At 37.5% G+C, this 60,948-nt stretch overlaps 2 protein-coding genes and 1 non-coding gene across 3 annotated transcripts; 1 reads left to right on the top strand and 2 right to left on the bottom strand.

Moving 5' to 3' along the window:
- Window positions 1–15,130: 15,130 nt before the first annotated feature.
- LOC110804724 (uncharacterized) lies at window positions 15,131–17,989 on the bottom strand. Its single transcript, XM_022010334.2, has 4 exons — window positions 17,634–17,989; window positions 15,935–16,164; window positions 15,774–15,853; window positions 15,131–15,680 (listed from the first exon to the last, which is right to left on the bottom strand). Exons 2-4 carry the CDS (start codon window positions 16,154–16,156, stop codon window positions 15,668–15,670), a joined length of 315 nt encoding a protein of 104 aa, XP_021866026.2. The 5' UTR covers window positions 16,157–16,164; window positions 17,634–17,989; the 3' UTR covers window positions 15,131–15,667.
- Window positions 17,990–20,602: 2,613 nt separating this feature from the next.
- LOC110804732 (uncharacterized) lies at window positions 20,603–21,178 on the top strand. Its single transcript, XM_022010343.1, has one exon. The coding sequence runs from the start codon at window positions 20,603–20,605 to the stop codon at window positions 21,176–21,178; it is 576 nt and encodes a 191-aa protein (XP_021866035.1).
- A 2,913-nt stretch (window positions 21,179–24,091) lies between these two features.
- On the bottom strand, window positions 24,092–24,198 carry LOC130464527 (small nucleolar RNA R71). Its single transcript, XR_008924930.1, has one exon. It is a non-coding gene; the product is annotated as a small nucleolar RNA R71 (small nucleolar RNA).
- Between the last annotated feature and the right edge of the window lie 36,750 nt (window positions 24,199–60,948).

Here is a 60,948-nt window from a genome sequence, read left to right as displayed (position 1 = left end):
CCTACAGAACACTTTGGCTCTTTCAATGAAGAAATCATACACTAGCTTGCACCAATCATATTTTCTTGCCTGCATTCCAATTGTGCACGCATATATCGTACCGGAACTTAATCTTCCACATTGTGTCGGACATAGAACCATCCCAAGTGATGCTATCAAGAACAACATCTTAAACTCCTGCTCGTCATTTTTCCCTCACTCACCCTCCAATCTTTCAAGAAATTTTGGATTCACCGGAATTGCATATGTAGAAATCACAGCAGACCGCTTTCTAGGGTTTACACTCTGCCATTTCCGCCCATATAACTCTAGTACATTTTGGGCCACGGATTTCATTTGTTCATCAGCATCACCTTCATTCGTGGGGATTACCTTCTCCCCATTTGGAAGACCAAATATCCACCTAACCTGGTTTTTGTTCATGGGGACATCTACTCCATTGGTCCCTCTAAAAACTTGGTTTACGGGGTCCAGATGTGTCATCAGCCAATACACAAAGTTACGGGGTAAGTTTTTCCCGCACAAGTGATACATGCCTCCGAATCCCAATTCACTCACACACTGCCTCCTACGATTATCAAACCTGTGTATTATTCTTCCAAACGCTTCAACTTTGCAGTTTATGGTTCCCGTCTGTAAAAACAAATTTTCCATTCTCATTTTTTCATATCTATATCTACAAACAAAATTAACTTACTATCTCTATCAATTTAAGTACTTATCTACTAACAAATACATACTATCTGTATTTAAATTTATTTTTTTAAAAACAATTTACATCCCGATAGTACTATTGTTAGGTTATGAAACATATGACAATTCATAAATCATGCGGAAAAACCATAAAGCCAGGAAAACATATTATTTACACATAATCATTTAGCATAGTTTAGATGCATACTCTTTGTTGCGTGCCTTCCCTAGCTGCGCCCGAACCGAACAAGAACAAGTCTTTAGGACTCCAAGTGTCGTCCCTCCGTAGATAGTCCACAGCACGTCCGGATCCGCCTTAAGATTGACCAACTAGAATCCCCCTTAAGGATCTTAGAATTTTCGGCACTTTATAGGCAATTGTATGACTGAATTTTGCTCTCAAAAACTCACTTTGAATACTTGAATGCTCGATGTAAATATGTGACCCTAGGCACCTATTTATAGAGTTATGGAAAAGGATTTGGAATCCTATTAGGATACTAATTTATTTAATTATAATCCTACTAGGACTCTAATTAAATAAACTAAATCTTTTAGGATTAGATTTAATCATATGACAAATCCCGGTAGCTTTAGGAATCGAGTAGCACACAAACACACACGCATGCACAGCAGCCCACGAGGGGCGCCACGCGCGCGCGCGCAGCCCGCGAGCTCGCAGCCCACTGCCGCAAGCCCACACGCTGCCGTAGCCTTGGCGCGCGCTGGGCCTGCCTTGCGGTGGGCCTGGCGCAGCCTTGGCTGGTGCGTTTGTGGCGCGCTGGCTTGCTTGGCGATGGCCCGGCTTCGTGCTGGGCCTTCGTCTGGCAGGCCTCGTCCGATGCTAATTCGTACGATACGCTTCCGATTAATTTCCCGATTCCGGAATTCATTTCCGATACGAACAATATTCAATATTTCCGATTCCGGAATCAATTTCCGTTTCGAACAAATATTTAATATTTCCGTTTCCGGAATTATTTTCCGATTCCGATAATATTTCCGATTCTGACAATATTTCCGTTTCCGGCAATATTTCCGATTCCGGCAATATTTCCATTTCCGATAATATTTTCCGATACGTACCATGATTCCGTTTCCGGCAACATCTACGACTTGGATAATATTTATATTTCCGATACGATCCATATTTCCGTTTCCGGCAATATCATCGTTTCCGGAGTATTCATTTCTTGCCTGTGACGATCTCAGCTCCCACTGAAACCAAGATCCGTCGATTCCGAATATCCATAGATGGAGTATTTAATGCCATTAAATACTTGATCCGTTTACGTACTATTTGTGTGACCCTACGGGTTCAGTCAAGAGTAAGTTGTGGATTAATATCATTAATTCCACTTGAACTGAAGCGGCCTCTAGCTAGGCATTCAGCTCACTTGATCTCACTGAATTATTAACTTGTTAATTAATACTGAACCGCATTTATTGGACTTAACATTGAATGCATACTTGGACCAAGGGCATTATTTCCTTCAGTCTCCCACTTGTCCTTAGGGACAAGTGTGCATTTCCTAATTCCTTTGTCGCTCGATGCTTGCTCTTGAACATAAGGTAAGAGTTGTCATCCTTATTATGTCCAGAGGTGTTTCTCGGTTTCAGAGTTCAACTGATCAAATAAACAGATAATCATAGCCTATGATTCATCCGAGCACGGCCATGCATTTCACAGTTTCTAGCTCTCCGAGTGGCCTTGTACAACTTTTAAGCATCTCATCCCGATTTATGGGAGGACAATCCCAATCTTGCGATCTTGAGATTAGACTTCGTTTGATAGGTGATTACCCGAGCGTTGCCTTTATAGCCTCCTTTTACGGTACGACGGTTGGTCAACGTCAAAGCAACCAGTTCTCAAACAAGTAATCTCAAATCACTCAGGTATTGAGGATTTAGTGTCTAATAATTTTAATGAAATTTACTTATGACAGATTTTCATCTCTTACAGTAAAGTTTCATAGGTCTTGTCCGATACTAGTCTTCCCAAAGTAAGTATCTATGCAAATGATTATGACATTGCCATGTCCACATAGTTCAAGAAACAGAACTACTAGTCATCTTGCATTCTAATCGTCTAACGTTTTCTATGCGTCCAATTTTACAGAAAACTCCGACTAGGGACCATTTTCAACCTTTGACATTCAAGTTCACTTGATAGACATTTCTTAGTCACAGGACTGGTCCTGACAGTCTATCTTGAATATATTGTCAAATTGAAGGGACTCATCATTTAATAAACCACAAATTAAATGGAAAAATGAATTCTTTTCATTTATTGTGAATGATTAACCAATAATGTTTTACAAAGATTTAAACTCTAAAACTTTAAAACATTAAACAGGGTCATCAAAGCCATTCTCCAATATGCTTGATTCCCATAGCTGCAGTGTGCGAGTTGTGCTTCGCCTGCGGCAGAGGTTTAGTCAATGGATCTGATATGTTGTCATCAGTTCCAATCTTGTTTATCTCGACTTCTTTTCATTCAACGAACTCTCGTAGAAGGTGAAATCTACGAAGTACATGCTTGACTCTCTGGTGGTGTCTAGGCTCCTTTGCCTGTGCAATAGCTCCGTTATTATCACAATACAGGGCTATTGGTCCTTTAATGGAGGGGACTACACCAAGTTCACCTATGAACTTCCTTAGCCATATAGCTTCCTTTGCTGCTTCATGTGCAGCAATGTACTCCGCTTCAGTTGTAGAATCCGCAATGGTGCTTTGCTTAGCACTTTTCCAGCTTACTGCACCTCCGTTGAGGCAGAAGACAAACCCAGACTGTGATCTGAAATCATCTTTGTCGGTTTGGAAACTTGCGTCCGTGTAGCCTTTAACGATTAATTCATCATCTCCACCATAGACCAGGAAGTCATCTTTGTGCCTTTTCAGGTACTTCAGAATATTCTTGGCAGCAGTCCAATGTGCCTCTCCTGGGTCTGACTGGTATCTGCTCGTAGCACTGAGTGCGTACGCAACATCCGGGCGTGTACATATCATAGCATACATTATTGAACCAATCAATGATGCATATGGAATCCCATTCATTCGTCTACACTCATCAAGTGTTTTTGGGCACTGAGTCTTGCTTAGAGTCATTCCATGAGACATGGGTAGGTAGCCTCGCTTGGAGTCCGCCATCTTGAACCTATCAAGCACCTTATTGATATAAGTGCTTTGACTAAGTCCAATCATCTTTTTAGATCTATCTCTGTAAATCTTGATGCCCAATATGTAATGTGCTTCTCCTAGATCTTTCATCGAAAAACATTTCCCAAGCCAAATCTTGACAGAGTTCAACATAGGAATGTCATTTCCGATAAGTAATATATCGTCGACATATAATACTAGGAAAGCAATTTTGCTCCCACTGACCTTCTTGTATACACAAGATTCGTCTGCGCTCTTGATGAAACCAAAGTCACTGACTGCTTCATCAAAACGTATATTCCAGCTCCTGGATGCCTGCTTCAATCCGTAGATTGACTTCTTTAGCTTGCATACCTTTTTAGCATTCTTTGGATCCTCAAAACCTTCGGGCTGTGTCATAAACATAGTTTCTGTTAAAACGTCGTTTAAGAAAGCAGTTTTGACATCCATCTGCCATATTTCGTAATCGTAATATGCAGCGATTGCTAACATTATCCGAATAGACTTTAGCATTGCAACTGGTGAAAAGGTTTCATCGTAATCCACACCGTGGACTTGCCTGTAACCTTTTGCAACCAATCTAGCTTTGAAAACTTCAAGTTTCCCATCTTTGTCCTTTTTCAGTTTGAAAACCCATTTGCTTCCAATGGCTTGGCAGCCATCTGGCAAATCGACCAAATCCCATACTTGGTTTTCAGACATGGAGTCTAATTCAGATTGCATGGCTTCTTGCTAGGGGTGTGCAAAAATATCCGATCCGAAATATCCGATCCGGAAATCCGTTATCCGATCCGAAATTTCGGATATCCGATCCGAATTAAAGGTTTCGGATATTTCGGATCGGATATCCGAAAAAAATATCGGATTTTCGGATCGGATTCGGATCAAGATTTTTCCCTTATCGGATATCCGAAATATCCGAATTATATTAAAACCTAAAAATAAAAAATAAAAACTGATACTTTCTTTTGGGCGGTGGGCTTCAATTTGAATTTTGAACCTCATTTCTTTCATTCTCGTACACAACTCTCCTCCTCTACCCATCTCTTACCCTAATTTCACTCAGCCGCCCAAGGCCCCAAGCACCCACCACCTACTAACCCAGGTAGCCACGGCAGCCGCAGGCAGTGGCAGCCACCCACCGCGACACCGCGACGCACTCTTGAGTCTTAGGTCTCTCACAGTCGATCCCTCGCACTCTCGCAGACTCACGACTCCTCTCGGCGCAACAACGTCACCAATTCACCATCCCACTCTCACCGACCGGCGATAACGATGTAGTCACGAGTAAGTTCACTTTCTAAGTCTCTATTTTGTAAGTAGTCAACTATGGAGTCACTATTTTCTCTATTTTAATTCAATTAATTGATTAATTTGTACATTGCTCTTATTTGTGTTTAATTTCATTTTGATTTGCATTTTGATGGAGTATAATCTGATGTTGATGCACGGTAGTGACGGTACTCGGTTTTGATTTTGATTTTGATCCTCGAGTTTGGTTAGATGAAGTTATGAACATGGTATTTGACTATTTGGTTTGATTTTGATGCTGGGCAAGTGGGTAGTCGGTGACTCGGTAGTTCAGTGAAACATTTTATTTGTGAACATCAGTTATTTGTTCACCACTTATTATTGGATTTTTGTTGTGTGTTTAAGTATGTAAAACTTTGTATTTTTTGACTTTGAAAATCAGTTAACATGAGAGCTATGTAAAACTACCTTAAGTGATTTGTTTAAAGTATAACATTTGGCTAAATCAGTTAACATGAGAGGTTGATTTTCATTTATAAAAAATTTCTTAGTGCTAGTTTTTCGTCCGTAATCAATTAGTCATGATTCATTCTCATTCTCTAGCTAACTTAGCATTTCTTTTTGTTTCTTTTGTACTTTGTAGAATGATCCATCAAGTTTTGATGATAATCAAGATCCCGATTACTATGATGATGAATTTGAGGAAGAAAGGAAAACTAAAAAGGCGAAAAAAAGATCTTCTGGTGGTGCTGGCAGTAAGGAGCCTAAGAGCTGCAAGCGGAAGAAAAGATCAAAATGGTGGGATCATTTTGATGAGACCGATAATCCTATTGTGGCTTCTTGCAAATATTGTAAGTCCCTTATTGGTTGTGCAACTATTAATGGAACCTCTCCATTAAAAAATCACATTAGAGATGCAAACTGTATCCTCCCAATATGGATATGAAACAAAAGTTGATCGAACTTGAGACGAAAACAATAGTTAATGAGGATGGGATACTTGAAACTGTTACTGTTCCTACATTATGGCAGTTTGATCACGATAAGTGTAGGAAAAGTCTTGCAAAAATGATTGTTGTGGATGAATTGCCTTTTTCTTTTGTAGAACGTGAAGGTTTTCATGAATTTTGCAAATCCTTAAATCCTCAATTTATCCTTCCTTCACGTACTACTGTTACTCGAGATTGTTATGGGCTATTTGTTGAAGAGAGAAAAAGATTGAAAACGTTTTTCCATAACTTGAAATCCAAGGTTTGTCTAACCACTGATACTTGGACTTCAAGTCAAAATCTAAGTTATATGTGTTTGACTGCTCATTTTATTGATGATGATTGGACTTTGCATAAGAAGATTATTAATTTTTGTCCTATTGCCGGTCATTCCGGACAAATGATTGGTAAAGCGGTTGAAAAGTGTTTGAATGAGTGGGGTTTGAAAAATATTTTGACTGTTACTGTAGACAATGCAAGCTCTAACGATCTAGCAATTGATTACCTAAGAAGACGACTTAACATTTGGGAGACTAGTGTGTTAGAGGGTCAATATTTGCATGTGAGATGTGCGGCTCATATTATCAATTTGATTGTGAGAGATGGTTTGGATGATGTTAATAAATCTGTGAAGAAAGTTCGTGCTCTTGTAAGGTTTGTTAGGTCTTCTCCCGCTAGGCTTCTAAAGTTCAAAGCATGCATAATGGAAGAGAAAGAGGAAAGTAAAAGTCTTGTTGTTTTGGATGTGGCAACAAGATGGAATACTACTTATTTAATGCTTGAATCTGCTCTCAAATTTAAAAAGTCTTTTTCTAGTTTGTGCATGAAAGATTCTGCTTGCTTTAAGGAACTTAGGAATTATGGTGGTAGTCCGACAGAAGAAGATTGGAATTCTGTTTGTAACATATTGCCATTCTTAGGCATTTTCTATGAAGCAACATTGAGAATATCGGGTTCTCGTTATGTGACTTCCAACACTTATGTGCATGAGATTTATGGGACTGGTTATATGATTAAATCATGCATGGAAGAAGATGATGAAGGTCTTAGGAAAATGGCAACTCAAATGAAGGAAAAATATGAAAAATATTATGGAAATGTTGAGAATATCAATGTTTTGGTGTTTGTGGGTGTTATCCTTGTCCCTAGGCATAAGATGTCTTATGTTAATTGGATTGTGCGAGATTCCTATGATGAAACAAGATCCACTCTCTTGATCTCTAAAATCAAGGTTGTTTTGGAAACTTTGTTTAACTCTTATGCTTCTTCCATGTCTAAAACAAAAGCAACACAAGCTTCTTCCTCCACTTCTACTATATCTTCACCCGCTTGCTCTCAAAATGCTAGTAGGATAAGTGGGGAGAAAAATAAACTCGACCTTCAAAAGATCATGACTTCCAAATACCAAAGGGACACCGGATGTTCATTAAGTAATGTGGGCAAAACCGAGTTGGAGAAGTACTTAGATGATGCATGTGAGGAAGATGAGCCTAATTTTGAAATCTTAGCTTGGTGGAAAGATCAATATAAAAGATATCCTATCCTTTACAAGATGGCTAAGGATGTGCTTGCTATACCCATTTCCACCGTTGCTTCCGAATCGGCTTTTAGCACGGGAGGGCGTGTAGTTGATTCATATCGCACTTCATTGACTTCAAAAATGGTTGAAGCTTTAGTTTGCTCACAAGATTGGCTACGCACTTCAGGAGCACCTCTTAGAACAGAGGAGAGTTTCCTTGCTTTGGAAGAATTGGAAGAAGGTTAGTCTTTCTTTATTTTTTGTTTTAAATTTCATTGAAATTTTTAGTTTGATTTTAACCTACTTTTATGTTATATTTGTTGTAGCCATGAAAGATTTAACCGTGGAGCAACTGGATATCATCATTGATGAAACAATTGACACTTTGGATGATCGAGTTTAAAGTTTGTACTTTGAAGGCTTGGATTAATTGTTATTTTTATTGAAATTTGGTTTAATGTTTGTGATGTATTCGGCCTTGATGGATGTATTTCCAAGGTCTTGAGGACTTTATGTTTTTGAGTGTTAAGAATTAAGACTATATGTTGTGTAACATATTTGCAGGTACTAAGACTACTAATGGATGAGGATTGAGGATTCCTCCTCTCCTTGGTCCACTTCTTTTAGAGACTAGTTGAGTATTAAAAGCTTAAAACTATTTGTGACAATTTGATGGCCTTTTGTAGCCAACTAGCCATTGTGACGTTTTTATTTTTTTTTATTTTTTAATTGTTTGTAATTATAATATTTGTTTTGATCGATTGTTATTTGTTTGTGCTATAATAAATTACTCAATAGGCAATATCCGATCCGACATATGTTTTATAGGAGATTATTTTGAATTTTGAATTTCGGATCGGATTCGGATATTTCGGATATCCGATCCGAAATATCCGATCCGAAAATTTCGGATATCCGAAATTATCGGATCGGATTCGGATTAGAATTTCCTGATCCGAAAATTTCGGATATCCGAAATTTCGGATCGGATCGGATCCGTTATCCGAAACTGCACACCCCCACTTCTTGCCATTGCTTGGAGCTAGGGCTCGTCATAGCTTGTTTGTAAGTCGCAGGTTCATCACTTTCAAGTAATAGAACGTCATAGCTCTCGTTCGTCAAAATACCTAAGTACCTTTCCGGTTGAGATCTATATCTTTGCGATCTACGCGGGGTAACATTTCTAGATTGACCATGATTCTCACCAGATTCTTCTAAAGATCTCTGAGTTTCATCCTGAATGTTATCTTGAGCATTCTCTAGAGTTTGTTGTTCGACTCGAATTTCTTCGAGGTCTACTTTTCTCCCACTTGTCATTTTGGAAATGTGATCTTTCTCCAAAAAGACACCATCTCGAGCAACAAACACCTTGTTCTCAGATGTATTGTAGAAGTAATACCCCTTTGTTTCCTTTGGATAGCCCACAAGGATACTTTTGTCAGATTTTGGATGAAGTTTGTCTGAAATTAATCGTTTGACGTATACTTCACATCCCCAAATCTTCAGAAAAGACACATTTGGAGGCTTTCCAAACCATAATTCATATGGAGTCTTTTCGACAGCTTTAGACGGAGCTCTATTTATAGTGAGTGCAGCTGTATTTAGTGCATGTCCCCAAAATTCTAATGGAAGTTTGGCCTGACCCATCATTTACCTGACCATGTCTAGCAAGGTTCTGTTCCTCCGTTCCGACACACCGTTCCATTGTGGTGTTCCAGGAGGAGTCAATTCTGATAGAATTCCACATTCTTTCAGATGGTCATCAAATTCACAGCTCAGATATTCACCGCCTCTATCAGACCGCAGTGCCTTAATCTTCTTGCCTAATTGATTCTCTACTTCACTCTGAAATTCCTTGAATTTGTCAAAGGATTCAGACTTATGCTTCATTAGGTAGACATAACCATATCTACTGAAGTCATCAGTGAAAGTGATAAAGTAGCTGAAACCACCTCTAGCATTTGTACTCATTGGTCCACATACATCTGTATGGATTAAACCCAATAGTTCATTTGCTCTTTCTCCAATTTTAGAGAAAGGTTGCTTTGTCATTTTGCCAAGTAAACATGATTCGCATTTACCATAATCCTCTAAGTCAAATGGTTCTAGAATTCCTTCCTTTTGAAGTCTTTCTAAGCGTTTCAAGTTTATATGGCCTAATCGACAATGCCACAGATAGGTGAGATCTGAATCATCCTTTTTGGCCTTTTTGGTATTTATGTTATATACTTGTTTGTCGTGATCTAATAAATAAAGTCCATTGACTAGTCTAGCAGATCCATAAAACATCTCTTTAAAATAAAACGAACAACTATTGTCTTTTATTAAAAAGGAAAATCCCTTAGCATTTAAGCAAGAAACTGAAATGATGTTTTTAGTAAGACTTGGAACATGGAAACATTCTTCCAGTTCCAAAACTAGCCCGGAGGGCAACGACAAATAGTAAGTTCCTACAGCTAATGCAGCAATCCGTGCTCCATTTCCCACTCGTAGGTCGACTTCACCCTTGCTTAACTTTCTACTTCTTCTTAGTCCCTGTGGATTGGAACATAAGTGTGAGCCACAACCTGTATCTAATACCCAAGAAGTTGAATTAGCAAGTATACAGTCTATAACGAAAATACCTGAAGATGGAACGACTGTTCCGTTCTTCTGATCTTCCTTTAGCTTCAAGCAATCTCTCTTCCAATGCCCCTTCTTCTTGCAGTAGAAGCATTCGGATTCAGAAGTGGGTTGACTGACCTTCCTCTTTACAGATTTGGCGCCAGTTTGCTTAGTTGGGCTGGCCTTGTTGCCACCTTTCTTAGCATTCCTCTTATTTCCAGATTTCTTGAACTTGCCCCCACGCACCATAAGCACATCCTGCTTATCACTTTTGAGCGTCTTTTCAGCGGTCTTCAGCATACCGTGAAGCTCAGTGAGCGTTTTGTCCAGACTATTCATACTGTAGTTCAGTTTGAACTGATCATACCCGCTATGAAGAGAATGGAGGATGGTGTCTATAGCCATTTCCTGAAAAAATTGCTGATCCAGCCGACTCATATTCTCAATGAGTCCAATCATTTTGAGAACATGTGGACTTACGGGCTCGCCTTTCTTAAGCTTGGTCTCAAGAATTTGCCTATGAGTCTCGAATCTTTCGACTCGAGCCAGATCTTGGAACATGTTCTTCAACTCACTGATGATTGTGAAAGCATCTGAGTTGATGAACGTTTTCTGCAGATCCGCACTCATGGTGGCGAGCATTAGACATTTCACATCCTTGTTGGCATCAATCCAACGATTGAGGGCTGCCTGAGTGACCCCGTCGCCTGCGGCTTCGGGCATCGCCTCTTCTAGGACATAATCCTTTTCTTCCTGCATAAGAACTATTTGCAAGTTCCTTTGCCAGTCAAGGAAGTTCTTCCCGTTCAACTTCTTCTTTTCGAGAATTGATCGAATGTTGAATGAATTGTTGTTTGCCATATTAAAAACTACAATTGAAAAGAATAAACAAATAAATAACCATTCACAGTTTCTCTTAATAAACTTAAATTCTAGCATACATGCATAATTCAATGTTTATTAAGCATTTTATTCAAGTTATGTGTTCCGGCAGGTGTGAATAAAATGATTCCAAGATCCTAAAATAATTGAAGAACTAAGTACAGTTTGTCGACTTAATCCTAAAACATCTTAGGTAAGCAAAAGCCTTTTGCTAATAGTCTAGAAACTATTCTTGGTTGATAGGTACGTCTAAGAACTTATTAGGTAAACCTATCGATTTTGCCACGACATAAAAGGACTCCTTTACTTATATCGTTGAGTTTTACCAAAACTAACATGTACTCACAATTATTTGTGTACCTTGCCCCTTTAGGACCAATAAGTAACACCTCGCTGAGCGAAAACTATTACTAGATTGATGTAAAGGATATCCAAGCAAGTGTATATTTTGGCATGACACCTTTTAACTCAATTTTTAAGTTTGGAACTTAAGGCTCTTACTATGTTGGTTAGATTTTAAGTGAACTAAAATCCTTAATCATGCAACATAATCAAGCTTTTAATCTCATGCATTTTAAGACATATTTAAAAGCAATAAATAACTTAAAACATGCATAAGATAAATGTGATCTAGTATGGCCCGACTTCATCTTGAAGCTTTAACTTCAAAGTCCGTCTTCAAAATCTCCGTGGGAGGCACCATTTTCTTCAAATAGGATAAGCTATAATTAAAACTAATTACAACTATTTGATGGTACGCAGACCGTATTTGAATTGAAAAACAACTTTGGTACTTTAGACCAATTACATTCAAATTAATGGTACGCAGACCATATTTTCTATCCTATTTGGGCCATACTAGTCACTTCATAACCTGCAAACCAGTACATATACAATATATACCATTCACACATTCATTATCATGAATGGCCCACATAGCTGGTTAGTAAAACACATTATGCATCACGTAAACATTTGCAGCAATTAATCAAGGGCACCAATAATCTACCAATTATTCAGTCCTTATTAATTCTAATCAAGTTGTTTTAACCTTAAGGATTTGTAGACCTAATCAAGAGTTTATGACTAAAAGGGCTCCCACTTAAACCAATAAATTCATATGCTTTACTAATTTTAAACATAAAAATGTATTTCTAGTCTAACCGGAAACATACAAATTTAATTAAAATTTAAACCTCATATAAATTTATAATTGAATCCAAAAAGTTTAATTTAATTTCAGTCGTATTTAAATTAATTCATGATTTTAATTTTAGTAAAATAATTAGAATAAATAAAATTTATTATAATTACAATATTCAAAATTAAAATCCAAGAAAATAATTTAAATTATTAATTTTAAAATTAATTAAAATTACGTAAACTGAAAATTTCAAATTAAAATTTCAAAACGATCTAATCGCAACGCAACAACTCCACGCAACGCACGCCCATGGGCCACACGCACACAGCCATCGCTGGCCATGTGCGCGCAGCCCATGCGCTGCGTCGCATCGCTGCTGCTGCTCTCCTTCGCAAGGCATCACGCGAGCTGGTGCTCGCTGCGCGCGCCAGCACTCGATGCACCCGAGCCATCGCTCGCTGCGCTCGCTCGCCAGCGCTCGCTGCGCGCGCTCGCCAGCGCTTGCTTTATGCGGGCCATTGCTCGCTGCGCGCGCTCGCCAGCGCTCGCTGCGCGCGCTTGCCAGCGCTCGATCCTGCGAGCCATCGCTCGCTGCGCGAGGCATCGACGCTGGGCGTAGCACTCGTGGCACGCGAGCTTGCGCTCGCTGCGCGCGAGGCTCCGCACGCTTGCGCGAGGCAATGCGCGCTGTGGCGCAGCTCGCTTGCTGCCCACACGCGACTGTTGTGCCTTGCTTTCACCCTCGCCCATTCGTCCATTGCTCACAGCCCACGACACAAGGCAGGGCTGCTGCCTTGTGCTCGTGCACCATGGCCTTGCTCATTGCATTCGTGCCGCATGGGCGACGAGCTCCCTTGCTCGTCGTCACATGCCCGCACTATACAACACCCCTTAAGGGTAACACATAGCGTCCATTGCTTTGTGCGTGCAAGTTATATGAGCGAATCGCATAAAATTTAAAAAATTTATATTTAAAATTAATGACAAATTAATAAATAATATTAATTTCATAATTTTAGGGCGAAAAAATCGAAAATTTATTATTCAATTGATTTCCGATTAACATGGATTCAAGTCTAGTTCATAAAAATTTAAAATTTAACATAAATTTACAATTTTTATGGTGGTTTTTAATCATAGGTATCTAATTAAATTATAATTAATTATGAAAATCAAATTAATTCTAAATTATTCTAATTTTCAACAAATTAATCATAATTACAAATTAGATTGCATAATTAACAAGGCTAGGCATTCAAACTTGTTAAACATATACAGTAGGTCAATCAAAAATTCAAGATTTATCAACAAGAATCGCAAATATTTAATTTAACATCTTAAATTTACGAAATTTTGCATTCGAAAAACTAAAACCTCCGAAAAGTCATAGTTAGGCTTCGAATTTGATAATTCTGGGTTCGGCAGAAAACTAATATTTTTGTCAAAATTTTAGAATGTCTTTTACATGCGGAATTGACACAAAAATCACTCGATATGGATGAGTAACGAAGAAACTGCCGAAAAACTGCGTACGTATAATTAAATAAACGCAATTTGCAATTAATTAACAATTACGAAAATTAATCATCCCTTTTAATTCTTGCAAATTTGTAATATTTAACCATGTTCATGAAATTTTAGATTATGAAAATAATAAGAGGCTCTGATACCACTGTTAGGTTATGATACATATGACAATTCATAAATCATGCGGAAAAACCATAAAGCCAGGAAAACATATTATTTACACATAATCATTTAGCATAGTTTAGATGCATACTCTTTGTTGCGTGCCTTCCCTAGCTGCGCCCGAACCGAACAAGAACAAGTCTTTAGGACTCCAAGTGTCGTCCCTCCGTAGATAGTCCACAGCACGTCCGGATCCGCCTTAAGATTGACCAATAAGAATCGCCCTTAAGGTACTTAGAATTTTCGGCACTTTATAGGCAATTGTATGACTGAATTTTGCTCTCAAAAACTCACTTTGAATACTTGAATGCTCGATGTAAATATGTGACCCTAGGCACCTATTTATAGAGTTATGGAAAAGGATTTGGAATCCTATTAGGATACTAATTTATTTAATTATAATCCTACTAGGACTCTAATTAAATAAACTAAATCTTTTAGGATTAGATTTAATCATATGACAAATCCCGGTAGCTTTAGGATTCGAGTAGCACACAAACACACACGCACGCACAGCAGCCCACGAGGGGCGCCATGCGCGCGCGCGCAGCCCGCGAGCTCGCAGCCCACTGCCGCAAGCCCACACGCTGCCGTAGCCTTGGCGCGCGCTGGGCCTGCCTTGCGGTGGGCCTGGCGCAGCCTTGGCTGGTGCGTTTGTGGCGCGCTGGCTTGCTGGGCGATGGCCCGGCTTCGTGCTGGGCCTTCGTCTGGCAGGCCTCGTCCGATGCTAATTCGTACGATACGCTTCCGATTAATTTCCCGATTCCGGAATTCATTTCCGATATGAACAATATTCAATATTTCCGATTCCGGAATCAATTTCCGTTTCGAACAAATATTTAATATTTCCGTTTCCGGAATTATTTTCCGATTCCGATAATATTTCCGATTCTGACAATATTTCCGTTTCCGGCAATATTTCCGATTCCGGCAATATTTCCATTTCCGATAATATTTTCCGATACGTACCATGTTTCCGTTTCCGGCAACATCTACGACTTGGATAATATTTATATTTCCGATACGATCCATATTTCCGTTTCCGGCAATATCATCGTTTCCGGAGTATTCATTTCTTGCCTGTGACGATCTCAGCTCCCACTGAAACCAAGATCCGTCGATTCTGAATATCCATAGATGGAGTATTTAATGCCATTAAATACTTGATCCGTTTACGTACTATTTGTGTGACCCTACGGGTTCAGTCAAGAGTAAGCTGTGGATTAATATCATTAATTCCACTTGAACTGAAGCGGCCTCTAGCTAGGCATTCAGCTCACTTGATCTCACTGAATTATTAACTTGTTAATTAATACTGAACCGCATTTATTAGATTTAACATTGAATACATACTTGGACCAAGGGCATTATTTCCTTCAACTATTACTTCAACAGACATTCAATCCTCTTCTCCATTACTCAATTATTAACTATGAAGGCACTACATTACTTATAACTACAAAGGTACCAAACTACGTAAACCATATATTAACTATTCGATAATACATTCATCGAATTCTAAAACCACTCTATGTCTCTCACATACATTCAACAAATAACACCCAAATTCACAACATTCCTACTTCACACAAATAATGCCAATTTCACAACAAACAATATACATTTACCGATTAATAACATAACACTTATAATGAATGGGAATTCATACCCGGCCTTTAAATTCACAATTTAGGACTTTCAACACCTCCCGGGCTTCCTTGACTTCACCGCCCTTTGTCAAACTATTGTCCTGCACAATTATAGACAATCATTAGTAAACAAGTTGTTTCTATATTCACCATCACAAAGTAAGTCAACAACAACTTAGTTTTAAATCAAGCACCTTGATACTCGTGTGTGTAGAGTGACTTTCTCCACGAGACCTCTCTTTTCGGTTGTCATCGGTTCTTTGGTTGCCTTTCCCTGGCCAAATCATTATTTCATTAAGAACAAAATTGTCTATACTTCAATATATTACTTAATCTACATCCGGGAAATACAAACCTTAGATCGCCCCCGCTTCTGTTTCACACTTCTACCAACATCCGACTGTACAACCTCCTCATCATCATCATCTAAGTCTTCATAGCCATCAGCCTTAAAATCCTCATCTTCACTGTCATCTTGCTCACTTCTCGAACTGCTATCAACTACACTATTACCTTCTTCTTCGAAATGTAAATTCAATTTCCCACGTTTTCTAGATCTAGTAATCTTTCTGCCCATTCTTTCACCTAACAACAACACCCCGAATTACCACATTATTGGAAACATCTGATTCAACGACTTACATTTCATCAGCATAATACTACTATCACAATTTTGGACAAATCCCATTTTTTAATTCATATTATTCGACATGAACCATTCAACCCACATATGACTAACCATGTTTACTGCAAATTTCTACTTCTATGCGGACCGATTGTTTTCACGTTAATTTTAAGAAATACACAACATTACTCGACAGCTCTCCCTGAATTTGAACTACAAATGAAATGAAACAAGGCAAGAAATCAATTTTTAATTACCCAATTCCTCAAGTAATTTCTAATCAATTCCCCTATTTTCCCTAACCAATTCGTCTACTTTCCATACTTATTCATCACATAAACAAAATTAATTAACAAATAACTATACAAAATTCAAGTAATTGAGGACTTATCGGATTGCATGCAATAATCGCCCAAGCAATTCAACTGGAAATGAAGGTTGTGGAAAGAGAAACTAGAGGAGAAAGACGATATTAGGAGAAAAGGAGAATATTTTTGGAAATTTTTTTTGGGAACCAGCCTTTATTTCGTTTTAACCGCCCAAACTTATCAGTTACTGTTCAGTTTCTATTACAAACGTTAATGTCTGTTTACGCCATCAACATTAACGTTAGTAAATGCCAACTTCACAGCTTCAGAGAAAGAATTACATTACTGCCCTTATTTTCTCAGCAAACTCCAGCCACGCCCCCAGATTAACGTAGGTGGTTAATCAGATTGATTGTTTAGGAATTATTCCGTATGTTAGAGCATGTTTATCAAATTAACAATAAAATTTTGGTCAACCTAATAAAATATACTTCCTCCATTTTAAAATTATAGTCATATTTTTAAATTAGGCGCTGAAAATTATAGTTATGTTTTTAATATTGGTTGTTCATGTAATACCCCAAATTTTGAAACTTTATAATTATGCTAATTATTTTAATTAGCCTTTCTAATTAAGCTCTAAATTGATTAACGAAGATTTTTGAAAATTTTAAATGTTTTAATAATAAGTATTATTTTCAGATTTTGTGATTAATTAAGAAATTATTTTAATTTTATTTAGATTTTTGATTTTTCAGAAAAAGGAGAATTAAAAACCTTAAATCATATAATTACCAAAATGCCTATATGAGAGTCAAAAGAAATTGAAAACCAGGTTCTCAAACTCCCCTTCTTCTCCCTCTTCCGTGTCACCATAACAATGGAGTTCAACCCCTAACTTTATATGTGTCCCTATTATAATTCATTCTATTCACTAAATCACCAAACCTACCTGTAAATCTGTAAATCTAAAACTAGAGTAGCTAATCTTACTCACATATTAGCTTGCTCAATTTCTTACACTTGTTAATACAATGTTGCTAAGTTGTTGAATCCAGAGAACACCATAGCCCCTATGAATAGATGCTCATTCATCACAGAAGAGATACAAATCAGCTTACCTTCAATTCAAATTAAATTAATAAGTTCTTAATTTTTCCGTTCGAACAACCGAGACCCACCATCGTCCCTCACCTTCTGTCGAAAACCACCGCAAGCATCCACCACCGGTGTTTTCTGTCGGCATCCGTTACCACTTACCACCCACCTTCGCCCAAAAATCCGACCATCTTCTTTGTACGGGTCCCGACCAGAAGCCCCATCCAGTAGTAGCCTGCGCTCCTTCTCCTTCTACGTGTCTCGGCTTTGCGAAGAGTAATACCACTGGAACTTTGTTATTTTGAAGATTTATGTTGATAAAGTTAGTGGGCCCTATTTTTCTATTAAACTTATCATGGCCTTTGCTTTCTCAAAGTTGACTTTCAAATTCAGAAGCTAAGAATACGTATTGGCAATTTCCAAATGCCATATTCGTATTATATTTTTATTTTATTTTATTTTATTTTTTATAAAAAGAGGAAAAAAAGAATATATGTTTAAAATTTTATTAGTATAATAAAAGTAAGAATAACTTGGCCATACTTATTTCCATAAAGATCCCGGCCCTCGGAGCTCAGGAATGACAATAATTAAGACTAAAGAAAAAGCTTATCCAATCACGAAATTGAGGTAACGACTATTGATAGTACCCGCAAATCCCTTCTAAATGAGATTGTGAAATTACAAATGCTACAGTTGAATTTTAGTCATGTTTATCGTGTTTTATGATTTGCGGGAATGAAGTATGCTTTGAGTAAACTATTTCATATTTATATGATATTTATGAGAACCATGAAAACAATTATGTTTTATTGATCACCTGATCTCAAGAGTTATTTTACTTCAACTGAAGTACAGAGGTTGAGAATTATAAAACTAATTAAACATTATAAATAAAAACGAAAGACCTAGTTTTGTTGGCAGTATCAGTTCACATGTTACAGTTTCGGTCATGCATGTACCCAGGGGCATTGGCCCACAGTTGAGCACAGGCTCTTATAGGCATTGGCCCATCGTGGAAGACGTTCCACCAGTTTATACTTGCCAACAACTAGCATGTTAATAAAGAAAAGGTTGTGAATAAACTAATATGATGTTTTATTAAATGTTTTATGATATTCTATTCTCCCTGTTTTAGTAACTAAAATGAGTTGAAATGATTTTACATTGCTAGAATAGTACGTTACTTAGTCTTCGGCTCACCGTTTTGTTTTATATTTTAGGTGTCGACCAGGACGACGGATGCGAATAGTGGCAAGGATTTTGTCTTATTAGGGTTCACCTAGTTTAAGCTTAATTTATACTAAGTAAGAATTTTTCTACCAAGTTATGTAAGCCACTTTTGTATAATAATATAGAACATAGTTATGTTAGTTTTATAAAAGTATTTTGAGGATAATGACCTTGTAATTCCCAAGAGGGAGTTACGGCGGTAATATCTCGACCGAATTAGGGCAATACCGTTGCTTAATTACTTGAATTAGAGGTCGGGGCGTTACAGCTTGGTATCAGAGCAACGATTCTGAACCTTACATGTGAAACCCCACTGGTTTTACATGAGCTAGAATTAATTTAGTCTTTAAGTAAGAGCTATAGGATAACTTTTAATTAAAATGAGTAAAAATACACTAATCGAGTTAAAATGAATATAAATGAGCGTGAGAGTAGGCACGGGATAAAAAAAGGATTTATTTTCTACATTTTTCTTAATCATGCATGATTGGAAGAATGTCGACCATTGAGGGTACTCATGACGATACTCTTCGCGATAATGGTGCTCACGATGATGACTATGAGGAACAACCTCTTGGTGGTCATGAACAAAGGATGGGACGTTTAGAAAACGTGAGTGACCCGAGTTAATCCAAGATTCTCGAAAGAAGAAAAATGTAAACGAAAACGAGAGTGCGGCGATGTTCAAGAACTTTTCATCTCTCAACCCACCGTCCTTTGATGGCAAGCCCGATCTAGTTGAGTTCGAAGATTGGATCAGTCGTATAGATCAGTTATTCGAGACCCTGCAATGCCCTGAGAAGTGGAGAGTTGATTTTGCTATATTTTACTTATTGGGTCAAGCAGGATTATGGTGGAAAGTCAACAAAGAAAGGAAGAATGAGCCAGGATTTGGTAGGACCCAACTCCAGAAGTTAATGAGAGACAAGTTCTACCCACCATCCTTGAGGAAGCAAAAGGAAGACGAGTTTCTTCACTCAACAAGGAACGATGAGTGTAATGGAATACACATACAAGTTCATGGAGTTATCAAGATTTTCCCCAGAGTTGGTATCAACAGAGCAATCCAGGATGAACCTCTTTGAGAGAGGTCTTCACCTCAAGGACCAAGATAGGTTGGCAACTCAAAGGTTTGTTTCTTATCAAGATATGGTTGACATTGCAGTTAATTTGGAACGAGTGGTGCTACTCCAAGAAGCACAAAATGCCGGGTATAAAAGAAAGAGTGATAATCAAAACCAAGGAGGAGTAAAGAGGCCTAACCAAAGCTATCAAGGAAATCAAAAGGGGAATGATGCTGGTAATAAGGGTCAAGGTTATCACGGAGGCAATAAAAGGCAGTATAATAGATCACAAGAATGTGCCAAATGTGGAAGGAGTCATGTTGAGAGCGAGTGTCGAGCTGACACAAACACCTACTTTCAATGTGGGAGCCCTGATCATTACCTCAGAGACTGTCCAAGACCAGTAGCGCCAACCGCAAGAGGACCAGCGCCAAACGCAAGAGGACCAGCGCCAACTATCACTGATCGTGGACGAAATATCAACAACACATGAGGCGTCAACCGCAACCCACCATAGCCGCCGAGTAATGGAAGAGTTTTCGTGATGAGATAAGAAGAAGCAGATGAGGACGATAACGTTATCACCAGTATTTTCTCTATCCACTCTTCACCTGCGCATGTTCTCTTTGATTCTAGAGCTTCACATTCCTTTATTTCTCGATCATTTGCGAAGCGGTTAAAATTAAAACCATGCTATGAGTATAGCCCTTCCTACAAGAGAAATTGTGAAATGTAGAACCTTATACAGAAATTGCCCTATCATGTTAGAGGAAATAGAATTTGTAGCTGACCTAATAGCTTTTGACCTATCTGGTTTTGATGTGATTTTGGGAATGAACTGGTTGACGAAGCATGAGGCTAGCATTAATTTTTTGAGGCAGAGTGTGACCCTTACAACACCAAATGGTGATAGGATTTCGTTCCAAAAATTAGGGAGAAAACCGACGATTCAAATTGTCTCTGCTTTGAGAGCTCATAAAATGATTAAGAGTGGATTTACTAGCTATATTTGTAGTGTGGTTGACCTTAATACTCCCGAACCATCCATTACCGACATACCCATTGTCTGTGAATACCCAGATGTTTTTCCCGAGGAGATACCTGATATTCCCCCACCAAGAGAGTTAGCCTTCAATATTGAACTTATTCCAGGATCCACCCCTATTTCTAAGGCACCATATAGGATGGCACCAGCTGACTTACAAGAGTTGAAGAAACAATTAGATGAATTACTTGAAAAAGGGTATTTACGACCGAGTGTTTCACCTTGAGGAGCCCCATTTTTATTTGTAAAGAAGAAAGATGGAACTTTGAGGTTATGCATAGATTGTAGGGATTTAAACAAGATTACAATTAAGAATAAATATCCTTTACCCCGCATTGATGATTTGCTTGACCAACTTCGAGGTGCAAAAGTGTTTTCAAAGATAGATTTGAGATATGGATACCATCAACTTCGCATTAAACCCGAGGATATTCCAAAGACTGCCTTTAGAACCAGATATGGCCACTATGAGTTTGTTGTTATGCCTTTTGGGTTAACCAATGCTCTAGCTGTATTTATGGACTTAATGAACCGCATCTTCAAACTATACCTTGATAAGTTTGTGGTTGTTTTCATTGATGATATTCTGATATATTTAGGGAGTAATGAGGAACATGAGGAGCATTTGAGGAAAGTGTTAGACACATTGATTAAAAGCCAGTTGTATGCCAAGTTGTCAAAATGTCAGTTCTGGCTTAGAGAAATATGATTTTTGGGTCATATTATCTCTGATAAAGGTGTATCGGTTGATCCTAAGAAAATAAAAGCAGTTGTGGAATGGCCTAGTGATGAGCGACATTTATGTCGCTCTAAACCTTTATTTTCTTATTATTTTCTTTTAATTTTCGTTCTTATTTTCCCTTTTACTCTATGATTTTGCTTACATTTTAGTTTTAATTGAATTTTTAGTGTCTCTTAGTTTAGTTAGTTTTTCCTTAGTTTTTATTTCGTTTTTGTTTGATTTTTCTAGGATTCCAGATGGAGTTGAAAATGGAAAACAAGTTGAGTAAGAATGCAGAACGGTGCGCTAGCATCCCTTATCTGGTGCACGCGCACAAGTTGGAGCAAAGTTACAGGAACTTCTGAAATCTGCAAAAATGACATTTCTAGGTTGGTGCGCCCGCACCAAAACATCAACACTTGCAGGAACTTTTGAAATTGCCAGAATTGGCATTTCTGTGAGGGTGCCCCCGCACCAAAATTTGTCGTGCCCGCACCAAGCTACGTTGTCCATTTACAACTTTACATTGAGCCTTTCTGCGCCTCCAATGCCTCAGAGGCGCGTGCCCGCACCGAAGACAGATCTTGATTTTTCTACTATTCTCTCACTCATCGGTGCGCCCACACCCAATCTTGGTGCGCCCTCGAAGACCCATATTTGTGCGTGCGCACCCCTTTGGTGCGCCCGCACCGGCGTCCGGAATTCAGATATTTTATTTATTCTTGTTCTTTTTCGGGAAAGGGTATAAATACCCCCTCTTCCCCACTTTTTAGAGATATCATTTATTGCTCTTAGTTTTCAATTTTTAGGGTTTTAGAGAGAGAGAAACACTTAGCTAGTCTTATTGCTTTGATACTCAACCTCAATTTGTAGAATCCTTTGAAGCTTAAAGTAATTTCTTTCCTTTTTCATCTTGTTCTTTGAATTTTTCTCTTCAACTTGGTTCTCTTTGTTATTGTTGTTAGTTTTCTTCATACCCATAATTCCCCATTAATATGCTTGTTTGGTTTTGGTAATTTCTTTGACTTTTGCTTAATTATAGTGGTTCTTTGTTTGAATTTCATACTTAGTTTGTTGTTTCCTTTCATGGCTTGTGAGTAGTTACTTGCTAGGGTTAGGGGGTGAAGCTTGGGAATGAATTAAGGATTTTTTAGGGGAATTCATGTTGATGTTGTCATTAAACTTTGATTTGATGATAAGGATATCCATGTCTAGTTAGATTAGTAGTTGCAAATGCTAACTCTATTTAGTTGATTGGAATGCTTCATGTAAGTTTGGCAAGAAATTGTGAATTAGTGTGAGCATGTGGATTAACTAGTTCTAATTGTTAGTCACTTAGTCTAGGGGTCATGCGAAATCTCTCCCTCGGATTAGGCAACTTAATGCATTCTATCCGAGAGGTGGTGAATGCACTATTTCCGGGTTTTTCCTAATTATCATGTCTTTGCAACATCTTAGTGTTTGAATCTTCGTCCTTCCCTAATAAACCCAAGCGGAACCCCAATTCCCCTAGCTTTTTCCCTATTGATCAACTTGTTAATTAGCGTAGAATTGTTAGTTAATATAATCCAATTCACATTCCTATTCTAAGCTAGCTTGGTTTTGTTAGACTCGTTCTCACCGTTCTCTTAGGACGATCTCGAGCTTGCCGCTATAATCAATATAGTTAGTTAGTTAGGTGTTCTTACATATATTGTTTGATTAGGTGATATTCGTATAACGACGCGAAAAATGCCTTATCAAATTGGCGCCGTTGCCGGGGAACGGTTGTTGTTTTTGTGTTTAGCTTTATTGCCAAGTCTAGTTTTACCATTTTAAATTCTTATTTTAGTTGAGATTGTCATTTCTAACGTTATGCCAGTCAGGGGTCGTACTCGCCATCGACCTCTCCTTCCTTTAGACGACGAGTTAGAAAGGGCATTGAGGGGCTTGCGAAGGAATCAAACTCGTTCTTTTGGCGAACTTCGATTCACAACTTTAGGAGTGACTTCACCCGAGAAAACCCCTGCGAGTCCTACGAGTTCTACTACTCCTACTCGTGAAGACATGGCGCAACCGGTCAAGAATTTTGGTATTCCGGGAGCCTTTGAAGCCACTAGTGGTATCGATCCTCCAACCACGAATGCCAACAACTTTGAAATCCGGCCGGCATTGATCACTCTTGTGAAAAGCCACCCCTTTTGTGGCAAGGCTAGTGAGTCACCTCATGAACATCTTAAGAAATCCGAACACTATTGCGACATGATCAAGCACCAAGGTGTTACCTCTGAATACGTTCGCCTTAAGTTGTTCTGGTTTTCTTTGCTTGGGAGGGAAAGTGATTGGCTCGACAAGGAAGTCAAGCCAAACTCTCTCAAGACGTGGAATGAGGTTATAAGTGCTTTTCTAAGAAAATTTGACTCCCACGGAAAGACGACCGAGTATAAAGACAAGATCCAAGCATTCGAGCAAAAGAGAGATGAATCTTTGTTTGAGGCGTGGGACCGGTTTAAGGAATATCAAAGGGAATGCCCACATCACGACATCCAAAAGTGGATCCTTCTTCAAACATTATACTTGGGACTTAGCCCGGCTTTCAAGACTAGTCTTGATGCGGGAGCGGGAGGTCCGATTATGAACAAGACAGAGGACCAAATAGAGGAGATAATAGAAGATGTGGTTCAAAATAACCAAGCATGGCATGTGGGGACAAAGAACTACGAAGGTAGAGGTCGTCAAGATGACGGAAGGGGGTAGAGCTGGCAATGGGTTGGGTTGGGTCGAAATCAGGTCGACCCATTTATAAACGGGTTGAGATTTTCCCAACCCAACCCGACCTGTTTAATTAAACGGGTTGAGATTTTCAACCCAACCCAACCCAACTATAAACGGGTTGACCTGAAGTTGACCCGTTTAATTTTTTTTTCCCACTTTTAATTGTAAATTGATTTGACTATAGAATTGCGAGGTGATTTTGTTATGGCATATCTCATTGCAAAAAGTAATTTTTCAATATGTATTTGACATGAATCAAAACGTCAAATAATTATTCAATGTTGAAGGGAAAATGAGAAATAAAATCTTTCAAATCACATTATACATATATATATTACATACTTGCTTGCACTTAAACGGGTTAGACGGGTTGTTTTCGGGTTGAAAATTTCAACCTGACCCAACCCATTTAATTAAACGGGTTGGGTTGGGTTGACCCATTTAATTAAACGGGTTGAAAATCTTGACCCAACCCTTTATTATTGGGTTGGGTTCGGGTTGGGTTGGTGGGTTGGGTCAATTTTTGCCAGCTCTAGAAGGGGGTCGGCTTATGCATTGGAGCAAGCTCATATCATAGAGAGGCTTGCTTCCTATAGGGGGTTTTTTCTTCCGTACTTTTTTGTATTTCCCCTATGGAAGTCTTGGACTTGGAGCATTGTATGTTTTTGGATTTCGAAGGAGTCGCACCAAACAATTTTAAGGGTCCCGTTTGGAAAGACCAAAGTTGACTCTATATTGGATAAGGCATTGAATCTTAGAAACGTACGGGTGAGATCCGGGCAAGGGAACGAGATGCTTATTCCGCGAGCCTTAAAAATTATATCCGAATGCATGGCATAGAACATTTTCGAATAACCCTAGTCATGACACTATGTGGGTTTGAATTTAGAAATTAGCACATAGAATTTCTACTTGTATTGTGACCACTTTCCTTTAAAGTTAATTTAAGGAAACCTAAGGCCGGTTTGTCCAAGAAATTATCTTTGTTAAGTGTGGTGTATCTTTGCATTTTGTTGTATTTAGCATGTGGGGTGATGAAATCAATAAACAAGTAAAGCAACATCACAATAGAAAATAAATACGTAATTAGTAAAGATACATCACCACCTAGAAAAGGACTAGGTGGGAAACCACATTGCCTAGAAGGACTAGGCAAGTAAAGTTGCATAAATAGTAAATGCGGAATTGAAAGGTGCAATATTTAAAGGCGTTATTGAAATTACAATATTGAAGTGCATAATTGAAAAGATGCGGTATTGAAATTGAATTATTGTATTTGAGATCCGAACACCAAACGACTTCTTAATAATAAGTGCGTCCGACACGGATTCAAGTCTATAAATCTCAACTTTAGGACAAGTTTCTCATCCAAAAGTGTCTTAGATTTTGGACATAGAAATTGAACTTGAAATATTGAATCTCGATTATTGAACTTGAATATTGAATTGAGGAGTCTTGAATCTCAAAGATTAGACCTTTTAATGTTGAAAAGGTTTCATCTTTGATATGCTCCATATTTTGAAATGATTCTAGTTTAAGGAAGTGATTACAAACAACCTTAAACATCTTAGAATCTTGAAAATGAGATTTGTACTTGAATATTGAAATGAGGAGTCTTGAATCTCAAATATTAGACCTTTTAATGTTGAAAAGGTTTCACCTTTGACGTGCTCCATAACTTGAAGTGATTCTAGTTTAAGGAAGTGATTACAAACAACCTTAAACATCATGGAATCCATAACTTTGTATTTGAATCATAGAAAGTGTTGATCTTGTAAAATTATGTGATTGTTGTAAGTGACACTTTTAAGAGTAAAAGTGCCAACTTTACTAATCATTTTGAAAGAGAAGTTATAGAAACATTGTAGATTAGGATTGGGATTCTGAATTACCTAGTTAGGTTTAGGTTAGAATTCCTCTTGGAGCTCCCAATTGCTTGAAAACTTGAGCTTTGTATGAGATTTTTGTATTTGATATTGAGGGGAAATTTCAGAATTACGACGTTCTGATTGTAATTTTCTGCCCTTGATTGCTTGGAAATTAGGGTTTAAATAGAAAAATGGTTGGCTAAAAGCCAGATGACAGTTGCGCCCAGCGCAGCAACGACGCCTGGCGCCGCTGACGTGGCATAGAAGACGCCAAGCAAGGACGATGACACCGTCCTTGCGTTTGGCTTTTAGTGAGCGTACCTTTGTACGAAATGTACGAATTTTGGCACGTAGCTTTGCTTGGGGGTTAAGGAAGTATGCGACTAAAAACTAGCCGTTTTCGGGTTTTAAAATTCGGTTTTACGGGACGAGGCCCGGCTTGCTCGGTTTTGTGGGTCGACGCCCGAATTCAGATTGCTTAATGTCATTTTGACTGGAAAAGGTCTTGTAAAACCAATGGAGTGGTCCATTGGGTGATATTGTACTTGGATTTCGAAATCGATTTTCGGAAATTGAATTTTGTATCGAGTTCTGTAATGGGAACGGTCTCGGGAATTGGATTTTGGATCTTGGATTTTGGAATATGTTTTAGCAATTGGGTCTTCTAGACGGAGTTGTTCCAACCACCTATCAAGGATAATGGTATCGTCATCATCCCAATGGGGAGACACGATTCAGGTGTCTATACTTCCCGACTTGAGAAACTCGAAAATGCTCCCTCTCAACCGCATCTCCATCAACAATACCTCCACCATCGGCCACCCTTCTAACCAAAGGGAAGGGAAAGGTGAGTTCTTACAATACTATGCCTCCTAATACCTCCTTTTGTGATGTTTGTGGCGGGCATGATCATCTCCCAATATGTGTCATTTATTGCAAAACGTGTCCTATGTTGAACATGACCCATCTTGTGAGAATGACTTTGATGTTGAGTATGCTAATGCCTTGAATGAAAGGTCTAGGTATGATGGACCCCAAAATCCTAATTTCAATAGACAACAAGGTCCTAGAGGTCCCTCTATTAATTCTTATCAAGGTCCTACCTACCAAGGAGGTGGGTTTGATCACCAAAATCGGGGTAACTATAGGGGACAAGGCTATCAAAGCCAAGCTCCCTATGGTCAATCCTTTGATTCGGGCAAAATAAAATTGGAACTTGTAGGTTAGAATGCTTTTATTCCTAATCTGTAGAGGTGTGCACGGTTTTGAATGTCTTGGTTCGAGTCTAGGATTTAGGTGTAAAGGTAGTCGGTTAGAACTGTGGATAGCATGAGTCTTGAACCCTTGGTTTGTGGTAAGACGGTGTCGTTCTCTCTAGTGACTTGAAGCCGGAGAGGATAGTAATTGCTACCCATATGTGAGGATCTTGTTCTTTCTAGCCCAATTCTCAAACACAAATATTGAGTGGCATGGATCCTCAGCATTGACTTTCCCATATCCTGAATTTGACTTTTTCCTTCCCGAGACCGCGACCGAACTACTTTAGGGGACGTAGAGGCATTTCTTTCGATGACTATTTTCTGTTTATAGATTAGGACATCATTTTTTATTTTTCTCTTGTATTTTGTTTGCATTTGCCCCCTTGCTATCCACTTGATCCTTGCCCCTTCATTTCTTATTAGCTCATTACAAGTTGTTAGCCTTTGTTTTATTTTCACCCTTAGAAGTGATAGTGAAGCTTAGTGTTATTGTGCTTTGTGGTTTTGATTGAATATGCAAAATGGTGAGAAATGATAGATGTTGGTTTGAAAGGAAAGATTGGAGAAGTTTGTTGTATATAATGAATAAGAGGCAAAAGGAAAAGCATAAAGTTTAGAAAAAGCCAAAAATAGAGAAAAACAAGGCAAAGAGAAAAGTTTCACTTGAAACACAAAAAAATGAGAAAATGAAACAAGGAAAGTGCAAAAAGAAGTTTAGTTCGGTTTTATTTGTTGAATAAGCTTGGGGGATCCCCAATAAGTGGTATGATTTGGTTTTGATCTTGTTGCTTGAGTTGAGTTCATTTTGTGCTTCACTTTAGGATTGATCTCCAATTACCAAATTTATCCACGCCCTTACCCCCTAGCCTAAACGTTACAACATAAAAGCCCTCTTGACCCTTTAGAGTTGAGTCATTGTCAGTGGGAAGGAGGAAATTGTCAAGTTTAAGGAGCGGGATTGTCATGCCGAGATGTCGAGTAGCTTTCTTTCCTCTCTTGAAATTCTTGTCTTTTTCGGCGCCTTCGCGGCGTCACGTGAAGCTATCTTTGAGGGTGAATAGGATCTAGAGAGTAGACGTGGTACGGTTGGTGGAAGGGAGATAGATTAGTGCAATTCCTTAGTTCTCTATGCTTTACACGTGAATCTTTCACTCGACCTAGGACATTGATTAGCGTGCATTCGTTTATCGATTTAGGAATATTTGCATCCTCTTGTGCTCGTTCCATAATAAAAGCCCAGTTCTTGAATTTTTGTAGTTTTGTTTTTTTTTTCTTTTCCTTTCTTCTCTTATCTTTGCTTTTTCTTGGTTTGTTTTCCTTTTTAGGTCTTTCCTTGATTCATTTTTGAGAGTTATGGGTTGAACTCTTTGGAAACCCTTGCGAGATCCCACTCGCCCTCATGAGCGATTGTGGGGTTCAAAGAGCTTGTTGCATGTGCTTAAATGCAACCGTGATTCCTACGATGGTGAGTTAGCTTGTATATTCTTGTAGTTCTTATTTTCATAATTTCTAGAATCTCAATAATGAGCTCGTCCTTACCTATTTTATTCTTAGTTTGCTAGAGACTAGCAAACGCTTAGCTTGGGGGAGTTTGATGAGCAGCATTTATGTCGCTCTTAGCTTAGGATTTCTTTCCATTTTTATTATGTTTTGTGTGATTTTTGTGTAGTTTGAAAGCCATTTATATGTTTTATTCCACTTTTATGTTTTATAGGTAAATCTTGAGAAAACGTGGAAAACCAAGGTAGAATGTGCAAGAAACAGGACTGTGCGCGAGCACAAGTCAGCTGTGTGCGCGCTTTGTGCGCGCGCACGGTGAAGAAAAAGAGTTATTTTTGAAGTCTCCAGGTTGTGCGCCCACACGGAAGATCTGTGCGCTCACACAGATTTGAAGCCAATTCCAAGAGTTCATGACAAATGTGCGCGTCTGCACGAGATATAACGGTGCGCTCGCACATGCTCCTTCCTGCGCCCACACAACAGATGATGTGCGACCACACGAGAATTGGGCAAGGGAATGGCTGAATTTGTTCTGTGCGACCGCGCAAGAATTTCGTGCGCTCGCACGGTGCGAAGCCTCTAAATTGTTGCTCTGTGTGGACGCACAGAATTTCTTTTCGCCCACACACACTTTTCTTTTCGCTAGCACAGGGGTCTGTGCGCCCGCACGACAACGCGGGCTGGCTCTTTTTCGTCATTTAAATTTCTACTTTTTGAAACATATAAATAGTTTTTCGAATTATTATTTGAGAAGTTAGTTTTTGGGAGTTAGTTAGAGGGATAATTTTTGAGAGCTTTCAATTTCAGTTTCAATTGTAGAGAGAGAAAGTGAAGAATTCTTGATTGTAGATTTCAATTTGAAGATTAATGCAGAATTGTTGAAGCTTAATAGTAATTTATCTTCCTCTTATTCTCTTCTACTTATTCTTTTGCATTCTTAATTGCTTTAATTTCTGAATTTTGTGATTGCTTTTTGATTGCTATTTCCTTTGAATTCTATTCATTTCAAATTCAATTGCTAGTTTAATCTCCAATTTCATTTTCAATACCATCATTATGTTCAATTCCTTAATTTAACTCCTTAGCTCAATGTGTAGTGAGTATTCCAATTGTTAGGGTTAGCGGTGATTCTTGGGGAGTAATTGGGGATGTAGAGTTGATTTGTTGAATTGGTGATGTGATTAAATAGTGACTTGCAATCTAGGATTTCCATGTATGATTTTATTAGTAGTTGCAAATACTATGATTGTCATTATAATTGGAGTATTTTGTGGATTTGTCAAGAAATTGAGAGTCTATGAATGAATTTGAGTGACTAGTTGATCTAATTTCCCATCCTATTTCTAAGGTGACGCGAGAGCGTACCATTGTAGTTAGAGTTGGCAAGGCTTGCTAACTGAGAGGGTGCAAAGCCATTATTGTTGGTTTCTTCCTTAATTGCATATCTTTACATTATCATGCTTGCATTGCAATTCCTTTTTCCGAATGAATCCAAGTTGATCCCCGATTTCCCTAACACTTTCCATAATTGTTTGCCTAATTAGTCTAGAATCCTTAGTTGTGACACAATCAATTCAATTTTCTTTCTAAGCTAGCTTGGTGTTTAAGCTCAAACCAACTTGTTCTCTTGGGAAGATACCTTAGCTTGCCACTATAGTCCATATAGTGCGTTGGTTTAGGATCATATAAATTTTGTTTGATTTGGCGGCTTTCGATTCAACGACACGGAAATTGCCCTATCATTTAGGCACCCCCCAGTCTTGAATATGTGGGATGAGATGATGGAAACTTGGGACCACCAATTCAAAGGATGGCTTGTTCATTGTAGAGATTAAGTTGCATGGGAAGTCATCTTCCTCATCTCCGTAATCCTTAGAGATGGCTTGGACTGATGGGATTGCTTGGCTCCCGGGAGCAAAGGTAAGGTTTTGTTGTCCACCATGTTCTGAATCAGATTGTTATGCTTGAAGCAGTTCTCGATGTCCTGCCCCTTTCCCTGAAGGAACTTGCAATAGGCGCTCGGGTCCCAGCTTTTGGACCTATTGTCAGCCGGAGGATCCTCTGTCGGACCAATAGGAGTGATCAATTGTTTTTCCACCAGCCGGTCGAAAGCGTCTAAGTAAAACATGCCCAGGTAAGTAAAAACTCTTTGAGTCCGATTTTGAAAGTTGCGTTGGTTGTACTTGAAATTGCTTCCCTTTTGAACTTGTCCTTGAGGGGCTTCTAAAGCATTGACCTCGTGGACCTTGGTTGTTGTTTCAGCCTTCTTACCCTTCCATTTCTCGGTTTGAGGAGTTGGGGCTTTCATGAGGTCATCTTCGATGTCGACCCCAATATCATAGGTCTGTTTGAAGCTTTCTAGGCCCAGATATTTCATATGAGTGTTGTACTTTGGTAAGAGTCCTTTAATGAAGATCTTGACTAGCTCTCTCTCTGATGGTCAGGTTACCATTTTGGAGGCCATCTCCCTCCATCGGTTGAGGTAATTGGTGAAGCCCTCTTGGTGCCCTTACCTAAGCACCTCCAACTCTCGAAGAGTCGTTTGAAGTTGTATATTTGGTTGGTATTGCTCCATTAATTCTTGAGCTACCGCATCCCAAGTACTGGTTTGATGATCCTTGAGGGATAGTGCCATTTTTTACAGACCGGTTCAAAAGACATAGGAAACACTACGGGGTATAAATCAGGGTCAACCCCCTTGATAGCCATGGTAGCTCTGAAATTCGTGAGATGGTACTTAGGGTTGTCTGTTGATTTGAACTTCGGGATGTCATTAGTAGAGAACTTATCAGGTAAATTGGCCTTCCCCTTAAGTTCATCCTCCACTATGGTGTCGAAGTAATTCTCCCGGTTGGTTACTTTGTGGCATGCTCTCAATCTTCTTGGTAAGATCGACCGGGGTTGAATTTTGCTCTACTACACCCAAGCGGTTACTCACATTTTCCAAATTGGTGTTGAGGTTGGCTATGGCGGCCATGAGTTGGGTAATCTGATCAGCAGTGGCCATTTGAATTGGTTCTGGAAAGGGGTTTGAGGTTTGATTTGTAGAAGACAGACTTGCTGCTTGTTCGATGCCGGCTATAAGGGCGGCTAGGCTGACGGAGCTCTCTTCAATCTCTCTCCTTTTCGGCGAACCCACAAGATCCTTTGATTCCTTCACATGACACGACATGACTTTAGAACTTGGACTTCCCGACACATGACATGATATGCATGCAGATGAATGAGACCTAGACTTGACTCTAAGTGCCACTCAGAAGACTCAGGATTTTGGATATTTGTACTTGTATTAGGATTTGTGACCCATTGGAAATATTTCAGAGGAACTTCAACCTATTGGAACTTTGTATTGGAATTTGTACTTGTATCGGGATTTACAACCCGTTGGAAATATTTGAAAAAGAGCTACATTCTTTTGTGGAGACTACCTTCTTTTGAATAAGCACTTGGAATATTTCAAGGGAATTTGGACCCGACAGTAGAACTTTGAATATTTAAAGGGAATTTCAACCCGACATTAAAACTTGGAATATTTAAAGGGAATTTCAACCCGGCATTAGGACTTGGTATTTCAAGGGAATATCAACCCGGTATTAGAACTTGGAGTATTTTAAATGAATTTCAACCCGGTAGAGTTTAGAAATTGAATTTGTATTATTTCAAGGGACTTTCAACCCGAGATAAAATTTGGAATATTTTAGGGGAATTTCAACCCATCGGAATTTCTGAAATCGAACTTGTATTATTTCCTAGGAGTTTCAACCCAAGATATAATTTGGAGTATTTTAGGTGAATTTCAACACATCGAAATTTTGGAAATCGAATTTGTATTATTTCTAGGGAGTTTCAATCCAAGATAGAATTTAGAATATTTTAGGGGAATTTCAACCCATCGGAATTTTTGAAATCGAATTCGTATTATTTCTAGGGAGTTTCAACCCAAAGGTTTTGGAATTATTTCTAGGGATTTTCAACCCATTGGGAATGTTTTTGGAATTTTGTATTATTTCTAGGGATTTTCAACCCGTCGGAAATGTTTTTGGAATTTTTTATTTGAGAGTAATGGTAGATAAGAATCTTTGTAGCTTGAATATTGAATTTGGCACTTGAGTTGATTTTGGGGATTGAACTTGGAATTTGTATAGAAGATGAAACCTTGATTTTGGAGTTTGAAGGATTTGTAATTTTTGAACTTGAAAACCCGGCATTATGCCGCCATAGGTTTGAGGGATTTTGAAGTTGGAACTCGATTTTTGAAAGGTTTTTGAGTAAGGATTTGAAAATTCGGCATTATGCCATCATAGATTCGGACATTTGAACTTAGGATTTTGTACATAGGACTTGACTTGGAATTTTGACTCGCAAATCCGGCATTATAACGCCGTTGGATTGAATTTTTGAAGCTTGGACTTGGAAATTTGACTTGGAAATCCGGCATTATAACGCCATTGGGTTGGATTTTTGAAACTTCGATTTGGAAATTTGACTTGGAAATCCGGCATTACGATGCCGTTGGATTGGATTTGCATTTGTGCGTGAGGCGTGTTTAGGGGTTTTAAATCAAATGGAGTGGCACTCCTAGAAGACCCAAAATCGGCGATTTTAGATGCATGAGGTTTGAAAGATGCTCCTAGGGGTTAGGTTTCCTAGTTGGAGGGTAATGTTTTTGGAAAAGCTAGAACTCGAGGTTAGCCATTCACGTGTGCAAAGACGCCCACACAATGCACAAATAGCACGTTGTCACACTAGCATGAATATGAATGCGACATGCAAAGTCCTCAACCTAAGGTCGGTATAAGTTTTTTATGATGCAAGTGGTCGGCTTAGGAGGCAAAGGGTCCTTGACAGAGAGGCGGATCCGGCAACAACCGTTTCACCTCCACCTAGGGGAAGTGTTTGTTGGCAGACGACCTCCATGCGAGATGTCGGGAACATCAAGCAAATGTCAAGGTTCGGTGGGCTTGGAAGTGGTCAAACACTTTGGCCAGGAACCGTATTGAGAGTGACCACTCCTTTGCCCCCGGGGCTAACCCGAATGTAGAACACATTCATGTTGGGCAAGGTAGAAATTCGTTTTGCACAAATAGTATTTTTGAAAACATGCCAGAGATGCCTAGAATCACAACTGTATTTGAATATTGTATTTGAAAAGCTTACCTATCGTCGTTCGTTCTCGAAGTTTAGGAGCGCTCTTTCGAAGTTCAAAATCTGAGCTAAACTCACACTCGAATATTTGGGCAGAATGGGCAACCAGCCGCTGTGCTGAAAGCAGGCAGCAGCGCCAGACGCAGGGCCTGCGTCTTGCGCTATTGCTGGCATCTAGCACTTGAGCGTAGCAGTGGCAGATTGCTCATAAGTTTCTTGTCTACTCGAATTTGAAGTTTAGAAATCCCTAGTGGAGTCGCTAGATTGTATGGGGTTTTTTTGGTATTTTTATAGGACAATCCCTACGGCTTTTGAAATTTTGAATCTTGAAGGAGTCGCCACAAAACATTTTAAGGGTCCGGTTTGGAAGGACCAAAATTGACTCTTTTGGATAAGTCATTGAATCTTGAAACCGAATGTGTGAGATTCGGGTACGAGAACGAACCGCTTATTTTGGCAAGGTTTAGAAATACATACGAATACAAGACAAGGATCGTTTTCGTGAAATCCTAATCATGACATTAAGTTGGTTGAATCATGCACTTTAGAACATTTAAATTGCTACTTGTACGTGGTCACTTTGCTTTAAAGTTAATTAAGGGAGCCCAAGGCCAGTTTGTCCAAAAATTAACCTTGTTAAGCGTGATGTAACCTTTTGTATATTGTTGTATTTAGCATGTTAGGTGATAAAAGCGATAAACATGTAAAGCATCATCACAAATAAAAGGAATTATCGAAATGCGTACAAAACCACATCGCCTTGAAAAGACGAGTAAAGAGTGCGATATTGAAATTGCGGAATTGCGATACTGAAATTGCGGTATTGAAAGTGCGGAATTGAAATTGCGATATTGAAAGTGCGATATTGAAAGTGCGATATTGAAATTGCGATATTGAAATTGTACTCTTGTATTTGAAATCCGAACACCAAGCAACTTCTTAATAATAAGTGTGCTCGACACGAATTCAATTCTCTAGAAAAGCGTAACTTTAGCTGAGTTGCTCATCTTGAAGCATCATTGATTTTGAGATATTGAAATTGTAATATTGTATTTGAAATCCGAACTCCAAGAAACTTCTTAATAATAAGTGTTCCCGACACAGATTCAATTCTCTAGAAAATCTTAACTTTAGCTAGGTTGCTCATCTTGAAGCATCATTGATTTTGAATAATAGAATTTGAAATAAAACTTGAACTGAAATATAGAACTTGAATATTGAAATTAGGAGTTTTGACTCTTAAAGATTAGACCTTTCCATGTTAAAAGGCCTCACCTTTAATATGCTCTATGACTTGAAATTGATTCTAGTTTAAGGAGAAGTTGATCTCACTTAAAAATCATTGAATATTGAATATTGAATATAGAACTTGAATATTGATGATAGAAATTGAAATGCTCATGTGTTCTAGTTTGGAAAAGGGTTTGCACTTTCCCAAACATCCTTGAACTTGTATAAAGTTGAGGTTTTTTTTGAAGATTTGACGATGATTGTTGTAAGGAATACTTTCAAGGATGAAAGCTTCAACTTACTAATCATGTTTTTTGAAAACAAAGCATAAACATTGAAACTTGAAACTTTTAGAAGGAGTTTGGATGATCATTTGAGGGGGGTTTCAAGTATGAAATCCCCTCAAAGATTACTCCTTTTTTGACATTTCCTAGTTCAAGTGTGTATGAATCAACACAAGAACATCATACGATTAGTAAACTTGAAATTAGAAAGGTAGAAACTTTGATTGAATCATGGTAATTTGTATTAGGGATTCGATTAGTTTTCCGATTTGCACTCCCAAATGCTTTATATTTTAGAAAATTGTAGGAAAATTGAAAGTTTGAAGATTGAATTTGTGTTTGGGTTTTGAGAGTAAAAACGAGAATTACGACGTTGTATTGAATTATTCCGCCCCTCTTTTGGGTGAAAATGAGGGGTTTAAATAGAAGATTATGCGGCTAAACGCCAAGCCACGTCAGCGCCCAGCGCAAGGGCAGCGCCTGGCGCAGGTGACGTGTCTCATGTCCCGCCAAACAAGGATGATGATGTCGTCATTTTCTTTTGTATTGTAGCTTTGTACTTTGTACGAATTTTGGAGCGTTTCTTTGCTTGGTGGTTAAGGAATTTTGCGACTAAAAACACACCTTTTCGCATCCGGGTTTTGTCTTTTGGTCTCGGTTTTACGGGACGGGGCCCGGCATGCTCGGTTTTATGGGTCGGCGCCCCATTTTTTATTGCTTAATGGCATTTCGACTGGAAACGGCCTTGTAAAACCAATGGAGAGGTCCATTGGGTAAGATTGTGTTTGGATTTTGAATTTAATTTTTGGAAATTGAATTTTGTACCGAGTTCCGGAATGGGAACAAGCTCGGGAATTGGACTTTGGATTTCGGATTTTGGAACATATGTTAGCAATTGGGACTTCCGCACGGAGTTGTACCAACCACCTAGCAAAGGTAATGGTTTCGTCATTATCCCATTAGGAGAGACACGAATTAGGTGTCTACACACTTTTCAAGATTAAGAGTAAATACGAAGTACTAAAATGCATCAAGTTATACGCCAAAAATGTAGTATTCTCTTTTCAAAATTAGTAGCAAACAATACGAGTTCTAATTTTTTTCTAGATGAACTTGGTGAACAATTTTCTTGAATATTGATTATGGTGATTATTTATAAAAATCTAATTTTTATTATTTTATCACTACTACAAAAATGGGAAACGGAAACTCAATATAGACAACAGTTATGTAATTACAATGTTCTCACATTAAAAATAGAATGGTTAGCAAACCCAACAGTCTTCTGTATATGTAAACAAATATAAAACAATCATCGGTCCCGATCCTCCTCCATTTTATTTATCAAAGAACCCGATTACCCATTCTCAATTAGTTCATGTACTTTATCATTTGTCTTTTTCTAGTATTTAAATTAACGGTTTTTTCATGAAATGCCCCTGAGGTTTAACGAAATGCACCAAATACACTCGCGTGTTTCAAATTACATAATATACCCCTATTTAAACTTATTTGAACCAAATGCCCTTAGACTTAACGGAAGTCTAACACCGTTAGTCATTAGTTTGAATTATCCCTTAATCAACCTAATTGATTAATAATTAACCCCTAATTAATAATTTACTCCATTATGCATTTTCTTTAATTTAATTTTTTTCTCTTTTTTCTTTATTTTCACTCACCCCCTTCCTTCTCTTCTGGTTCAACAAGCTCAACAACAATCCATCCCCTTCCCTCCTGGTTCCACCACCATCGACCACCGACTTCCGTCCCACCGACCACCGACTTCCGCCCCACCGACCTCCGCCCACACCACCACCGAGCTCCGCTTCAATCTAACTCCCGTACAAAAAATCTTCAATCTAAATTCTCATTTTTTTCCCCAAATTGTCTCAATTGGATTTCTAGAAATGCGAATTATATGTTGGTGGAAGTATAGGACATCAGCACATAGAATTAGAGAAGAGAAGAGGAAAAAGTTAATTTTGTAGCTAGAATTTCAGTTTTTCGTTCTTCAGTTTTCTTCTTCTTCTTCTTCTTCTTCTTCGTTTTTCCTTGCCTTCTTTCTGGATTTTTTTTTTTGTTTTGATTCTGTTCGCACATAGCAGCAGCAACATCGTAATTATGAGATATAGCAGCAGCGATTAGTAGAGATTAGAGAACCTAGTAATTCTATTTTGGTTTTTAGATTTTCGATTATAGGATTAGAATTCAGAAATTTCGAATTCATTTTCTATTGTTCTTGAGTCTGTTCTTCAATTTCCATAAATTGTGTTACGAATGGGATTTTAGCCACGGCTTTACCATCGAACTATGAATTGAGCAATCCAAAAACCATGAAGAGAACGAGCACAACGACGACACTGGATTTGAACTTGAAGAGTGAGAGATCTTGGCTTGCGTCTTTAAGGCTGGTTTCGACTTCTTCTTGGATTTTGTTCTTGAAGATTGAATCTGGGTTTTCAAGGTTTCAATTTTTTGAGGATTTGTCAATGGATGAGGATTTAAGGGATTTTCAAATTCAGTTTCTAATGGTGTTGAGATTCTCGAACCAGAAGAGAAGGAATAGGTGATTGAAAAGAGGAAAAAAAAAATTAAAGAAAATGAAAAATGGAGTTAATTAGTTAATTATTAATTAATTAAGTTAATTAAGGGCTAATTCGAACTAATGACTAACGGTGTTAGACTTCCGTTAAGTCTAGGGGCATTTGGTGCAAATAAGTTTAAATAGGGGTATATTATGTAATTTGAAACACGCGGGTGTATTTGGTGCATTTCGTTAAACCTCGTGGGCATTTCATGAAAAAACCGTTAAATTAATTTACCCTAGGCCCAACCAACTAAGTTACCTCTACTTCTCCATCTCCTAACTTCTCTTCCTTCTATCACTTAGTTCTTCTTAATACAAACTCATAAGATATCTAATTATACCTATTTCTTTCATCTTTTTTAATGCTATAGAACTACATCAAAATTAATTTTCTTCACTACTTCTCTAAAAATGTAAAAATTGAAGATTAAAACAAGAAGGTGCAATAGTTTGAGAGATGGATTCATGTCATTCTCTCTCCTCCTATCAGCAAATTGAATCACGATGATGAATCAAAACGCAAACTAGTTTCCCTATGATTCAAAGCAGGTAATCTCCTTCTCCGTCCTCTGGGTCCAGTACTTGCCACATTTTTTAATTTGTGGTAATTTTTTAAATTTTTTGGGGGGTTTGTGTTACTTTATTTAGTACTTGATTCGAGGTTGACATGTGTTCGTACTCTTTGTTTTTCGGTGCAATTTAATAAATGGTGAGCGGCTAATTGGCAGTGTTTAATTGATTTTGTAAGGTAGTTCCTAGGATTTTTAATATGCTATAATATATTTTATTCATTGTTGTTCTTACTCCCTCCGTCCCGGAATACTCGACTCAGTTTGACCGGCACAGAGTTTAAGGGACTTGAATTGACTTATTTAATTTAATAGGTAGTAGTTGATAGTGGGGTATTATTTTAATGTAGTTAATGGGAAATGTGTGAAGGGGTGGGGTTGGAGGAGAATAGGGGTTAAATTTTTAATTATTTTTTGTATGGAGTAGGGGGTAGGTGGGTTAATAGGGGTGGAGTGAGAAATAATATAATATTGTTAGAGTATTTCCATTTTTAGAAACAGGTCAAGTATTAAGGGACGGCCCGATAAGGAAAACAGGTCAAGTATTCCGGGACGGAGGGAGTATGTTGTAAAAGTATTGTACACTATACCTTTTTTTAAATATTCTAGGTTTTCTTCTTGGCTTTTATGTGGTTGTTTCAAGCCAGCAACGATGATGGGTGGTAGGCTGGTAGCAGTGACGACTTGATGTATATTTTAAAAGCCGATCTTAGTTATCCCGGTTGGTATTCTTAGTGGTCCAATTGAGCAACTGCTAGTCCTATCTATTCCTCCCGACACGAACCACCGTGCTCTAGAATCATGATCTAATACTTTGTTGAATATTGTAACTTTTAGAATTTTTTCTGGGTTATTTTGGAAGTTCGTTATGTGATGTTTATGCTAAAGTGTTTTTTTGGGTTCCTCCTTTAATATCATTTCTGGCATTTGATTTTCCATCATGTTATTTTTCCATTTCATTTTATAAACGTATAGGAGTAACTTGTAAAACATACGTTATATTTTAATATATTTAATACTTGTTTATGCAATATATATATATATATATATATATATATATATATATATATATATATATAGGGTGAGGTTCCTGTGAGAACCAACTTACGGTGAGAACCACTTTATAACCGTTCGATCAAACAAAATCTGATGGTCATTATACGCACATATGAATATATTAATCTCTTAAAAATCGTAAATATAGAGTACCAATAAATGCATATTTTTAAACTAAATGTGCATATTTTTTGAACTAAATATGCATAATATTTCAACTATATGTGCATCTTTTTTTCGAGATGAATATGAATTTTTATTTTCACCTTACAAAAAATATGCATATTTAGTAAACATTATATGCACATTTAGTTTTAAAATTATGCATATTCACTTAAAAAAAAAGTGTACAACTTTTTATTCAATGTTGCCTCTGCATTTGCACCCTTCTTCCTTCACTTACGCTTAAGTGATTCTTCTTGCTGCAGCAAATTCTGAATCAAATGATTTAAAAAAAACCAATAATCAATTAAAATTAAATTGCAACTAATTGCTGTTAGGGGATGAGATTGAGATTGAGGTTGGCGTGGATGAGAAGTCGTCATTAGAAATGAGTGGCTACATTATTTGCAGATCCAATCCCTCCACCAACAAACATATTACTAGTTGTAAAATCAAAGTGTCGTTGTTGCATTCATTCCAGACTCATACACCGCCGGCAATGGATGTACCATTTCGTGTTTCCACCACCACCACCTCCTCCTTCTCCTTGGTTGAGCTCTAGCATTAATCCACCTCCGCCGCCCCCTCCTCCTTCCATGTGCATCATCTGAGCTGTTGATTTATGAGCCGAAGTATGATTAACGTGGGTTCTACCTAGACCTAATTGAAGCCAGGTGGTGCTATTGCATTTGTCGACAATACCTCTCCGATGATTGTTGATGAATATGACGGTGGCAGAGGCTTAGGGGTAAAATTTTGTGCAATAATTATGATCTTCAAGAGAGAGAAAGAAAGAAAAATTTGACCGGTTTGAACTTTGAAGGGAAGAGTCAATTTTTGGGGAAGAGAGAAGGAAAAGATCGACCAGTACGCGCGTCTTTTTACTTGAGAGGGATTGAGTTAATCTCATCCGTTAATTTCGTGTAATCAACGGCTATAAAAGTGGTTCTCACGTTAAGATAGGTTCTCACCTTAAGATGATTCTCATAGGAACCTCCTTATGTAAGAACACTTCTTATGGTGAGAACACTTTTACACTCTCTATGTTCTATATTTATTCAACAATGTTCTAAATTTTCAAACTCATGTTCTAAATTTATTTAACGATGTTCTAGATTAATTCAAGCATGTTCTAAAATTATTCAACCATGTTCTAAATTTTTAACCTCATGTTCTAGATTAATTCAAGCATGTTCTAAAATTATTCAACCATGTTCTAAATTTATTCAAGCATGTTCTAAATTTATTCAAGCATGTTCTAAATTTATTCAAGCATGTTCTAAATTTATTCAACCATGTTCTAAACTTATTTAACCATGTTCTAAATTTATTCAACCATGTTCTAAATTTTCAAACTCATGTTCTAAATTTTTAACCTCATGTTCCAGATTAATTCAAGCATGTTCTAAAATTATTCAACCATGTTCTAAATTTGTAAGCTCATGTTCTAAATTTATTCAAGCATGTTCTAAATTTATTCAACGATGTTCTAAATTTGTTCATGCCATGTTCTAAATTTGTTCAACCATGTTCTAAATTTGTAAGCTCATGTTCTAAATTTATTCAAGCATGTTCATAATTTATTCAAGCATGTTCTAAATTTATTTAACGATGTTCTAAATTTGTTCAACCATGTTCTAAATTTGTTCAACCATGTTCTAAATTTGTAAGCTCATGTTCTAAAATTATTCAATCATGTTCTAAAATTGTAAGCTCATGTTCTAAATTTATTCAAACATGTTCTAAATTTATTCAAGCATGTTCTAAATATATCCAAGCATGTTCGAATATTTGCATTTTTCAAGATCCGAATACATTTTCCGGAAATGTCTCTTAACCACAAACAACCAGAAAACCTAGTCCTTCCATTTAGCCACGAAAACTGAATCTCGTAACCTCAGACCAGTTCAGCCACGAAATCACAAAAAATTCGAACAATCAATTGAGAATGCCGACGAAAAATCGATTTCGAACAATCAATTAAAATTTCCACCGCGAGCAACGATTCGATTGAATATTTCCGATTGCAATTGATTTCGAATTGAGAAGTGCTGATTGAAATTGATTTCGAATTGGAGGAGAAAGGAGGAGGATTGAACAAACTGACCGAAATCGCTCATTGAAATCGATTTCGATTTCGAACACCAGCGATTGAAACGATTCATGATTCACGAACCACGACCATAACCACCGGCGATTTAAATTACTGCAGCTGCGGAAGGTGAGCAGCGGCTGTTGGTGGTGGTGTTCTGGTTCGATTTCGCGGCCACCAGAAACACCGCTGCCACCGGCGATTATATTTGCAGCAAGCAGCGAGTGGCGGCGAGCGGAGATCGGAGAGCCGGATGTTGATGGTGGCTACGAGCGGTGGCCGAATGTGGTGGTGTTCGAAAAGAGAAGAGAGAGAGAGGAATAGAAGAGAGAGAACAACCGCCGCCACAACCGCGAGATACGAGCGGCGACAGGCGAGCGGCGATCGGCGTCCGGCGAACGACGAGCAGTGACCGGCGAGCAGCGGCGGCGATCGGCGACGGCAAGCAGCGAACTGAGCAGTGAGAGAAGCGTTCGAAAGGAGAGAGAGAAAGGGGAATCGAAGAGAGAGAAATAGGGCTGGAAATAATGAAAAAAATGGTTAAAAAATAATTATATTGGGATATTTGTTCATAATAATTACGAAATTGCCATTATTAAAAAGTGTTCTCACCGTAAGTAAGTGTTCTCACGAGAGCCTTCCTCTATATATATATATATATATATATATATATATATATATATATATATATATATATATATATATATATATATATATATATATATAAAGGCTCCCGTAAGAACACTTCTTATGGTGAGAACACTTCTTACGGTAAGAACACTCTCTGCACTGTTGGATCAAATCTAATCTAACCGTCCATATCAATAGTGTGACTAATGGCATTTGCGTAATTTTGTGAACTAAAATCTCGGTAGTTTCTACTGAAGCATAATTTGTTTCTCTCTCTAAAATTTTCGCAGGTGCTCCCCCTCTCTCTCTCCCCAGTTCTCGACCTGATCGATCCTCATCAAATTCTGTGAATTTGTATCAAAAACTTCCACAAATTCAAGGTATTCTTCACCAACGCTTCAGTAATTCGTGCTATTTAGGTTCAATTAAGAGGTTCGATTTCAATTTTCGTTTTTCCTCTAAAATCGTGCTATAATTTCGCCCATTTTTACCCTAACTTTTTCATCAATTTCTTTCAAATTCATGCTACTTTTCATAATATAATCGATTATCTTCATCGATTTTGTCAGATTTCGTGTATTAGGTTTAATTCAAATGTATGATTTCAAATTTTGGTTTAGTTTTCAATTTTGGAATTTCAATAACTTATTACTAAGTATTAAATCTAACATAAATTTTTACTACGTATTACTAAGTTTATAAAGAGATAAAACACCAGTGTCGAAGTCCATATTTGTAGTCCAATTGTCGAAAATACACTTTTAGCTGACATCCTTTCAAATATTGGGTAATATTTCATCATCTCAATTCTTAGAACATGAAGGCTCACCTTAAGAACATTAAGTTTCACCTTTTAGAACATAATTTATATTGCTCACTTCATGTAGAGAAGCTATTATTTATGGATATTTATGTTCTAAATCTCATAACAAGATGTTCTGAAACTAGAAAGTTATGTTCCAATGTTCTCTTCATGTATCTAATATGTTCCTGAATGTGTTTTGTGTCTGATTTTTTGCCTGTTTTGATGACAATTTGGGTCAGGCTAGCTATGTTGTGTTTTCATGTGCAACATTATGGGCTAGTATAGTTGTTGCATATATTGGTGTTGGTCTTAAGTGGTTGCATAGCTGCTGGTGCAAGCTATTTCTTTTGTGGGAGGGTTGTTGCAGGTCAGTCTGGGGTGGGCAGCGGTTCTGCTCTGTTTGGTTGCTTCTAGAAGTTTTGTGTGTGTGGTAATGTTGCAAGTAATGGTCGTCAATGCTTGATGTTTTGGGACAATGCCTATTAGCTCAATTGGTAGAGCTTTGTGCGATTGCACAATGATGTAGGTTCGAATCCTACATAGGCAACTCTTTGCCTTCCATTTATGATATTAATTAATTCTCCTATTTGATGATTCTTTACTTTTGAATCACTTATATTTACTTTTGAATATGTTCTACTTTCTTTATATCATATGTATAAATTATCAGAACATTAGCCTTAGTTTTTAGAACATTAGCCTTAGTTTTTAGAACATTAAATCTAACACTTGAACTGAAGGCAGCAGTTTGTAGAGAAACTAGCTAAAGAGCAGGGAAGCATGACTGAGATGGACAAGATGTATGACCAACATAATTCCTCATTGGCAGAGTCTGATAAGAAAATAGGTAACTGCTCAGGACCTTTATTCATAGCATTTGACAACAAATTAAATTATCATGAATTGGTGTCGATATATTCCAAAGAGGTGATGACAGAGGAATCATTAGACTTAAAACCGCTACAAGGGTGTCCTTGCTGCTAGCTCTACTCATAGGTGTAGTTGGAACTTTGCTTTATTGTGAGCCTTATTTACCAACATATGAGGCCCTAGCCAAACAGCGAAAAAGTATTTATAAGATGAGTTAAGTTGATAGAGCTGATAGAGTTGCACTACTAAGCTTTAAAGCTAAAATCATCAAGGATTGGAATTCTCGGGTCGTGGGTGGGTGTTTAAGACACTTAGTTCAGCTTGTGCTGGAGGGTAACTCTCTAGTAGGAACTATCCCTAGAAATACAACCTATGTAGGATTTGAACCTACATCCATGTGCAATGGCACATTGCTCTACCATTTGAGCTAATAGGCTTTAAAAAAGAATATTCAAGAAAATAATGCATGTAGTACTACTATAGAAAATAGAAAAATGCAACAACTTGCGTTATAGTATAATAAAAGAACATATGCAATAATAATTAGAACATACACAACGATATTTAGAACATACGCACAATATAAAGATATTTACCTATGCATTCTCATTATAACACAAATGACCTTGAGTTTTCCTACTATTTATGCAGTTATTTCACACTGAGATCAAATTCACTGATTATATTTAGCAGACAAATGATCTTGACTTTTCCTACTTCCAGATTCCATTATCTCAGGTGGCAACTGCTATTTCTAAAACACACATTACTATGTTTCTATATCCAATTATGCATGATACAACATTCAATGGGTAAATACAACAAAGTAGCTAGACCTTACTTATCCAACAGATGTGTATTAGTTCATATATGACTCTCAAAATGCAGTTTAGTAATACATTATACAAATCACGTGAGTTCTTAAATAGATGACAAAATTGCAGAATAAGCTCTCATGCTTCTTCAAGTAAAAAAAAAAAGCAAGAGTATATTAGAGTACGACATACTTTCAGCAGAAAGAGTCCCCCCCTACCCTCTCTTTCTGTCAAGTATATGACATTCGTTTTTTATTTTATCTTCCGCAGAGGACACTTGCCATGAGTCAAATTATTTTGTGATTCATTTGGAGTTAGCAAACTACTTGTTTTTGATCCCCTAAAAAATATTGATAAACTGAAACTTAATTTTCCAAACGACGCTATTTTAGAATACATGTATCACTAGTTAGAATATAAGAAATGATGATTCTGAACATGACGCCGTCAACAAAAAATCATGGAAAATTCATCTGTTCCATATTTGACGAAGAATTCTGCTGAAGTACAGGTTGCAATTACATATTTTCAACAAAATAAATCATATCTCTACCTTACATTATCAACCTATGGAAGAGGGACTTGGTGCTCGAACATAATAGTTAGATACTGATTAAATGGAATAAACTGGGGTTCGAGAGGCACTGGATTCTCAGACCAATATGTTGATCAATTATCTTCATCACTGCTACTACCCACTGACCACAAATCAAAATAGAAATAGGAGGATTTTACAGCTTAAAATTTGAGAACTAAAAGTTCTTCAAAATTGAGTCATTAAAGTATAAGCAACAGGGAATAAAGTAAACGTACCCCGGATGTCCCTAAAACTAGAGTATGGAAGAAGACACTTAGAGACATGTAAGCTCATAGTCTAGAACACATGTTGTTATATTCAGAACATATGCTATTATAATTCAGAACATATACAATTATAATTAAGAACATATGCAATTACTATTTAGAAAATGAAACCCTTACATCAGTAGCAAGAAATTTCACCTGATTCATGGTGATTCGTCAAAGCAACATGGAATCCATTCTCTAGTTCCCCTAGGACTTAATATAGGAATTACTTCAAGAGTAACAACCACATTTGATTTAGAACAACTTGCATATTGTTCATTATTCACAACAGAAACTAGAAAAGAACAACAAAAACAATTCAGAACATGTATAATGTTTACATAGAACATTGGCTTAAAAATGCAGAACATGTAAAGCAATAATTCAGAACAGCAGAAACAATGTCACAAGTAATTAAAAATAACTATACAGAACACTAGAAGAAACTATTAAAAAAAAAAGACTATTACTCAGAAGATTTAAACTGATATGCAAAAGATGTAATGCAACAATTTAGAACATCAAAAACAATTTACAACTTGCATATTGTATATTATTCACAACAGAATCAAGAAAACAATAACAATAAAACAATCAGAACATGTATAATGTGTACATAGAACATTTGGTTTCAAATGTAGAACATTTAAAGCGATTATTCAGAACATTAAACATCAGACACATTAATAAGAAAACTCGCTTGATTCCTTCAATGATGAGGACGAACTATGATGAACTTTCGATTCCATTGCTCAAACAGAAAGAGTACTGATCTGTAAATAAAAAAGCATGAAACACACACATGATTGAATACAAATTTAAACACATATATTAAAAAATGAATTGACATAAACAATTCGATAATCACAAATTTAAAACAAAAACAAATCCAAATCAAAAACAAATTAGAATATCAAAAACAAAACAGATCAGTTACTAAAGTAAGCAATTCTGTAATCAAAAGTAGCTCACGAAATTTAGGAAATCAATAATAAGCAATTCGATAATCAACAATTAGATAATTGCAATTCGATAATAATGAAATTGAAAACGATAATCAAAACTAGGCCAGAAATCGAAAAATTATCAAGCAAAATACACAAATCGAAATTGCGAAAAATGAACAAATATTGATACAAATACCTTTAAAAAAACAATCAGATGATTGCATTCGAGAATATATTTGAATCCTAAAGCGAATTTGAAGATGAATTCGACCTTGATTAAGGTCCAGTAATGGCGCAAAAGAAGAGAGAGAGAGAGGAGAGAAACAGGGAGAGAAAACACATGTTAGAGAGAGAAAGAAAATAAGCGTGAAAAGTGATTAGATGAGCTGGGTATATTTGAAGAAATTTACAAAAATACCATTAGTAATCCCTTGATTTTCAGCTCTTAGATTAGAAACGATCCAAAGGTCAAGATTCATTCTCACATAAGATTGTGTTCTCACATAGAGGGGGTGTTCTCACATGAGCCTTCCTCATATATATATATATATATATATATATATATATATATATATATATATATATATATATATATATAATAGACGACGGTTATCAAAGAAAATCGCCCTCTATGTTTATGTAAAAAATAAAGAATATAGTACACCTATCTAAGCAAGTTGTCCTCTATTTTAATAAATACATAAAAATTAAGTGTCTCAAACGTTCTCTATTCCTTCTATATTTTATGATTTAAGGAAGGGAATGGAGAACAGTTAGCTAAGACCATCATACTCTCTTCATATGTATATAGAACGCCTATTTCAACCATTCTCTAAACTATAGAGATCGCTTAGCAGGAGAACGGTCCTCTTGCGTCCTCTAAAGCCTATTCCAACAGTTCTCTATTCCCTTTTTTTTGTAATAGTGTATATATATACTCTCGCATGCATCGCGTGCATATAAACTAGTATATTGGATTAAATGTGATTCCTTGAATAATGCTAAAAGAAAAACTAATTTGCAGATGACCGTTTATTATTAGTACGTTTTCCAAGTAATGTCTTCACCTACTAATATCTCAGATTATTAATAAGTAAAAACTATAAATTTATTACGTTTAAAGTATACACTAAAATTAATTCAACAAGACCGCGTATGATTAAATATTTTAACTTATATAAGGATAAATAACAAAATTTTATCAAATTGATTATGTGAATAGTGGACAAAGTCAAATAGGTCGATCATCTAAAAAAGAACGAAAGTGTAAATAGAATTTCTTTAAGAAGACTAGTCGGAGGCACGTGTTAGGTTATGAAAAATATAATTCATGCTGAAAAACCATCAAGCCAGAATCAAAATTAATTAATTACCACATAATCAATTAACATAATTTAGTATACATACTATGTGATGCGTGCCTTCCCTAGCTGCTCCCGAACCGAACAAGAACAAGTATAGAGCTCCAAATGTCACCCCCCCCCCCCCCCGTAGATAGTCCAAAACGTGTTTGGATCCGCCTTAGGTTCAACCAACTAGGATATAATCTAAGGTTTTTATGCACTCGGGAACTCACAAAAGTGATAGGCAAAAGTATTGAATTTATTGAATTCAACTTGTGATGTGTCACATAAATTTATGATCATGGTGAAGGAAATAATGCCCTTGGTCCAAGTATGCATTTAATGATGAGTCTAATAAATGCGGTTCAGTATTAATTGACAAGTTAATAATTCAGTGAGATGAAGTGAAGGAAATAATGCCCTTGGTCCAAGTATGCATATAATGTTAAGTCTAATTAATGTCGTTCAGTATTAATTAACAAGTTAATAATTCAGTGAGATCAAGTGAGCTGAATGCCTAGCTAGAGGCCGCTTCAGTTCAAGTGGAATTAATTATATTAATCCACCGGTTACTCTTGACTGAACCCGTAGGGTCACACAAATAGTACGTAAACGGATCAAGTATTTAATGGAATTAAATACTCCATCTATGGATATTCGGAATCGACGGATCTTGGTTTCAGTGGGAGCTGAGATCGTCAAAGGCAAGAAATGAATACTCCGGAAACGGAAATATGGATCGTATCGGAAATATAAATATTATCCAAGTCGTAGATGTTGCCGGAAACGGAAACATGGTACGTATCGGAAAATATTATTGGAAATGGAAATATTGCCGGAATCGGAAATATTACCGGAAATGGAAATATTGCCGGAATCGGAAATATTACCGGAAACGGAAATATTGTCAGAATCGGAAATATTATCGAAATCGGAAAATAATTCCGGAAACGGAAATATTAAATATTTGTTCGAAACGGAAATTTATTCCGGAATCGGAAATATTAAATATTGTTCGTATCGGAAATAAATTCCGGAATCGGGAATTTAATCGGAAGCGTATCATACGAATTAGCATCGGACGAGGCCTGCCAGACGAAGGCCCAGCACGAAGCCGGGCCATCGCCCAGCAAGCCACACGCACCACACGCAACAACCGAACCACGCCAGGCCCAGCGCAAAGGCCAGGCCAGCAGCGGCCTCGGCACGCGGGGCTGCGGGATGGGCTTCGTCGAGAAGGGCTGGTGTTGTGCGTGGGCCGCAAGGCCTGCGTACGGTGCTAGCGTATCACTCGAAGTGTGTTACTTGAATTCTAAGGCTACCGCGATTCGTCATATGATTAAATCCTAATCCTAATAAAGATAGAATTTGTTTAATAGAGTTTTAATAAGATTCTAATTAAATAAATTAGTATCCTAATAGGATTCCAAGTCCTTTTCCATAACTCTATAAATAGGTTCCAAGGGTCAAATATTTACATCGAGGATTTCAAGTATTCAAACAATAAAAAGCTAAGATTTTTAAGTAGAAAAATCAGCCATATTCTTGCCCTATTAGCCGAAAATATATTGTACCTTAAGGGCGATTCTAGTTGGTCAAACTTGAGGCGGATCCGGACGTGCTGTGGACTATCTACGGAGGGACGACACTTGGAGTCCTAAAGACTTGTTCTTGTTCGGTTCGGGCGCAGCTAGGGAGGGCACGCTACAAAGTGTATGCATCTGAATTATGCTAAATGAATATGTGTAAATAATATGTTTCCTGACTTTATGGTTTTTCCGCATGATTTATGTTTATTCATATGTATCATAACCTAACAGTGGTATCACGAGCCTCTTATTATTTTCATAATCTAAATTGCATGAACATGGTTAAATTTTACAAATTTGCAAAGAATTAAAGGGGTGATTAATTTTCGTAATTAATTGCAAATTGCGTTTATTTAATTATATGTACGCAGTTTTTCGGCAGTTTCTTCGTTACTCATCCAAATCGAGTGATTTTTGTGTCAATTCCGCATGTAAAAGGCATTCTAAAATTTTGACAAAAAGAGTGTTTTTCGGCCGAACCCAAAATTCCCAAATTCGAAGCCTAACTATGACTTTTCGGAGGTTTTAGTTTTTCGAACGCAAAAGTTTGTAAATTTAAGATGTTAAATTAAGTATTTGCGATTCTTGTTGATAAATCTTGAGTTTTTGATTGACCTACTGTATATGTTTAACAATTATGAATGCCTAGACTTGTTAATTATACAACCTAATTTGTAATTATGATTAATTTGTTGAAATTCGAACAATTTAGAATTGATTTGTTTTTCATAATTAATTAATAATTTAATTAGGTATCCATGATTAAAATCCACCATAAAAATTGTAAATTTATGTTAAATTTTTAATTTTTATGACCTAGATTTGAATCCATGTTAATCGAAAATTAATTGATTAATAAATTTTCGATTTTTCGCCGTAAAATTATTAAATTAATATGATTTATTAATTTGTCAATAATTTTGAATTAAAAATTTTAAATTTTTATATAACACGCCCATAAATCTTGCACGCACAAAGCAATGGACGCTACGTGTTACCCTTAAAGGGTGTTGTATGGTACGGGCATGCGACGACGAGCAAGGGAGCTCGTCCCCATGCGGTACAATGCAGCGAGCAAGGGCCATGGCACACGAGCACAAGGCAGCACGCTGCCCTTGTGTCGAGTGTTGTGTGCACAATGGGCGAGCAGGCAAGGGCGATGGGCCAAGGCAGACGCGTGTGGGCAGCAAGCGTGCTGCGCCACAGCGCGCGCTGCCGCGCCCAGCGAAGCAAGCAGACGCGAAGCAACAGGCGCGACGAGTGAGCGGGCTGCGCGCAGTGTGGCCTGTGCTTGCTGCGTTGCGTGTGGCCTGCTTGCGTGGTGTTATACGATCGGTCGAGGGGCGTCTAGCCTGGTGCACTCGACGGGGCTTGGGCGCAAGCCCAAGTGCTCGTCGTGTTACGATTGAGTCGTTAAGAATTTTAGTTTGAAATTTTCAGTTCGGAAATAATTTTAATTAATTTTAAAATTAATAATTTAAATTGTTTTCTCGGATTTTAATTTTGAATATTATAATTATTATAAATTTTTATTTATACTAATTATTTTACTAAAATTAAACCTTGAATTAATTTAAATTCGTTTAATTCAACTGAAAAATAAATTAAAAAAATGGATTCAATTATAAATTTATATGAGCTTTAAATTTTAATTAAATTTGTATGTTTCCGGTTAGACTAGAAATACATTTTTATGTTTAAAATTAGTAAAGCATATAAATTTATTGGTTTAAGTGGGAGCAATTTTAGTCATAAACTCTTGATTAGGTCTACAAATCCTTTAAGGTTAAACAAATTGATTAGAATTAATAAGGACTGAATAATTGGTAGATTATTGGTGCCCTTAATTAATTGCTGCAAATATTTATGTGATGCATACAATGTGTTTTCACTAACCAATTATGTGGGCCATTCATGATAATGAATGGGTGAATGGTATATATTGTATATGTACTGTTTTGCAGGTTATGAAGTGACTAGTATGGCCCAAATAGGATAGAAAATATGGTCTGCGTACCATTAATTTGAATGTAATTGGTCTAAAGCACCAAATTTGTTTTTCAATTCAAATATGGTCTGCGTACCATCAAATAGTTGTAATTAGTTTAATTATAGCTTATCCTATTTGAAGAAAATGGCGCCTCCCACGGTGAAATTCAAGACGAAGTTTCCAATCCATTTCAAGACGGACTTTGAAGTTGAAGCTTCAAGATGAAGTCGGGCCATACTAGATCAGATTTATCTTATGCATGCTTTAAGTTATTTATTGCTTTTAAATATGTCTTAAATATGCATGAGATTGTGGCTTGATTATGTTGCATGATTAAGGATTTTAGTTCACTTAAAATCTAACCAACATAGTAAGAGCCTTAAGTTCCAAACTTAAAAATTGAGTTAAAAGGTGCCATGCCAAAATAACACTTACTTGGATATCCTTTACATCGATCTTAGTAATAGGTTTCCGCCATAGCGAGGTGTTACTTATCGATACTAAAGGGGTAAGGTACACAAATAAATTGTGAGTACATGTTAGTTTTGGTGAAACTCAACGATATAAGTAAGGAGTCCTTTTATGTCGTGGCAAAATCGATAGGTTTACCTAATAAGTTCTTAGACGTACCTATCAACCAAGAGTAGTTTCTAGACTATTAGCAAAAGGCTTTTGCTTACCTAAAATATTTTAGAATTGAGTCAAAATACATAATATGCTTAATTCTTCAATGGTTTTTAGGATCTTGGAATCATTTTATTCACACCTGCCCGAACAATAAATTCGAATAAAATGCTAATAACTTGTTTAAATTGCATGATTGCTTTAATCTTCAAGTTATTACTCATGATAAATGTTTAGACTTTGCCTGCTTCAATGTATATTTTAATTATTGTTTATAATTAAATATCTTGTACTGCAGTAAATCCTTTAGAAGGTAACAGTAACTTTCCTCGATTGGTAGTGAATCCAAGAACGATTCACGGAAATGAGAGAAAATGAGCAATTTAAATGTACGTTTCTTATAGCGACTTTTATGGTTGTTTTCGAGTATCAAAGTCGAATGGCAAACCGATTGGTGCTTGTGAATTCAAAATACAATGTAGTTTTGAGATCATAAAGCATTGAGTTTAAACACTCAGCCTTACCAATGGTTAACAACCTAAAATCTTTTTCCCATTTAATTCTCGAATGAGTCTAGTCCCTAGACATTCGAATAGATTGATGCTTAGAGAACTTTAGAAGCTACTGGTAAGATCATCTAGTTGAAACAGAATATTCAACATAAATGGTAAGAACTTTGTTGGAGTGACATTGGACATGTCTAAACAAAGTATAAAAGTCAACACTAGAGAATTCAATTCTTAAGGCTATTAGAAAGGGTACAAGAAATAGGAAAACAAAGGAACAAATGAAAGGAATTTACAATTCCGTTTCTACCTATAAGTTTATGTCTAAAGAGCAGTGACCTAGCAATCAAACTTCCTTGGTATCATATACCGCTTGAGGTTCTTACTTCGGTAATAACTCAAACAATGGAAGCTAGGATACACTAATGACCTGCAAGTGGGAAATGAAGCATGGCAATGCTACATTAGTTGTAGGGTCATTTGGTTTGTTTTAAGTCCTTTCAAAGGCTGGAACTTAATGGCTATTTTGTTCCACAATCAGCATACCTAAATTTCTGTTTTCAAACACAGAAAGACTCGTATTCAGAAGAACAAAAACAATGTTTGTTTGTTTATTTGAATGAAATGGTCATTTACGGGTTGAGTCAATATGCTTGATTAAAACAAACAACTCTTTAACAATAAAAACTTTACTAGGTTCAAATCAAACCCTTGATTTGAGTTCCACTAATCTTTGGCATTGTTGCTTAGACCATATCAACAAGTTAACATTCACAAGCTCTATTTTGATGGACTTTTGAAAGTTGATTGATTTCTAGATCAATTCAAGACAAGCTAGTCTTACTTGTTGAAAGTAACAAAAGATATGAACTATTGTTAAAACGCCTAGACGATAGAGTTAAAAGCTAAAAAAAGGTTTTATGACTTTATTATTTCACACAGATTTGAGTGAATATAGGTTTATTTACTGAATGTGATATAAGTTTGAATCTGTTTGGCTAGTTCAAAGATTCAGAAGTATAAATCCCACTTGGCAAGAAATCATAAAGATCTAGGTTAGATCATGTTGATGATTACTTAAGTCAAGAATGATCATCAATGATTGTGTGTAGTAAAATTCACAATCTAGCTCCATAAGATATGGCATATCTAAGTTGGAATGATCGAAGTCGATTAGTACTTGATTCGATGAATGATGGATCATAAAGGCTTTTCCTATAATTTCTAAAACAAAATGCTCAACTACCACCAAACTAAACCAAAATTGGTCAAAGCTATTGAAAAGTAATTTCAGAATATCTTTTCATAATATATCTAAAGAGTTCCTAAACTCAGTGGGAGCTTAGTGTTTGTTATTCAACAAACTAAGGCCCAAGTATAGATATATGTTTCATTGTGATTTATTCAAATGAGACACAAGGGTATTGTTCCTACCACGAATTTTTGAGAACATAATGTTTGTTTGCTCGAAATAATGTCCTTTTGGAGATTCGTTTCCAAAATGACAAGTGGGAGAAAATAGACCTCGAAGGTCTTCGAGGCGAACAACAAACATAAACGGACAATCCGGAGGCTTTTCAAAGTTCTTCAGAAAATCCGAACACTTATTCTTAAGGACTTTAGAAGTGGCTTTAAAGAATAGACATCTCTTAGAAGACTTTACAAGTGCTTCAAGGAGAACCGAATATTCAAAGGACTTTCAAGTGGCTATTGATATTCTATTGTTTGATGTTCTATACCCAAGTAGGCATAGAGTTCAAGTCAGTGAAACTATGCGATTATTCTATTAGATAGTAAAGAAACCTACAACTTGCAGTCAAACTATTATCATGTAGATTAATGAGTTTGTGACTTGTAAGAAAGCTATGACGAAACCTAGATTCCCTAAAATGGTTAAAGGCAATATATAGACTCAAATGTTTTAGATGGTTAAAGGCCATAAAACATAACCAATGTTTTGATGACAAAATTGAAATTTTGTTGATTTGCAAGAATAGATTAAACATCTATTGGTTGCAAATTGGTTTTAAGGATAAAAACCATCAAACATGAAATTGTGTTCACACACAAAGCTAGATTAGTTGCTAAAGGTTACAAGAAAATTCATGGCATGGATTGTGTTGAAACCTCATGCATAATCGTAATGCTCAAGTCTATAATTCAAGCAGTGATTGCATATTGGTACATATGGCAATTGGATGACAAAACATCTTCCTCAGTCAAATGTTGGAAGAAACTATGTACATGGCATGTCATAGGATTTGTGGATCCAAATAATGCTTGAAATGAATGCTAGCTTATGAAATCTAAGTACAGATTTAAGCAAGCAAATTGGGAATTAAAACTGTATTTTAGTGAAGCTGATAAGTATTTTAGTTTCATAAAATGTACATGATTCTTATAGATATATAAGAAGTTTAGTGGGAGTACATAAAACTTAATTGGTCCTATGTGTATCACACACATATCTCTCTATTGTGAAATGACTTTCGAATGCTAAATGACTTAGATTTGAAATTATTCATCAATGATGGACCATGGCGAAACTTAGTACATACTAGGTATTAAGATCTATTTACAAAGATCTTATAATATTATTTTGGATTAAGTAATGACATTTACTAAATCAAACACGAAAGACTCCTTAGGAGATATTCGACCCATGTGAATAAATCTAAGTAAATGATGTTTGAACTATGTATAAGCATTTACTATGTTAAACATCAAAGAGTCTAAAGTAGGATTCTTAACCTATATTATAAGTCAAAGAATTTAGCTTGATTTAGTATCTACTGAAACTATATGAGCTAAAGTTACATGAATATAATTCAATTGGGAATTATTCTGCAAAAGAATTTATCATGTATGATATAATATGAGGATCGCCAAAAACGTATCGTATGACTTTAGGCATGACGAACATATACCAATCTCTATTGATCTAAGTGAAGATCAACTAGATTGAGATCAAGAAAAACTTATGGTACTTGAAAAGGTACATAAGAGTAGTTCTTGATTCAAGGAAATAAAGATTATGGTACCTACTTTTGTCCCCGTTCCCGCAAGGGAAAGGTTCGATGATGAAAACGTAAATCTCCACTTGACAACGCATCTCCTATAAAATAAACGAATCTCGATTCCCCATTTCATTTCACCCGAAACCTGCTATTTATGGAAACCTGCTAAAAATAGTAACTGCCGTAAAAGGTAGCTTCTAAAAGTGGCAAATCATAAAAGATAGAAACCTGTCAGAATTAGGTGTTGCATTCCAACATAAATCCTAAATGAGATAGAAAACTGCGAGAATCCTATTCCTAATATGATTCAGAAATAAGAGTTACGTATTAATTAAAATCCTAACGAGCCTAGAGTTCGTAATGGGCCCAGACGCATTCCGTCACAAAATTGATACGCGCTAAAAGACTCGAATTAATCTCAAACTCTACGGATTTCAGGAATCCGAATCTGACTAAAGAAAACAGCCCAGACCCTATTTTCAACGCCTGGCTCTGGGCGCCGAAATCTTCGGCGCCCAGGCCTGGGCGCTGAAAATACCTGGGTACGTGTTTTTTCCTAATTCTTTGTGGATTAGAACTCTGCAATTCTATCTTTCCACGAACTCTTCCCTATAAATAGGCCCCTAAATTCGACGTGAAAGAACAACAACACACTATTATATTCAGAGTATTGACTCCAACCCTTAGCCTAAGCCTCTCGCTGCGAAACTGTTCACGCGTTCTGTCGCAATCGATCCATAAATCGAACAGAACGTATCCTGTCCCATAATTGAGATTCGTTAAATAAAAAGGAGAAATAGCAAAGTCAAAGTGGTTAGTTTTCTGAGAACCGTGACGCACCTCTCAAGGGTGCGTCGTAATGTGTCCCTTTTCGATGATTTAACTGCTTTCCTCGCCCTTTTTATGAACTGTTAAACTAACCTAATCTGATTGTTCTATCACGCCCAACAAATATAATATTTTTGGGAAATCGGATTATCATGCTAGGTCCCTTAATGCTATTTAAATCAGATAATCACGATCGAATTAGTATTATATGTTGCATATTGCTAAAATCAACTCAGATTAGTTTAATAGTTAATGCATGTCCCTTCAATTATTTATGCTGAGCTAGTAAGGATATCCTGCCTCTGGAGTTATCGACGAGCGAAGTACTCCTCTCGGTAGTTACAGTCCCCCGAACCCTCAATCTCTACCTTGCGGGTGTATATTGAGAGACCCCCACACCAGGGATCACAAGGGAACCTACGGCCGTCGTGGTCAAACATAATTGCACTCCCTTTATGTCACGATAACCGGGTTTTGTCAGTTTTTCTCATTGTCGTTAAAAACTGAATGGCGACTCCTATATTACTAGTCAATTGGGTGTATACTCACAGGAAATCCAATTACACTTGATTGAATAAAAAGAATCGTCACTCCCACGAGGGACAAGGTCACGCATTAGCCTCGTGCTTTTTCGACCCCCTCACAGTGGCGACTCCACTGGGGATAGTTAAGGAAATACTCGCGCTTGTAGGTAATCAAAATAGCCGAAGGGTGAAACGATCCTACCCCGCGTTTATTTCCCCATCAAGTTGGGACGACCTGGAAATCAGCATATTAATGTGAACGGGCTGAACATCATAACGAATCTCGGCTCCCTCGGGAGTTGGGACTAAGGATACCTTTTTTCGCCAATAGGGGGGTGCATACGCCGCGCATGTTTCCCACTCGGTACTTGTGCAGGTAGTACACCTATCCCGAACCCAATCGCTCGCCCATTAGGTCCCTCTCGCCTGCATGCCCCCTTGGCTTGCACTTGCGGGTTGGCCTCTTGAGCGAAATTCGTCTGTTGAAGACACTACCTCGACCGGGGCATGTGTTGGATCTACGATAGAAGCGGTACCAAGCCAGGCGCAAATAAACTACCCATAGAAGCCTATCATAAACTACGTGGCATATTTAATTTTCAAATCCATGTTTGTAATGTAGTTATGTGTAGCGAAATATGTGATTGTGTGTGACAAACTATCCTAGAAAACCAACGACCTTAAAAACTGCCCTAACATTCATAGACTAATTTGCCAAAGAGTTATACCGAAACACGTGTTCCGCAAACCCGAATGATCGCCACAAAATAAGCGACGCTCGGGATGGCCTGTAACGAATCCCACAAACGCTGTTACGCGTAAAGGACGTTATTAGGCAAGCACGCAAATCGAAGTCACATAAACAGAAGACAGAAAACGAGAACCAGCCAAGGACGCATTTTCAACGCCCCTGGCTGGGCGCCAGAAATTCTCACGCCCCTCGCTGGGCGCTGAAGTTGCTGCTTGGCCTTCTGGTCAGGCGCAGCAGCTTCGGTGCCCGCACGAAAGGAAAATACGTAGCAAAAAATGTTCATAAAAAGAATTGCTACGAGGGCGTAAGAAAAGCACTCGATTTCAAAAGCGACTCGCGAAAAATTAATAACTCTTTACGTCGTTGTTAGGCCTCCTACGACGGCAATGCTCGACACTAAAAGTCGACCATGCAAATAATCATGAATGTCACACGGGCAGAGATTTTCAAAAACATAAAGAGTTCAAAGTGCACACATAACAGTCCAAATATACTAGTCCGACTTAAGGGTAGTCATAGAATGTCTAAAAAAAACCGACTCACGAAACAAACTAATGTGTCTCCTACTCCACAACAATAATGCAGGGCCCCTGAGTACTTGCCCGTGATAGCCATCAAGGAACGCGATGGAAGAAGCATATCCCGAACATCTATACCTAGAGGTCGCACAAACCCAAGAGATGCAAGCTCTGGGACCCGACCCTTTACGTTCTCAAAGGCCACTCGCCCCAAAGAACCATGCTATGCCAAAAACGCTCCCCAACTTACACGCTTTCGGGCTATTGTTTGGGTTAGAAAAGAAAAGAGCGAAGAAAGAAACAGAAATTATGGCATTAGCTCTCCAAGATGAAGTGTTCGATCCTACTAAATTGATCGCTCCATCACCCTCAAAAGATGACCAAATCCAACGAGGGTGGCGCAAGACTTTCAAATGGACTAACGCTCCTGGGATGAAGTTCAAGATATCTGCGGGAGAGGGTCCGATGTACGAAGAATTAGAGTCTGAATCCGAGTCTGACTCTGAGTCCGAACCTAGCAAAATTGTAACCCCTCCCAAAAATAGTTTAGACCCGGAAATCTCTACTCCGGGAGATCTCTTTGATGTAATGCTTCATGACTTTAATAAGATAAACAAAACTTTTGAGTATGTGCCGCTTAAAAATCCGAGTAATAATGCAGAATGTCTCGCCACTAATGAGCACGAAAAAGAGCCAGAAGAGGAATATACCGAACTAATAAAAGATGTAAGTGAGCAAGAACTCAAAACTCCTATAATTGAGGACACAAAATCGGTAAATATTGGAACAGAAGAAAATCCTAAAATTATTAAAATTGGCCTCACCTTAACTCCCACTGAAAAGGCCGATCTAATCTCCACTTTGCGGGAATTCGAGGGTGTCTTTGCTTGGTCCTACAAAGACATGCCAGGAATAGATCGAGAAATCGCTGAGCATAAAATTCCGCTAGATCCAAAAATGACGCCAGTAAAACAAAAGCTACGGCGGCTCAAACCAGAGATAGCCTTGAAAATAAAAGAAGAAGCCACTAAGCAATTAGACGCCGGCTTTATAAAAGTCTCCAACTACCCAGAATGGGTGGCCAATATTGTCCCCGTAGCTAAAAAAGATGGACTAGTGCGAATGTGCGTAGACTTTCGAGACCTCAACAAAGCCAGTCCTAAAGATGACTTCCCTCTACCTCACATTGACATACTAGTAGACAACACCGCAGAACACGCGCTCCTCTCCTTTATGGACGGGTACGCCGGATATAACCAAATACTCATGGCAGAAGAAGACATGGAAAAAACAACTTTCATTACCCTTTGGGGGACATATTGTTACACTGTAATGCCTTTTGGTTTGAAAAACGCGGGGGCCACCTATCAAAGAACAGCCACCACGTTACTCCATGACATGATACATAAAGAAATCGAGGTCTATGTGGACGACATGATCGTCAAATCTAAAGACCGGCGCGGTCACCTCCCGGCACTTAAAAAGTTCTTCACCCGAATCTTGAAATATAACATGAGACTAAATCCACAAAAATGTGTGTTCAGGGTAAACTCGGGAAAATTGCTAGGATATGTTGTTAGTACACGAGGAATCGAGATTGACCCATCTAAAATCAAAGCCATTACCGAAATGCCCCCACCAAAAACTGAAAAACAGATAAGGGGCTTCCTAGGAAAGCTGCAATACATTAGTAGGTTCATTTCCAAGCTTACTATGACTTGTGAGCCAATATTCAAAAAATTAAGAAAAGAAGAAAAGATCGAATGGGATGAACAATGCCAAACTGCCTTCGATAAAATCAAAGAATACCTAAGCAAACCACCCGTCCTCTCCCCGCCTTTACCTGGAATCCCTTTACGCCTATACCTAACCGTCACGGATACTGCAGCAGGAGCTATGCTCTCACAGTGTGTACATGGATCCGAGCGAGCCATTTACTACTTGAGCAAGAAGTTCATACAGTACGAGACGAGATACACAGAACTTGAGAAAACCTGTCTCGCCCTCGTCTAGGCATCCAAAAAACTCAGACATTACCTATTGGCCCACACCGTTCATATAGTGTCACAACTAGATCCCTTAAAATACATGTTCGAAAAGCCCGCCCTAAACGGTCGCCTGTCCAGGTGGCTAGTCATGCTCTCAGAATTCGACCTAAAATTC

The sequence above is a fragment of the Spinacia oleracea genome, chromosome 6 (genome assembly GCF_020520425.1).
Source record: "Spinacia oleracea cultivar Varoflay chromosome 6, BTI_SOV_V1, whole genome shotgun sequence".
Taxonomy (NCBI): Eukaryota; Viridiplantae; Streptophyta; class Magnoliopsida; order Caryophyllales; family Amaranthaceae; genus Spinacia; species Spinacia oleracea.
The sequence above is the reverse complement of the archived record's forward strand: the minus strand, read 5'-3'. Positions and strand labels throughout refer to the sequence as shown.

Bases quoted from the DNA above. Each gene is read 5' to 3' on its own strand.
- LOC110804732 (XM_022010343.1), top strand. From the start codon at position 20,603: ATGAGTATAGCCCTTCCTACAAGAGAAATTGTGAAATGTAGAACCTTA.
- LOC110804724 (XM_022010334.2), bottom strand. From the start codon at position 16,156: ATGGGCAGAAAGATTACTAGATCTAGAAAACGTGGGAAATTGAATTTA. The intron at 15,854-15,934 runs GTTTGTATTTCC...TGATTTGGCCAG, and splicing joins AGAAGCGGGGGCGATCTAAG to GGAAAGGCAACCAAAGAACC.